Here is a 72,089-nt window from a genome sequence, read left to right as displayed (position 1 = left end):
GACTGATCAGGGATATCACAAGACACAGGCCGATCACGGCATATTCGTGAAGAAGTTCGACGGAGGAGACTTCCTGGTACTGTTGTTGTACATGGAAGACATGTTGATCGTTGGATCGAACCGTATCAAAATCAGGATGCTGAAGAAGGCCTTGAGCCGACCATTCGTAATGAAAGATATGGGTCCGGCGAAACAGATTTTGGGGATGCACATAATCCAGGACTGGACGAAGAAACAGTTGTGGTTGTCACATGACAAGTACGTGACGAAGGTGCTTCAAAGGTTCAACATGTCAAATGCTAAGTCGGTCAGGTCCACACTTCCGGAAAATTACAAGATGTCTGAAAAGCAGAGCCCGAAGACAAAGGAAGAGAAGCCAAAAGTGATGAAGATATTGTATGCCTCTACAATCGGAAGTCTCATGTACACGATGGCTCACGAGCAAACATCGGATATGCAGTCGGAGTGGTCAGCAGGTTCATGAGAAATTCGAGAAAGGACCACTAGGAAGCTGTCAAGTGGATACTCTAGTACCTAAAAGACACCTCAAGCTTGAGCCTCTGATTCGGCTCAAGTAAACCCCAACTTGAAGGATTCACCAACTCAGACATGTCGGCTGATGCAGATACCAGCCGGTCTACATCCGGATACGTCATGACATATCATGGGGAGCCGTATCGTGGCGGTTGAGGTTGTAGAAGTCTGTTGCACTATCGACAACAGAAGTGGAATACATGGCAGTCGTGGAAGCCGCCAAGGAAGTAATATGGATGAGGGACTACATCGGAGAGCAGGGGATCCGACAAGAGGAATACCAGCTCTACTACGACAGTCAAAACGCCATCCATCTTGCTAAAAACACAGCCTAACACTCTAGGATGAAGCACATTCCAATGCAAATACCATTGGCATTGACAAAAAGTAGAAGACAAAGACTTCACTCTAATGAAGATTCACATGGAGGAGAATGGGTCGAACATGCTAACCAAGGTGTTGTCAGCTAACAAGTTGGACGCGTGTCGGAGACGGATCAGACTAATGAAGACCCCATACCAAAGTGAAGGGGGAGATTGTTGAGATAGCGGTCCCTCCGGATGGGAACCGGTGGAGCCAGAGAGGACGAGTCGAAGGAAGAAGAAGGATCGGATGAATCCATAAGGCATCCAGCCGGATCCGATGTGAACCATGAGAAGGGACATATTGGTAAATATGTTCCTATGTGTGCCATTGAGGCCATACTTGTAAATATCTCGAAAAGGTATATGAGTATAAATATAACTAGGGAAACTAGATGTATTGTGTTGTGATTATTCTAGTTGAATGTTGTTGTTGTATATACAGAGAGAGAGAGAGAGAGAGAGAGAGAGAAAGAACAGAAAGTAAGTTTCTGTTGTAACCGCCAGATAGCAAAGACAACGAACTCAGGTTGGTGCTTGTGTGTTTGTGTCGTTGTATATCTTTCCTATAGTGATTTGTTTGGTGTCTGTGGGCACTCATTGTTTTTAACCTATTTGGGGTTTTCCACGATATACCTTGTGCACCTCTATTTTGTTTTGTTTCACTTTCTATTCTGCTTGATTCTCCATTTTGCATTCGACTTGGTTGTGACCGAGTTCTTGTCTTTTTCTTAACGCATATGCATGGGGAGCCGTCTTGTGGCAATTGAGGTTTGCAGAAGGTTGTGGTGTTGTCGACCACAAAAACAAAGTACATGGCTGTTGTAGAAGCCAGCAAGGAGATAGTTTGGATGAAGGACTTCATTGATAAGTTGGGGATTCAACAAGAGGAATTATGACTCCACTGCGACAACCAAAGTGTCATCCACCTTGCACAGAATGTTTCCTACCACTCCAGGACTAAGCATATCCAAAGGAGTTATCATTGGCTTAGGGAGAGGATAGAAGAAAAGGATTTTCCTATAGTGAAGATCCACAGACGAAAACAAATCAGATATGTTGACGAAGGTTTTGTCAGTAGAGAAACTGAATGAATGCGGGCAACAAATTGGATTGACGAAGTACCCCATACTGGAGTGAAGGGGGAGTTTGTTAGGAAACAAGTCCCTCCGGATGGGATGAGCACAAGCCATATTGAAGTCCAAAAAACGAGATCTAGATGGAAAGGGAGAACCAGATCGGTTGGGTCCGAAGGAGAGAACCGGATGAGGATCCAGACAAGAGACCAGATCTGGAGCTAGACTAGCCGGAAGGCATCTGGTCAGTTCCGAAGAGGTATCCGGAAGGGGACATATTTGTAAATATGTCTTGGTGCGCCTAAGATAGGCCATCTTTGTAAATAGCCCACAGTATATATTAGTATAAATACATCTAGGGCAAATCATTATTATGTGTATGAAGCAATTGCGGTAACTAGTGAGAAAGTGTAACTAGTGTGTAGGGAGAGAGAGAGAGAGAGAGAGTTGTAACTCTTGCAGTCGTTTGTGAATGAAGAAGAAGTCAAGGTTGTTGCCTTGGAGTTTCTTGTATATTCTTCCTACTATAGTTTGTGAACTCCCGTGGTTTTTCCCTTTTCAGGGTTTTCCACATTAAAAGATCTGTGTCTCTGTACTTCATTTTCTTGTGTATTGTTGTCTAGATCTCAGCGTCTCTCATTTGCACATGTTGACCGGTTGTGGTCGGCCACATATTCTAACATGAACATCATGGCTTCACCCAGACTTGAACCCAGGACCTTGTAATACATTATCAAAAACCCAACCATTAAGATAACATATTGTCATATAAGATGATAAAAGCTACCTTTCATCATAGATTGATTATTGTAAGAACTCTGGAACACTCTAGAACATTCTACAATATCCTAGAACATCTTAGAACATTACAAAAATATCTTTACAAAAATATCTAGGTTATTCTATAGGAACCTATCAATAGAGTTATACAGGTCTTTTCAAATCAACACGAGTCTTAAGCTCTCATCGTCTATCTTGTGTCTAGTTCATCTTGTGCTCATCCTATCTTAATACACCCATTCTTCTCTTATCATTTTGTTTTTTTCTTCTTTTGTTGTCTATATGTCCTTCTTCCATCACTCTATCTTTTACTTTGTTCTGACAACTATTATGGCTTTAGCTAGGGATATATATATATATATAGAAGGAATGATATTTATGTATATCATATCTAACTGGGAAAAAGCACTAGTTGAGCTACATACACACACACACACACACACACATTTGTATCCAATTTTTAAAAAGCACACCAATACATCTATAAAGGTGGATATCTTATTGAAAACATCACAAGCCATATCTTGAAAAAACGCAAACCTCAAAAAAAATGACTCAATACACACGCACACATATATAGTGAAAAAACACTCCATACATGTATAAATATTGGGAGGAGCCATATATTTATCCTAATGATACAAACACACAATAATACTTGGACAATGAGGCGTGTGTGAAGTGGTCAAGTGATAACACATTTAATTGCTACCTCACAACATAGAATTGAATATTAAAATTCATTCCTTTGTTCCTTTCGGAACTAATATGTATATATTGATCATAAGATTAGGGAAAATTACAAAAAACCTACCTCATGATTAGTTATGGTTATGCACATAATATGCACCAAAAGTGAGCATGACTTTAATCCACAAGTACATATTATCCTTGGTGGACTATATAAACGGCGTACTGAAGTGGTGTTAGACCATGACTAAATGACTATATCCGCCCTGACGGCCCAAGCAAGAAGGTACATGGTATTTTTCTGAAAACTGGTGGTGTTAGAATACATAAAGATTACAATATCTTTTGGTTGTTGATGATTAGTATCAGTTTTAGAGGAGCTCAATGATAAATAGAGAGAAGTGTGCCAGATAGTGTAATGTGGTAGATAGAATTGTTGAGTGTTTATGATTACATTACTGGTGTAAAGACACTTTACCTAACTAATGGGAAGCACCCTTTCTTCGAAAAAAAATAACAATGGAATTCGACAAATTAAGTCCATGTCTTTAGCCCTCATGTTTGAATATCATAAAGCGTAAAAACAAAAGTATGTGAACATGATACAAGAATATGGTTGAATGTATGACATATATCTAAGTCATTTTTCAAAGATATTCCATTTTACCAAGAAATTCTTGGATGAAATTTAAAGGTTACAACTATGGATCTCGAATAGGATTTTCAACTTATGTACATGATTTAGTTGTTTTCAATCGTAAGTGTTACTCAAGTGAATGACCATACATCTAACAATACGATAGTCACACCAAATATGTTGCTTCATATTTAAATAAATAGAGATCTTCATATACTTTATCTAACTTCACTCCATCTACATGCTAACATTTGATCTTCTCGATTTCAATATCTTCCCATTCTCCATTGCCTACATCAATGACCGAACAATTTCAACAAATAAGAAACACCAATACAACATGTTTCTATACATCGCCCCACATAAATACATACATATATACACACAAGATGTTCTTTAGATTCCAATATACATACGTGCTTTCATACATTCACACATGTACGCACACAAGCCACTCTAAAGAATCTAGTTGGGTTGTTGACATAAGGAAATGGTTTAGAAGATGGGGTTTGGATGATTGTTTAGAGCTTTCAAGCAATGTTATGCAATATGTAATGATTGAGGAAAGGTTGGTTGAATCATTAAGGATGAAGTGGGAAGATGCTAAGAGGACAAAGCTAGAATACTACATTGCAAATGCCAACCTTGAATGTTGGTCTCAATAAAGCAAGAATGCCTATTGATTGTATCCAACCTTATCTCATTACCATTATGAGTAGTAATGCTTGTAGAGCCCTTAAACTACTTTGCACTCGATCTCACAAGTTAGGTATTGAAGTTGCATCATGGTATCAAAATGTAACTAATTTGAAGACATGCAAAGTATGCAATGAAGGCATGGTAGAGGATGAATGTCACTTGCTCTTCACATGCTCGACATATAGTGCAATTCATTCAAGATATGCCGACGTACTAAGAGGGAGTGATAACTTAAGTGCCATACTTAAGACACCACCGAGAAGGTTGAGCTCATATGTGTATGCTTATTCACACATAGAGACTTTGTGCTTCAATGTATGAATAACCCTTCTTAGGAAAGAGACGCATATCAAGAACACAGGTATACTCTGGTCCCATAGGTCAAAATTGGCCTCTTTATGGACGATAAAATTCTAATTCTAATTCTAATGCAACACATCACCGGTGTTAGAGAGTATCAAATTGAGGATGGTTGAAGGGTTGAGGGAGAGAGGGAGAGGTTTTAGAAGTGTCATGCAATAGGATGTATATAGTTATTATTAAACTACAAGGTAGAGAAGATGACCCCCTTTAACAACTTACTTGTCCGTAACGTCATTGCTATGACGTCATTGTTTTGCACCTACATTATAGAGATTTTATCGAGTTAATCCAGTAGAGCAATTTCAGTTCAAATCAATAATATATCCAAACACTCATTACTTATGTAAAACTCACATGTTGTTGCAAAAGTGTCTTCGCATCATCAAGGATGTGATAAGAGTCCAATAGAATCAAGCGTTGATCTTTTATTGGGTTATTAGTGAGGTTTTGTAGCATAGCCTTTAATTGTAAGGTAGTATCTGTGGGGTTACAATTCACGAAGTAGGTGATCTTCTTCCTCTTTACTCGTACATACATTGCCTAAGTCACCAACAACTTTAAGCATGAGATATTGTTGGTTGTCAAGATTACTCTTTACATGTTAGAATTTATACATTGCAAGGGATCATACATATTTCACAACAAACCCATACACATCCACACACACATGTCCATGTAAGAATATAAGACATGATTGGCTCTTTTTGGAGCATTGTTTAATGCAAACAGGCCCAACAAACAGAATAAAGAGTTTAGCAAATGGTACATTAATCAACTAAATCCACATTTTTTGTTATTCAGTTGCTTAGGTTACATCGACCACTGATAATAAGCTTGTAACTCATGCTTACATTAGACTTGATATATGTTATAACATTAAACAATAACTTCATTGACCTTCATGTGCCGAAGAGCAAAAGAAATCTTGGGCTTACCATGTTACCTATGGTCATATATGACCATTTCATATAATTAACTTACATGCTACTAAAGTGTTTGGATCTTACCATGCTATCTATAGTCATTGAGTTGGATTCTTCAACTAAATGAGAGAGACAGAGAGAATGTCTACTAAAATAAGTGTTTGTATACAGCCAAAGATAAAGAAAAAAGGAACAATACAGTTAGTTAGCTTGTTAGTTATATGGTAAGCTAGCTTCCAATTGCTTGTACTCCTTGTGTTGCTACCTCCGTTACATGCATCTTTATATGCACGAGTACCCAATTATTTAGCAAACTTTTTCATTGCACTTTCCCAATATGCCTTTCAATCATCCACATATAATCCATTCTATTTCCTCTACCCTATTTCAACCATCCAAGGTTTAGGACATCTACTGCATGAGATCTTGGTCCCACAATTACTATTATTTCTTCAGAATGTTTGATGTGCCATAATTCTTGTCTCACTTTTGTAAAAAGAAAAAGAAAAGTAATTATTTAAATTTAGTTTGCATTACATATGCAATATCAACTTCCGTATAATTTTCTCAAGAAATGTTATTAGTAACTCAATCGGTATATGTAGATATATGTCATGCTTTTTTGCATGTAATGATCATAACGATGAACCTTCACTATGGGCAAGATAAATTTACCTTCATTAAAGTTATTTGAAGAACCTTCCCATTTTCCAAAATAAAAATTTGATGAACCTATTTGATTGGTGAAAATGGTAGTAAGCAATGCATTGACTTTTGTAAAGAGAAAAAACAAAATTTATGCAAGGTTTAAAGAATATTCTCCAACAAAATAATGCATGTTTGTGGGTGTCCAATTTAGTTTAGGGATAGTTTATCATTTGTAATTCGACAAGAAATGGAATTAGATTGTGTTGACTTTGTTGCAAGATAAGTTTGTATTCAAGATTCATCATAATCAAGCCAGTGATATATCACAAATAGATTTCAAATATAAATTATAGGATTCATCGAGTTGCAAATATATACTTAAAGCACAATAGTCTATCTTTCGTTAAGTATTTTGTAATTCTCTTTCTCAAAACATTGAAAATATACAACCATGATAGGATCAACTCAATGCCTTTAAATCCCATGCACCAAAAGTGCTTGCTTGACCCACACCATTGACCTAATGTTCGTCGCCATCTCTTTGGTCTTGACTATGTTCTCCCCCCTTCTCATTGTTTTATCTTCCCTTCAATCGAGAGATGTTGGGAGAGTAGTGTAACTTGGCATGGACCATCTCAATTGGGAAAAAACCCTCAAATTTTACGTAATGACATGCTTGAATAGTAGAAATGGACTTCGAACTTTAAACAAACTCTATATACATATATTGATACTCGTTGATACAATGAATAGAGAGATTATGGAGCTATAAACGATGCCATATTATTTGCCACAACAAAAGCCTAGAATGCAAAAGATATGGATTTGAATATAAATGTTACTCGTATCATAGTTAAAAATTAATGTTGAATGTGAATTCTATGTGTCCAAATACATTGAAATGTTTTGGAAATTTAGGTTATCCTTAGACACATGCATGGTAAGTTAATAATACTAACATCTTGTTACTAATGGTGGCATACAAATATGATTGAATGTTATTATTTGACAACTATAATCCTTAAGCTTGTCTACACACATAAGGGGCATCATATGGGCCGGGGGGGTCATATTACAAGTCTAATTAAAGATCAGAATTGCCCTTAAACACATCAAATCATTATGCACCCCTTTGCTAGGATGTAGTAGTAAACGTTATAGACATTTTAAGGGTCACATTTCTAGATACAAAGTGACTTTTCACGAATATGGAAAATTGATTGAGTGAAAAAATAAGTGGCTCGATGATTTAAAAAAAGGGTAGGATCTCCGAATCTTTTGGATGTAAATATCAAAGGATTGATTGTTGCATGTACATATTGTCCTTTTAAGAGTGTCGTATAGCCAATCAATAAATCATCCTTTAAATATATCAACTAGATTTCTTAGTGTATTGAACCCTTAATAGGGTACACCATAAAAATATGGAGAGCCTTGTGGTTTACATGCTTGAAAGTTGACACATGCATATTCTTACATAATGTGTATACAACCCCCTTGGCATTGTCCAAATGCAACGAAAAATCGATTCATGGCATTCCTAGAATCATTATTTGATCAATTATTGGTTCTCTATTTAAGTGTATCGTACACAATCAAAAGCATCTTTAAAACATATTGACATAGAGGGTACAACCCTTACAGAGAGGGTACACGTAGAAAATCTAAAGTTCACATGACATGATTATTTATCATAACTAGTATTTCCTACAACATATAGTCTACCTTTTGTACTAAGGATAAACAAAACCTCTTTGCTAGTAATTTAGTAATCGCATGGCATCTTTACGTATATTGTAGGCAAAAGGAATAAAATGAGAAGAGGTCCACTCTCTTTTTCACCTTGTCATAGTATTCATGAGGACAATATCAATGCTTCATTTGTGAGCCTCAGAAGGAAAATTTGTGAGAATAGAAGGAGAACGTTGCCTAAAGGTCTTTCAAGATCTGGTACAGCCCCCGGAGGAAGTGATCATGGACATATGGTTTGCGCTTACCACCTGCCTATGAGGACAATTGGACGAGGTTTGCAACCATTCCAACGACGTGGTCACTGCCCGTTTGCGCTTTTGGCAAAAATGGCGGAACACGCCTATGGTGACACAAGGAGGAAGTGGCCTGAGGTGGAACTACCAGCCCCCATGCTGGTTGTTTCCGACTCACCTGCCCCCCTCCCTTCGTGGTAGGCCCCAGGAATTGGCTCGTACTAGCCATCACTGAAGGGCACCATTTTTAGCTATAGGTATCTACTTACATTAAGTAGTCAGTCTGAAACGCTATGTAATCAGTCTCATTTTCTTGAACTTGATCGGAGGGAGATTCCTCAATTTGTGTATAAGCCTCCTTGTACAGTCATTGTGTAATAATCCGTCCTAACTAATGGGAAAGTAGCTTCATTTTGGGGAAAAAAAAAATGTTGTCTTGTAAATGAAATTATGTGTGAATGCAAAGGATCCTTTTTATTGAAACTGATCAATTCAATATTATGATTTCAACCAAAAAATTTAAGATCCTACAACAACAAGAAGGGAGCCTTTTGAAGCCGAAGAGAAGAGACATAGTGCAAGGATACAAATAGTTTCAACGTACAATCACAATACACATGTATACAAGGAGTTTAGGCATCAAAAATAAAAACTAGGAACCCTTGATATTGCTTTAGGTGTCCTCATGCATCTATACATGTGAAGGGCAAGACCATGGGAGCTCTAGAACCATCTATTTTCACCCAAACATCTCTTGGACCTTACTCCCTCTCTCAAACTCCATCCTAGACCAAAACGCACTCCATATCAGATATATACATGCATGCATGCATACATACATATATCATTGTTGTCTTGGAACGTATACTGTAATTTTCCTAAGGATTTTGAGAGGTCTTTGAATCGATAGAGAGTACATTATTGTCCACATGTCACACATCCTTCAGATTATTTGACACACTTACCCTACTTTGGGAGCAATCTTCTAAGCAAAATCTCAACATATATCTATCAACAACTTTGTACAAGCATTTATGTGACAATACCTGAATCACTTGAATCCAGGGCAAGTTTATATGCATCTATAATAACACTACCTCAATGAAATTGATGACTTGCATTAGTTGTTGGCACGAGGTCCTCCCATGTTCCATTCCACAAGATTGAAGCAATACTTTGATATTTTTGGGAAATTTCCTTGCACCTTCCGATAAGATCCATACTCTCAAACATGCGCCTTGACTCCCAAGCCAGAAAAACAATATGAAAACAATATGGGTACCTCAGCCCTATATTATTCCAATTTAATGCTAGTTTTCTATCTTAGACTAACACCATGGTATAAAAACATGTCCTATGGCATGAGTGAGTTAATGGGCCTACATTGGATCCACTCACAACATCATGCAAGTATGGTTTCATGTAAAACAAAGTGTCTTGTAGGTTAATAGAATTCATGGGGTTTTTGACATCACATCCACCTTACACATCTCGGTACATACATCGTGTGGCATTACTATGCCTTCAACATCTCATTCCTCTCATTATCTAACTTAGCACAATGTTTCGCAACATGATGATATTGACATGCTCCAAATACACATTCACAAAGAATGTGTCCTAAAATACTCAAATCTTCTTTTCCCTCGAGGATAATGCTCGACCTTGTCCTTTTTTGAAGTAACTTAATATCGACCTTTCATCTTCTCGATGATCCACTCTATTTCTTGTGTACCCATATGTGTAGTGTTCTCTTGTTGCTTCCTTGGAAATTTCCTTGCACCTTCCGATAAGATCCATACTCTCAAACATGCGCCTTGACTCCCAAGCCAGAAAAACAATATGAAAACAATATGGGTACCTCAGCCCTATATTATTCCAATTTAATGCTAGTTTTCTATCTTAGACTAACACCATGGTATAAAAACATGTCCTATGGCATGAGTGAGTTAATGGGCCTACATTGGATCCACTCACAACATCATGCAAGTATGGTTTCATGTAAAACAAAGTGTCTTGTAGGTTAATAGAATTCATGGGGTTTTTGACATCACATCCACCTTACACATCTCGGTACATACATCGTGTGGCATTACTATGCCTTCAACATCTCATTCCTCTCATTATCTAACTTAGCACAATGTTTCGCAACATGATGATATTGACATGCTCCAAATACACATTCACAAAGAATGTGTCCTAAAATACTCAAATCTTCTTTTCCCTCGAGGATAATGCTCGACCTTGTCCTTTTTTGAAGTAACTTAATATCGACCTTTCATCTTCTCGATGATCCACTCTATTTCTTGTGTACCCATATGTGTAGTGTTCTCTTGTTGCTTCCTTGAACCAATATAAGGATGATTGAAGACGTTGGTAAAGAAGTGAATACAAAAATGATTTTTAGCATCCCAAGTGACAGCAATGTCTTATTGTGAAGATAAAAACTAGCACCTTCAAGCAATGGAGTCAAGATGGTGAAGGAGATTGATATTTATCTTTTTAATTGTCCGCGAGTGACCATTTTCTATCCAAGGATGGGGCCAAACCCTAGAGAGATATGGAGAGAGAGCTCACTTGCAGTAGCAAGAGACGGAAAAACTTACTATAAGGTGATGATATGTTTCTTAAAAAGATCATAAAGTTGTTTCTAACCAATGTTCTGACTCATACACCAAATTGAAATCCAATATAGTACAATATAGGAATTACAAATCCTAAGACGCAATTAGAGCCCAACAATTCATGTTAGGAATACTTGAGAATGACAAAACTCAAATGTAAATCACACCAAGTGTATGAAAATGTCAATCTGAAGAAAAAAAGTTTAGAGATATACCAAAAAGGCAAATGCTTCAATGAAGCTGCACCTTTTTCTTCATTTGAGGATAGCAATACGAGTAGATCAATCCATAATCAGATGATTTCCTCTCTTAATGGAGCTTAGTAGCAATTATTTTGAATAGAAAACTATTACAATCTTTGATTAATATAAAACAGTCAGATAAACTTTTCTTTTCAAATAGAAGATTGTGTGTCACAGAATCTTAAATTTAATATAAAAAGGTTGGATATACAATTTCCTAAATAGAACCCGTTACAGTCTTCAAATTTAACATACAAGGCTATCAAAAGAATCAAAATTATTGATCCCTGGCAAAAATTGTGACACAATTTGATGCCTCAATGTAATGGCTCTTGTACATTGCCCAGCCTATTCAAATGAAGGTAAGCATCGGTACCTGCATATCCAAGAAAGATTTGGTAATAACTCAAGAATCATTCTCATTTCAAAACATAACTTCCTCCTTTTGTGAATTATATAAGCAAAGCCACCTAAGAGGTCCAATGTGTAGGCTAATGAGCCATTGAATGATAGAAACTGTTGGGACTCAAGAGAGTGACAAAGGGGATCTAATCATCTTACATTCAATACTTGACCATATAAAGCACACACCATTATGCAACCTTTCATGCATTATTATTACATGCATAAAAACACTAATAGAAAAAACAAAAATGTCTTTCATCAATTTACCGTAGCCTTCCATTGAGATGATCTGCAAATCTCCTCCAAAATACTTCGCATAAAGCCTACTGATAGGAAGGCCATAGCCATATCCCGCCATTATTTGTGGCGTGTCTTGGAAATGTTTCCTATCATTTGCAATGGGACTCTTGGCAGTACTATACAAATAGGTCCAAATTTTGGAAGTTCCACTCCTTGGAATACCGCCACCTTCATCAGAAATCTGGTAAAAACATGCAAGGAAGCATTTTTATCCTCAACATTGGGAAAATGGAGATATTTTTAAATGAAGGCATTTAATCCATAAACAAAACTTGTTTTGGACGATGCCAACATTGCACCTTTGCACAACAAGAGAAAAAATGATCATTTAAATTGTTTATATTATATATATACACACACACATATATATAAACATACATTGAAAACTTACCTTGATTGTGACATCCTCAATGCCATCCGCAACTACAACTCTAATCGGCGGACTCTCCTGATCTGTATCCATGTATCGCTCTTCAACTGCACGAAGAGAATTTTTAACCAGCTCAAACACCATCTGATGCAAGTGCGCAGGAACATACCTAACCAACCAGAATACATTGATGTTATTGAGGTTTCGGAAACGCATTTTTTCGGTTAAACATATAAATACACAAAAAAGAATGCCCAAAAACACCAATGTATTCTCGCTTTTTGGGTACTCTCCAGGACACTCTGTTAAGTTTTAAATGAGCAGTACAGCCCTCTGTTATCTTCAATTGAAAAGCTTAGAATATTCTAGTGTCTTCATCTAAGATGTACCAACTTACGCAAATGTAAAGTTGGAATCACCATAAACGTGCACCTCAGGTGCAGTTCCATATGTCCGCATGCAAGAGGATCGGGCATCATCGATTGCATTCTGGGCAACCTCTACTGGTGATACTTGAGTGCATATAAGGCCAATAAATCCTGGTGGTGGATCAACGCGATGCAATGCAACATGTTGACCTAACAGATAAAGAAAACAATTTGGCTTTTCTCTAAGTTGATGAAACGATCTGTTTACTCTAAATTTACAAACAAGTTAAACGTAAAAGAATGATTGAGGGCAGGATGATTTGCCGGCCCTCAAATGTACCATAAATAGAAAACAAAGATTCTTCTTATTAACACTCACCTATTAGCATCCGTATACCTATTCGAGACATATAAAATCGATCCAGAAACTGATGGATCTCGGGAAGCTCGTTTAGCCCCACTTTTCGGCCCAACTCTTCTTTTAACTCTTGGATTCCCATGGCCATCGTGGGCATAACATCATTATGTCGCATCTTAATCTGATGGATCAAATCTGTGAATGCTGATTCATCCTTTTGATCAACGATTTCTGGGAAATTCCGGAGGTCACGAAAGGAATCAACGTACCAGTCTTTGACCTACCAATTTTGGCAATATATGTCAAGGGTCAATATTTACATTAACTTGGCCAAACATCATTAGAAGTTCTGATACCAATTATAGCACTAAACACCATCGGAATCTACACGTGTATTCAAATATTAGAGTTATGATCTCTTATTATGGACATTAAACGTTAGGTTGGACATTAGTACAAGAGTCAATCTGGATGTCTAGGGACATTATTACAGTTCTAAACTAAAGCGAACTTACTGGTGGAACAGAGCAGCTGAAATTATGACCGTTTATAGATTTTTCCAACACCAGCCTTTAGAGTTAACATGAAGATTTAATGTGTTTAATTGTTGGGACTAAATCAACATTAAGACTATGACCAATCACTAACTTTGAGAACAGGGCCCTTGGTGGAGAGTCCATGAGGTAGATTCTCAAGCTCAATGACTCGATGGGCAAGCCGAACGGGTAATTCTTTGTGAAGAAACTGAGCTGCTGAAACAAGGAGGTTCTTCTTGGTTGGAAAAGCACCAAAGTCCATCATATACTTTAGGCTCACCCCTATCTGTTTCTTCAGGCTGCACCTCTGAATATCCTCCGCTAGAGTCCTAGATGCACTATTGGTGATCCTTCGAAGAGCCATCACATACAAATACTACGAAATTAACATCTCTGGTATCAAAATTAAAATAGCTTCTCCTGCATAAAATAAAAATGTGGATTGTTAACAGCAAATTTTTAAGGACAAAGAAACATCATTAAATTTCCATCATCAGAAACCATAAATATTATAAGATAAGAATCTATATACAGCCATTAAATAGCAGATCTTGAAGCTAATATGGAAAATATCGAATATAAATTTGAGAGAGGAAAACAGTCATTAGAAACTTGATTTAGTAGCTATTCATTATCAAAGACAGGTTTTCGTGAGGACCCACAATCATGATTTATAAGGAATATAAGAGAAGCATGTGCATTTTTTAGGTCCAGTAAAGAACAAAAACACCATTATTACCTACAAATTGAGGGAAAACAAACACCATTAAAATTCATTACTATCCACGAACTGTAGCAACAAACCCATTGCACAGAAACTTGATTGCATGAGAGCCCACGATCAGTAATCATGCATATTAAAAGAATGCATGTGGCTATTATCATTGAGGAGCAGATATGAAAGTTAGAATTGATTTCCAACTAGAAATTTGAGGAATAAAGTCATTAAAAAACTCGATTTCATGGCTACACATCATAACAAGAAAAAACTAGATTTATTGTGAAACCATCAACTGAATCATAGTTTTACGAAGATAACTGCATGGATATAGTCAATAAAGAGCAGAAGTGCAAGCTACAATGCATTAGGAAGTAAATGCTCGAGGGAAAACCACAATGTTCCATCATTAAATGCCCGGTTTGATGAGGATCCATTCACAGAAATTGACATGTGCACATGGAGATTAAAAGGTAGAAATTTGACATTGAAATTGGATTACGAACAAGAAATTTGAGGAAAAATCACTATAGAAACCCTAGATATTGAAGCAAAAACAAGAAGATTAAAAATTCATCCTCAAAGAGCTCAGTATATCAACAACCCATTGTCAGAAAACACGATTCATCCAACAAATTTAGAAGAACGCCCATCATGCAAGAACTGGATTTAACAACACATTTGGAAGAGAAACTCCATTATTAAATAACGAGATTCATCAACAACCCAGAAATCAAAAACACAATTTAAACGAGGATCCATTGAGCAGAAGAAGAATCAATGGCGAAGATTTGCTTGCCTGAGTGTGGGTGTGCTGCAGTAGAAAGGCAGGGGTCTGAACCTTGACCAGATGAAGTCTTCCAGAACCTAAACGAGCGCAGAGCAGATCGAGTGTTACATAGGAGCTTCTGGTCCATAATTGGATGGGGAATAATGTAATAGAATCCAACAAAAGGTCTACAGAGAGATTTATATCCAAATCTTCCTGCTTTTTTTCTTTTGGGTGTGTGTTTGTTCCAATTCTCTCTGCTTTTTGTGTGTATATTGTATGTATGTGTGTGTGTTTGTTCCAATTCTCTCTGGTTTTTTTTTTTGTTCTGATATCCAATCTGATCTAGATATAGCTAGTTATGTACATATATGTATGGATAGACATATGTACATGTCCTATTTTACATCAACATGTATGTATGTATGTATGTATGTATGTATGTATGTATGTATGTATGTATGTATGTATGTATGTATGTGTGTGTGTGTGTGTGTGTGTGTGTGTATGTATGTGTGTGTGTGTGTGTATGTATGCAAATTAGCTAAATATTCCCACAAAGTTTTATACGGATGGATCTAAGATTGAAGCGCTAAATATTCCGACAACTTTATATACAAAGTCGATTGAAGAACTAAAACTTCCGACAAATTTATATACGGATTCGATGAATCTTCGCTTGAGGTATGTATCCCTCGATTCAAAACCTCTCTCTTTGTCGACCACGCCTGCTAGTGGTAGCTAGTATCTTTGTTTGGAAACTTCGAATACAAACTGACTTTGATGCATTCTTTGGAAACCTATAGGTTAATTAGACCATCAACAGAGCATTTTTTTAGCATCAATTGCTTGTAGTTCCCGTATATCCACTAGCTTTCATGCATATGAATTTTACAAGAAATCGATGGGTTCAAACAATGGGTTTAGTTCCTCATGCATGTTGCGTTTCCAATCTTTTCAACCATTAAGTATACAATATATGTAAGCCTTGTATGGGAGTGCCATGTATAATTGAGTAGTTTGGCCAAGTTCTAGTAGTGTCACTATTTCATACATGATGTTTAACCGTGATCTTTGTTTTGGCCCACATTTTTAGAAAGTTCCAACATGTACCCCAACAAATTCAATGAATTGCTCAAAGAATATTATCCTACAATAAACCTTATGAGAACTCCTATAATCAAGTATTTGTTGTAGCAAGTTCAATGTTGCGTTGCTTCAATATGTTCCCACAGAACATATCATACTCCATTCAAACAAGGAATAGATTTTATGATGAACACGGAGTCATATCCCACCCTTGAAGCTCGATGTTTTACACATCTCTTGTTTTAACTGGTTGGATCCCATACATACCTTGTAATAACCTCACATTAGGAGCCCATGATGAATTACCAAAAAAGAGTTTGGTTCTTGCTCATTTATTAATGCTAAAAGTCTTCAATTCACTTATATTTATTTTTAATATCATTGAAGTTTTTGTGGAATTTTTGGCATTTCAAGAATGCTTAAGTGGGAATTTTTCACTTGGAAAAGCTAGGTCACCACCAATTATCATGGTAATCAGATATAATGAGACACATTGATGAACAAAATTATCACAATAATTAAACAACCTAACTCATCAATCCTCTTTTCTAGTAAATACTTAGGTTGATGACCGAATCTTATTCAAAAGCCTACTCATTCTTTCAATCTCTTCAAAACAATGTTTTGGTTCACACAAATTGCTCTTGCTACCCCTATTGCCCCCCTGAGCCCTCACACCAAACCAAAACATTGACGTCTTGTGCATTTACTTTTGTCAGTGATTCATAATCATGTGGTAATTATGTCCATGGATGTACTTTAGGTATTGTGTTTAACTACATTATGCGCATGATGCACCAATTGAATGGTTAGAGGTTGTCCATAACTTGTCATTTATGGAAGGGAAGTGTACATGACACAAATAATGTAAAGAAATAACTTTTGTAACTTATTTCTTTACTACGATATTATGAATGCTTGACTCTCCTTAGATTACACAGTTTCCCTCTATATTCCTTTCTTGATATATGATGCCTAAGTGTATCATACATCAGAATGATATTGTATCTATATATAGGATACAAAGAAAATACAATTGAAAACCTTCATTAGCAATGTTCCCTTGACTTCAATAAAACTAGAATATTACGATTTCATTATGTATAACATGATATGACGAGCAATCAATATTTTGTTTTATTGGTTTATAGAATCTATATTTCACAACTTTGACTGTTATCCTTATTTAATGGACAACAAAATCAATAACTCTCTTTTGTTTTATGTTTGTTTTATGTTTGTCTTATCGTAAATATCAAAAGTAGATTGATACATCCCACGTCTTTATCATCATGTTTTGGAGGGTGTTTTGAAAATAGAATATACTCTATAACAATTACTTTAATATTTCTTACAAATTGAATTTGAAAGATTGAGAATGACACATTATGTCCAAAGCACACATATTTGAACCATTACAAATAGAATTTGAAAGCTTGAGAATGTGTGCTCAAAGTACCCATACTTGTCTTTGGAAACATGGTGATGAACATTGATTTTAGAAACCAAGTTGAGAGGGAGCATATTTGAGAGGATAATTAGTAGAAATGGACGAAGTAAGCATAAGCCAATAATAACAAGAAGTGCACATATAATGTGAAGCTTCATAAAACTAAAGCCATTGTATCAAATCAAATAACTCCCTACTTGAGGGAGTATATTTGAGAGGATAATTAGTAGAAATGGACGAAGTAAGCATAAGCTAATAATAACAAGAAATGCACATACAATGTGAAGCTTCATAAAACTAAAGCCACTGTGTCCAATCAAATAACTCCCTACTTTTAGAATTTTATATATTACTTTCCACAATTGGTTTTTGAAATAAGATGTCTCTAAGAGGCAATTCTAAAAGCAAGTCAAGAATTCATGATGCTACTAGATTTTGCAAAGATAAAAAGTTTAATATATAAGTTGTGGCTAACATTGCAATGATCATGAAAGGGATGAATTTTTGTAATACTAGAGTACTTTATCATACTAGATACTCCTAGAGGGATGAAGCCATGAGGACCCCAAGTTTCAAAGGAGGACTAATGACAAAGGAAACACAAACGTGAATTCCCATGATAAAGTTCTCATAACAAGGCCATATGTAAAAGGTTCTTTGGATACCATAAAAGGTAATAAGCAACATGTAGAGCTCAAACGATTGGAGTTTCATGGCATCTGGGACAAAGGAATATTTTATAGACAGATTTATGATAAGGTGGAAGGTTCTATACTCTATTCTACACCAAAGTATTTATTTAAGACAATGATTAGAATTTAGAAAGGGGCTTGTTACTGAAATGTACATCTTTTATGTATAGCCTTAGGGCATTTCTTGATACTGCATAACAGGAGGATGCATGAACAAATGCTATGCATAGAAAACGCAATAAAAGAAACCCAATGTTCACCATTGGGGCAAAACTTGTACCAACCACACCATTTGATTTGATTTGCCATGTGGTTCATGTCTTACATGAAGGAGAAAACATAGATATGGGCACTTGGGCATACTGAACATATATGCCCCAAATTCTGCTACTAAAAGAAAGGAATTCTGGTTGCAACTAGTGGACAAGAAACCAAATGCAGATCTGTGGATCATTGGAGGAGATTTTAATATGGTGGAGCAACAAGAAGATAAAAGTAGAAATGCAAATGGCACGGTGCAAGGGGCGGAAAAAGATGCATGGGATAAGTTTTGTTTAGCATATAATGTGATAGATTGTTGGAATGCATCTAACTTTCAAATGCAAAAAGAAAAATCTCTTCTATACTCTAGAGTAGGATGAAGCGTTCATGGGAGGACAATGTCCAGGTTGGACAAATGGTATTTGGACCCTCGGCTCATAGATATGAAAGGCAAATGCATAATTTGTCCTGGAACGATGTTCTCAGACCATGCACATGTCTTGTTACATATAAAAGAAAACAGTCGATGCAATCCACATAATGTGAAGGTGAGCAAGGAGTTGGTCATTGACAATAAATGGACTAATGATATAAGAAGACTATGGTCTAATGTCAAATGGATGTATCATGATCCCGCTCATAGGCTGGCTGGGAAAATTGAGGAATGTGCATGTTTCTTTCGGAAGAAAGCAACTGAAATTAGAAAGGAGATGAAGGAAAAACTACAAAGAATGCAATGGACACTCGCTTCTATGCAGCGACTAAGAGAACAATACCCGAATAATGTATGGATTGAGGCCCAACTAGAGGAGGCAAAATGCAAACTAGATATGTATCAGAAACTAAGGACTACTAATGCCTATCGTAGTAAAGCAGTAAATTGGATGAGGGTAGGAGACCGTGTTACGAAAGGTTTTTTTGAAGCTGTAAAATGCAAAGGCTTTGGGACCCAACCTTCATGTTTGAAAAAGACAGATGGCACAATGACCACGTTCACGGAGGAAATGCTTGAAATGGTCACGAGCTATTATATGCAACTACTGAATGTATGCAACGAGGAACATATTGAGCAGAATGCCTTTAGAAATATAATAAATAGGATACCGAAGAGAGTTTCCGCTCAAATGATGGACCGTCTAAATACCCCTATTTGTATACAAGAATTGTGGGATGCAATTTCAGATATGAACAAACAAAGTTGTGCAGGCATAGATGGACTCCCTATATATTTTTACATCAAATATTGGGATCTAATTAAGGATGACATGTTGGATGGGATGCAATACATTATGGTTGAAGGTTTAATGCCTCCGACAATGTGTCAAGGAATGATTTATTTAATTCCCAAGGATGGGAAAGATCTAACTATGCTTGATAATTGGCGACCTTTGACGATTCTCACTAATGCCTATAAGATCGTGGCTAAAGTTGTAAGTAGTCGATTGAAAACGGTCCTAGGGGACATAATACATACAACGCAAACTGGCTTCCTCGAAAACCGGAGCATTGTTGACAATGTGATAACTTTTTGGGAGACTTATTTAGCATGGGCAGAGGAGCAAGAAGTGGACCTAGCAGTAATGTTACTCGATTTCGAAAAAGCATATGACAGGATCTCATGGGAATTCCTAGAAGCAGTGATGGCTGCCCTAGGCTTCGAGCAACAATGGATCCTTGGATTGGCTGCCTTTTATAGGGATGCTTCCAGCCAGGTTTTAATGGCTGGAAGCTTGGGGAAGAGCTTTAGGATGACACGATCGATACACCAAGGATGCCCATTGGCCCCGTACCTATTCATTATTGCAGCGGAAGCATTGCATTATCAGATTAGTGATAGATATTGGCAAATACAAGGCCTTCCCCTACCCGAGGATGCAGGAATGATGCTTGATGCAGAATATGCTGATGATACAACAATTTATGTTAAGGGGGATGCAAACAACTTGGACAGACTACAAAGTGCAATAAATGAGTTTTGTAGGGGGTCGGGTGTGAATATAAACTGGAATAAATCAGTGGGCATTTGGATTAGCAATAAGCCTGTGGTAAATTGGGCTCCAGACCCTAATTTCAGATGGTTGAGGAGAGGAGAAGCTACTAAATACTTGGGTTTCAAAATCGGGATGGACATTGATCACTCAGAACACTACACTCTACTTGTGGACAAAATAAAAGCGAAGCTAATATGGTGGAATGCAAGAAAATTATCCTTTGCAACCAAGATTGTGATTGCAAATCAGGTGCTAATGGCTACAATATGGCATACTACGACATGTTGGATAATCGCACCCAAGTCGATGAAATTGATAAAAAGGTTGATCAGAAATTTCTTATGGGGGGGCACCGAGGAAAAACATGCTTGTGCAAAGGTTGCATGGACTACACTCATAAAAGATAAAAGTGAAGGTGGGGTGGGACTAATAGATCCTGTGGTGCAAACGAAGGCTTTGCTAGGCAAATTGGTGGTCAGGAGCTTGCAACCACCTGAGGCACCTTGGAAAATTCTCTAGCGACGCAGATGGAAGATGTGGTTGCCAAGATATGGTGGAAGTTGGCCAAGTAGCCCTTTTGGGGGGTTTGTGCCTGAAATGCAACCCAAATACCGGGGATGTACACATAGTATATGTGTTGTTGGAATTATGAAGGCATGGAATGGAATAAGAAAGGGAATCGTTTATAGGTGGAGCAATGATGCATATGCTCGAATGTACATGCCTATTATTTGGAACCCATTAATTAGAGATGTGGATGGGCTGATGATAGGACAAAAAACAGGTTTCAAATGGGCCAATTTAATCAATGCCCAAGGGAATACATTGGCAAATTGGAAGAGATTTCTACGTAATGATGTGGGCACTCAAAAGGCGAGAATATGGAGGATAAACATGGGTAAATGCATGCTAATGAGGATTACATATGCCTTTGCACGCAACGGGCAAATCTTGGAAGATGCAACCCTCTAAAATGGAATGGACAGGACTTATCGATGCTGAAAATTATATAATCAGAATTAAGGGAACGAAAGCTGGCTCTAATGAGGCATGATACTACAAAATAGAGCATAGAAGGGTAATATGTGAGTGACCAGCCTATCAAACTGAAAGGCCGATTAGGTTGCTTACAAAAAATGGAAAGGCTATGATAGTTGACCCTGAACCGAGTGAGCTCAAACCAACGACAATGTGTTGGCCGATAGAAGGGCATTCAAATTAGCTATCATGGGAACCCGCGATGTATTTCTGGAAAACTCAAGGTCCAAGTGATGGTGCCAAGTTGGTGCAATTTTTCAGGTACAACACGAAAATCGGGAGGCAAATTATCCTAAAACAAGAACACCAAGATATTGCAACTCATAAATTTTGGATACAAGCGGGCATTAGTGAAAGGAGATTAGCTAAATTCTGTAAAATGATATGGCATGACAGCGGTGACCGCAAGATAATGATGTGCTTATGGCTTATTGTGCATAGAGCCTTGCTAGTAGGGGCGTGGGATAAAGGCTCCAATGTAGACCCAAGATGTAGTGCATGTGGACAACTAGAAAGCATTTCCCATTGTCTTTGGGAATGTCATGAGGCTACGGTAGTATGGAGAAGGGCATTACGATTGCTTTGCCATGCCTCTAGCTCATTTACCCTCAATTGGGGACATGCTTGTTGGAATTGTCTTGATGATGACGTAGAGAAATTTGATAGCACATGTACAACTATGTACAGAGGGGAGAATGGAACTATTCTAGTGATCGCTGGTAACAGTGCACCTAGAAGTAATGCCCAGAAGCAGAAAATTGTAGATCTATGGATGTTGCTAGCACCCATTATCATATGGAACATTTGGACCGCAAGATGTACCAGGGTATTTTCAGCAAACAAACGGCCTCTAGCAGAATCTATTAAGCTAATATGGCACATGCTAATAACTACATTGAGGGCCCAATATGAGTGGATTGATGGAACAGATGATGCTTCAGATTTAATGAGGCTGAAATTCAAAAAACGATGGTGTACTACACCGATGGCTATAGAAATTGGAGTGGATATACGATGGCAGTATGTAGTACCGAGATGGTTGTTCCCCCCTCCCATTAGATGATAGAGGGGTGTGAATGACACGACAAACACGGAGAACAAACATGTGGGCTATTTAGTGTAAGATAAATAAGTGATGTAGTCCATATGGAAGTAGGTAATGTCTAAAGTTGTGTATTGTATGTCATTTTAACTAATGGAGTATATTCTTCTTTTGGAAAAAAAAGAATCTTGAATTATCCACTTGCAAACTTTCCACATTAATCACCTTCTTTTTCATTTGCCTTATTAGTGTTCCCATGCTTGAATGATTCGAAGTAGCTTCTTAATATGCTAAGTTGGCAAGGACTTTGTGAAGAGATCTACACAATTATCCTCTAAAAGACAATACTCCAACATAATTATCTACTTCAAAATGAGTTCTTGAATGTGGCATTATACTATCTCAAAATGTTTGGTCTAGCCATGAAACATTGACTTTGTTTACAATAACAATATAAAGTTGAGTTTCACATATTATCCACATTGGTATCTTGATTTTTAGTAGAAGTTTTCTTAGCCATAATTCTTCATGTCACACATAACATGTCAACTTGTAGTACTTTTGTGTTTAGAATAATGACACACTCGATTCATTCTTCTTATCCAAAAAAATATGTGACTTATGGTGACTTTACTCTTATTGACTCATCCATGCATTGTAAGAACTTATATGAGCAATTAAATACCTAAAATAATGATGCCTTATGGTTATGGTTCTCTTTCACAATGCGCACATTCTTTACAATTCAAGATGTATGTAAAGAGGGTTTAAGAAATTCACCTCTCAAAAGGTAAGAGACCTTCAATGTATAAAGGTTGAAATTCTCAAATGGATGTGAAAGGGAGCACAAACATGGATAAGTGATATTCTAATTGTGCATTGCAATATGGCATGTCCTATGATTGGAGTACAAATTGGATTAAACCTTTACATAGATGTGGACATGTGATATCCTGTATTCGGCCTCAAGATTGGGTAGTTCGACTGCTAGCCGTCTACTTGTCCAGATCCGGCTGGATGTCTTCCGGAAGATCCGACTCCTTGTTTGGATCCAACTTTTTTGCACATCCCATCCGGAGGGACCAACTATCCCAACAAAATTTGTACTAGGTTCAATTGTTAAGATACATGGCACAACACTACTTCACAATGAAGAGACCATCTTCGAGATCTAAAGCTTAACAAAAGTGCCTGAAGGTGGTGAATTGGTTAAAGCAATGAATGAAGAGATGCAAGACCTTTATGACAACGAGAAGTGGGATCTTGTCCCATCTCATCCACATGAGAAAGACCTTGTATGCCGATGGGAATACAAATCGAAGCATTAATTTAGTGGATTTTGATTACAATCTTCGATCATTAGTATAAATTAAACCTATTTGGAAACCTCAGGGGAATTTCAACTGATATATGGCCAAAAGTGATAAGAGCAAGTACAATTTGAACAAGATTACGAGACAATATAGTATTTGATAAGATGACGATAGACCATTAATGCACGAGAGAAAATTGTGGTAGTATTAGATTTTGATTACATTCTTTGATCATAGGATAATTAGTTAGAAATAAAACTAAATTGCATCCTCCCTTATCAACCATTTGGCATTCATGTCTTTGTTTAAGAGTTATAGACTAGGTTCAAAGTATTTTTGCAACAACTTGTTTCATCCAGTTCCTATCCTAAGTGTGAATACACATGAGTATTTACAATGTTTGTAAAATGCACATGTGTAAAGACGATTGATCTTCCTATCCAATATTCATATAATCATGACTGTAAACCATATTGTTTTGGTGATGGTTCACACCGTGTTCCAACACTAGTGCTAGTCTATGACACCATTTTGACATTGTTGGAGAAGTTTGAGTCACATCATGCATTCAATATAGTCCTTACCAAGTTGCACAAATTGCACTTTTCCCTTGACATATAGGGACATATCTTCATTTGGTATTTCTTTTTAATTGGATTTGAAGGCGTCATACTTCAAATTCGAGGGGCATCGTTGCCTAGCGTCTAATTTATGCTAGATAGAATGGCATTGCCCATACACTTGTATTGTAGCTTGTTAGAGTGCACTCGATGCACAAATCAATTTTTAGTTATCATCTATTCTATTTTAATTGGTGGCTTACTTCAAAATATTTTGAAACTTCTTATTTATCAATTTAGCCACATTGTTTGCTTGTGCATAGTACATCATACTAACAATCATTGACAATGACATATCAATTTTTGGCCTCCCAAACGAGATGGTCGATGTAACAACTTTGTTAGTTGCTAACAGGCAATGCAACAAGACAATGAACTAACAACAAATACTCTTCAAAGATGAAGCATGTAATTGAGGAAGTTGTGTTGTCCTCGAGCAATTTGTTTACCAACCAATTTATACAATAATTAGTGGTAACCAAGATGTATCGGTTGCTAGTGCTTTGCCATGCTTTGCATACAATAAAAATCCTACGGTGTGTGATGTGGGAAATGCATAGAGGAAATAAGTTAAACTAGGAATATAAAAAAGACTGAATGATAGATTGAGGGTGTGGTATGAAGGACAATTAATGAGTTGCATTTAAAGACATTAAAAAGTCTTAGCTCATTGGTAAAAACATGAGCTATGAGTGGAAAGGTAAACATCATGATTATCTTTTTGCTAGCATCAAGTGCCAAAAGGAAAAGTAGAGCATGCAAGTGGGAGAAAAAAACATGGTGCATGCTAAAATAAAAAAACACCCACTAATTTTTTTCAAGAGAGAGCATCTTGAATCCTATAAAAAATGGATGAGAGCTCATTGTGTGGAGGGACATAGCCAAATTCTAGAGAAAGAGCTAGGGTTGTGAATCAAGAGGGCGTGCAAGATCAACAACGACAAAAGGTGACATGGTTGTTATTTGTTGAGATGTCGACGGTCGTTACCAAAACTTGAGGATATCCCCCAAAGCTCTTCTGGATCTTATCCTTTCCATTTTTTCCTATCTTATTCATATCCTTCTTCTATCACTTGTTCACTCCATGTAACAGAGCCGAGCATTTTCTCGTTATACCTGCACTCTCTAAAACTTACTATTGCTTACAAAATCTTAATATAATTTTGTTTCAATATTTTGTGTAAATCCTTGTTTGAGGTCTTCATCACGAGGTTCGTGAGTGACTTTTCGGTTCCCAATTCCATGTTCATGAAAAGCCTTCAAGTTTGAAGAGCCATTGACTCTAAGGAGCATTTGAATCTGACAAGCCTTCGAGTCTAGAGAGGCTTCGACTTTGAGGAACCCTCAACTCTTAAGAGCCTTCGACTCTACGGAGCCTGCAACTTCAACAAGCCTTCAAGTCTAGGGAGGCTTTGACTCTGAGGAACCCTCGACTCCGATGAGCCTTCAACTCTGAAGAGCTTTTGCATTCGGCGAGCCTTCGAATCACCTAACATCCGCAACTTTCTAGTCCTTGTGTCCTCCTTGGTTTAAGTGCCCAGTGGTCCCACTAAGATTTCACATGCACGCCCATAACTTCCCAAACATGGTGCCAAATGAAATCATGGAAAAGAAAGTATTGAAAAAAATAAATGAGCGGGGATTTTATTTTTGGGGGTTCTCTTCCTCTTTCTAGGGAGATTAGGTGGTTTGCCTTAGGAGGCTATAAGGTTTTTACTCTCTCTGTAACTCACTTATTGGCTTACCTACTATAACATACTATTACATACATAAGGTTTTTACTCTCTCTGTAACTCAGTTATTGTCTTACTTACTATTACTATCACTTATTGGCTTACTTAGTTGGTTGTTGGGCAACATAAGTTCACTTGATTAGTTGGTAAGGGATCTAGTTATAGTTTTGTTGAGGTATCAGTTCTCTTGGCTTCTAATCATTGATGAGGTTAGTCACAATGATTAGTAAGTGTTAATAATTGTTGAGCAGACAAGCTCAATCGGATCTGGATCGGCTGAATAAGCCAGAGCCGGATCGGTATCCGCAACAGGGAACCAGATAGGTATCCGGAAACAAGAGCCGGATCGGAGAGATTGATTGGATTGTAACCGGTAGGCCGTTGGAGATCTACAATCTTAGCCTAGTACGTAGGCAAAGTCCTTGGAGTTAGTATTAGTCGCTCGTATGAGCATTGAAGTACTTGTCAATACTTCTGTCAGTCCTTTTAAGGACTTGTATTATAAGTGTTTTGTAGGACATTTGTATGTACAGAGTGTTATTATTTTGCATTGAGTTTACTATTCTGCTCTCTCTATCTCTCCTCGTGTAAGGTTTCCATTAAACATGTGTTTATATTCTTTAGTTATCTAGACAAGCCAGTTTTATCTTAGCTTCCACAATCGTATTCTTTTACATGGTATCAGAGCGCGAGGGTTGAGAACATCTACAGTCGACAAGCGTTTTCTGAAGACAAACCCTAACACCTAGTAAAGAACAGACAGAAGAAAAATATGGACCAAGGAATGGCTAGCTCGCTCTCGACGGAGAAGCTCGACAAATCCAACTATGCATATTGGTCGTACAAGATGCACTAGTACCAGCTCGGGCATGGCTACTGGAGTTATGTCGATGGGATGTGGCACACAGGGACTTCCTGACTTGGGAACAAGCGGCAAGCAGAGTTATGTACTGCTTTGTGTCCAGTGTCAACTGCTGAGCCATATCTAGGACGCCAAGACGCCGAAGGAAGCCTGAAGATGATCTTCGCCGCAAGCACCACGACCCGAAAGCTACAAATCCGACAAGAGTTGAGCAATGTCCGACAGAAGGACATGTCGATGGCTGACTACACGGCCCGGATCAAAGACATTTGCGACTCACTTGCCTCTATCAACGTAATTGTTGAGGAAGATGAGATGGTGCATGTTTGTCTCGGGAGCCTGGTGTCGAAGTTCGAAACATTCCGGACAACGGTTTGTACAAGGGAGAATACGCGCTCGTATTTCGACTTACAATCGATGCTCCTTGTAGAGGAGAACCACGCGGTTGCGTCAACGAGCATGCACACCAACAATAAGACGATGTACATGGAGGCGGATCGACCCTGTGGTCGTGGCGGACGAGGTGGATTTGCACGCGGTGGAAGCGGCCGACAAGAGCTGAACCGAAGGCACAAGGATGGTACCGACAACAGTTCCGAACCCTCCAAAAGCAAGGGGAGTCAACGCGGCACCGAAAACCGGCAGGACAAGACCGTGACAGACTATTGGTACTGTGGCCGGAAGGACCACACAGAGAGCGAGTGTTGGAAAAAGTGCGCTGATTCGGACAAGTCCGGACGGGGAAGCCGACAAAGCTCACACTACATTGAAGGATCAGAAGGATCCGGAACCGGTAAGACCGAAAATGGGCCAGCCTTCGTGATGAAGCCTAAGGCAAACTCGATGAAGAAGACCACTTTATGATCGGAGGAAGTGGGGTTCGTTGACTCTGGAGCATAAACCACATGACGAGCCATGAAGAGTGGTTCTCGTTTCTGGAAAAGCCGTAGCAATAGGGAGTTGTCGAAACCAGAAATGACACTCCTCACCCGATTGTGCATGTCAGAGAAGTTCCCTTTGTCACGGACAAGTATAATAGAGCAGTGCGAAGACAAGACTAGAAAACAAGAGAGAGGAAAAGAACAAGAACTCAACTTATAGAATTCGTGACTGGCGTTGTTCACCTTGATTAGAATCAAGGTGCACTTGAGTATTTATACAAGAAGGTAGGGCTATGTAAGCCAACTATAAATAGAGTATGCATGCAATAGAGAATGCATGAGAATGTGTGCAAGCTAGAAATAAGGATGCATGCAAGCTAGGAACTTCCAATGTTCAATCTACACTACATGAAGTTGGATTTTGTACAACAATGCATATGTAGCTCAATTAGTTTGGTTGCCCAATAGAGACCATGAAGTCTTGGGTTCAATCCTGACCTTCATCCGTATGGCATATGTCTATGACATTATCCTCCCTCTAAGGCCGCCGTGGTCGGTTTATGAGGGCATCGTTGATGAAAAGCGTGAATTACCTCTGATGCATCTGTAAATGTGTAATTGGTTCCCATGCGGCATCTGAAAGAGTGTAACCTTTCCATAAGACCAAGTATTGAAGTCTTCATCGACGCAAGCGGGAGTCGAAGATCCGGTCAACCGCTTCCCTCTAAGGCCGCCTCCTAACACCCGTAGCCAGTTTATGAGGGTATCGTTGATGAAAAGTGTGAATTGCCTCCAGTGCATTTTATAAATGTGCAATTGGTTCCCATGTGGCGTTCGAAAGAGGGTAACCTTTCCATAAGACCAAGTATTGAAGTCTTCGTCGACGCAAGTGGAAGTCGAGGATCTGGTCAACCTCGTACTCCTTACCTGTCAATAATTCTACGGGGGGCGACGACGGAGGTTGTCATCCCGGAATGCGAGAAGGATGGTAGAGTTCGAGGTGAGAGACGTGGAAAACATTGTGAAGCCGAAATGTGGGGGGAAGTGCTTGAGGATACGAAAGGGGCCTAGCTTTTTGTAGTCGAGCTTCGCACATGGACATGTGGTTGCGATGTGGCAACGTAGCAGCCAAACCATCTCACCGACTGCGAAGGTCGGCACGGCCAAGAGATGTCGGTCATCATGAGCTTTATATTGTTTGACAATGGCACGAAGCTCGAGGGAGAGGTCACAATGGACATCTTGTAAGGTGTGGGCATACCTCTTAGCCGATGGATTGACGGAAATCTCCAGGATGGAAATGCTAAAACGAGGGTGGAAACTGTAGTTTGCAAAGAATCGGGAAACCTTAGTTGAGGCATGGATACTATTATTGTAGGAAAATTCCGCCATGGCAAGGAAGTCCACCCAATCGTCTTGTTGGTCGCTGACTGTACACCGGAGGTATTGTTCGAGGATTTGGTTGACTCTTTCGGTTTGCTCATCAGTTTGAGGGTGGTGCACGGTTGATAAGTTCACAAAAGTCCCGAATGTCTGTTGAAGTCGGCGCTAGAAGTGGGAGATAAATTGAGGACCTCGATCAGAAGTGACATCCTAAGGTAAGTCGTGTAATCGGACAACATTTTTCAGAAAAAGGTCAGTTGTCTCCTCCCCCAAAATGGTTTTTGAACAGGGGACAAAGTGAGCCATCTTTGAAAACTGATTGACGACCACTAGCACCATGTCATGGTAACCGACTCGAGGAAGGTCGGTGATAAAGTCCATGGAGAGAGATGCCTAAGGTTGACTGGGAATTGGAAGTGGGTGTAGAAGGCCGTATAGACGATGGTGAGCCACTTTGGAGCGAGCATAGAAGTCACAATTTTTGATAAATTCTTTGACCAATTTCCAAGGTTGGGGCCACCAAAATCCCCGAGATAGCAATGCTAGCGTTTTCGTGACCCCAAAGTGTCCGACAAGAGGATCATTGTGGCAAGTTTGTAGTACTCGGATGCAACATGTGCCAGTTGGTACGTAAAGGAGGTAATTACGATAGAGTAGCCCATCCTGAGTTGTAAAGTGATTGAGATCCGAGCTTTGCATTTCTTGGGATGGGTTGTTGAGGCGCGCCATGATGTCAGTAGTGAAAGGGTTCGACGTGGTTGTTTAGGCGATCTCGTTGAGCAAGGAATCATCATGTAACATATAGGCTGCAAACATATGGAGTTAATTAGGCCGCAATAAACAATGCGATTGCTGAGAATTTGTGTCGTCACTTGGGTGTAGTGCAACGTAGGGTCGTTGAGATAGAGCATCCACTTCCCCATGTTGAACGTTGGGTCGAAACAAGATTTCGAAGTCATAGTCGGCGAGAAAAGATGACTAGCGAGCCTGCCTCCGATTCAACGTACGAGTGGTGGTGAAGTAGATGAGATTCTTGTGGTCGGTCAGCACCTGAATACAATGTTGGGCCCCAACCAGATAGGGTTGCCATTCGGTGAAGGCCGAGATGATAGCTTCAAGTTCCTTGTCGTAGACCGGATAATTGATTTTCGGGGTTGCAAACATATGTCAAGAGTAGAAGGCAACTGGATGCAGGGTGTCGTCGTCGTCGGGTCGAGACAAGACCGCACCTATGGCAAAGTTGGAGGTGTCGGTTTCAACCTGGAAAAGGGAGGCTGCATGAGCGATTCAGTCGGAATGACCAGTTCGATGAAGAGCTGGTGAGTAGTGGAGACTTGACCGTGCTCTCCCTGCGCAAGGAACTATATGCAAAGAGAAGGGGAAGAAGAAGATGCCAGAATATGGCATTGGCAAAGACGAGTCGGATCGGAGTGAATCCGACTCCAGAAAGAATGAAGAAGGACCTTCGGGAAGGAAGTCTGAGCTGGCCAAGAGGGCATTGCAATCGGCGAATGCAAAGTTGCGTCAATCGACCTGCCAGAAGAACCCCGTAAAAAGGTACAAATATAATGAGTACATGGTGCATTACTATGTGTACATAACAGAAGTGGCGGAAGTGTGTGAACCAGAGAGCTACGCAGAAACGGCAGAGGACACACATTGGCGTGTCGTTATGGAGGAAGAGATGTGGGCACTTGATGCCAACGACACATGGGACTTGGTTGACCGTCCCCGACATTGCAAACCGATCGGTTGCAAGTGGGTGTACAAAGTAAAGTACAATGCTGACGGTTTGGTCAACCGGTACAAGGCCCGGTTAGTGGCCAAAGGATACACGCAGACCCATGGAATCGACTATGATGAGACCTTCACTCCGATAGCGAAGATGATGACGGTTCGTGTGGTGCTAGCGTTTGTTGCGGCAAGGGGATGACATCTTCACCAAATAGATGAGAAGAATGTGTTTCTTCAAGGAAACCTTGAAGAACAGGTCTACATGATCCAACCCCCTAGTTTTCAATCGGTAGTGTGCCGGTTCAAGAAGTCCCTTTATGGACTAAAGCAAACCCCCGTGGTTGGAATTCGAAGATCGCGCATTGGTTGCGTAAGATGGGCTTTAGGGCCTCTGTCGAGCACTGAGGCTAAATATCGGGGCACTACCGTTGCCACCTATGAAGCCATTTGGCTTCGACGACTGTTACAAGACCTACGGATAGAAGTACTGACTCCAATCCCAATCTACTGCGACAACATGAGCAACATGCAACTAGCCAAGAACCTTGTGTTCCATGCGCGGATGAAGCACATAGAAGTGCATTATCACTTTGTGCGTGAGTGGGTCCTCAACGGTGAAGTAGAACTCCGGTATGACCGGACGGATCGACAGGTTGCTGACATCTTCATGAAGGCGCTTGGAACCGACAAGTTGCAACATTTTTCGAAGATGCTTGGTCTTCAACATCTCGACATGCCGCACTTGAGGGGGAGAGCCGGTACGGAAATTGGGAAAATAGGAGATGGCACCAAACAAAGAGTCAGAGCGATAGGGGGAGACAAGAAGAAGAAAAAGGAATTCGAGTCGACCAAAGAAGTCGGCACATCTTATAAAGTCGGAACACGCGGCGACGGCAATAGAGTTAAGAAGGACAGAGCCGACAAGACCCGAATGTGGTCTGATGTGGTAAAGGGCCTGAAAATTGATGACGAATTGGAGACAACTAATTCGGACAAGAGCTGGAACGAATCGGAGACAACCGATTCTGAAGAGGAGTTCAATTCGGAGGAACCAAATGAATAGAAGGCCAAAAGGACGAGGAGGCAGCGGAAGTTGACATCGACACAGAGGAACCGACGGGTTGAGACGCGTCGTAGTCGCAACAACAAAGGAGCTAAGATGGGCCTTCTGAGTAGACAAGCCAACCGAGAAGGTCGAGGTGCGCGAGACCGGACGGGTCATGGAAAGCGGAACCGGACTGGTCGAGGAGTGCGAGCAAGGCGGGAGGATGCCAGGGGGAGCCGGAGAAGAGGACCGACTACCACTGACACTGACACCACGATCCGACCTCAAGTTGAGCTTGAGGGGGAGTGTTGAGCGGACAAGCTCAACCGGATCTGGATCGGTATCCGAAACCAAGAGCCAGATCGGAGAGACAGATCAGATTATAATTGGTAGGTCGTTGGAGGTCTACAATCTTAGCCTAGTACGTAGGTAGATTCCTTGGAGTTGGTGTCAATCGCTCATATGAGCATTGAAGTACTTGTCAGTACTTTTATCAGTCCTTTTAAGGACTTGTATAAAAAGTGTTCTATAGGACATTTGTATGTACAGAGTGTTATTATTTTGAATTGAGTTTACTGTTCTACTCTCTCTATCTCTCCCGTGTAAGGTTTCCATTAAACCTGTGTCTATATTCTTTAGCTATTCGGACGAACCGGTTTTATCTTAGCTTTTGCAATCGTATTCTTTTACAATAATTAGGTAATTAACTAGGGTTAATTAGGGTCTAATTATGTGAGTGTTGTCTAATTATGTGAGTATTGATAAAGCAACGGAAGGTTATGTGATTTGTGTGTGTATGTGTGTGAGAGGAAGAGAGAGAGGAAGATTCACTTATGAACAATAATATAAATGGGGTTGATTAACAAGAGTGTAGCTAAAGACTTTTCTCTATATTAATAAGAATCAAAATACAACGATATCCACAATGTGGTATATATACATCTCATGTGCAAGGGTGCACATGTGTGAGGAGAATATAGGTACAAGGATGTAAGTCCTATATTCAATGAACTCGGTAGTGGAGGATCTAGAATGTATCCTACTCAAGTACAAATTCCTATTTAAGGCTTTAAGGTCAACATTTTTAACTAGATTCTAATTATGTAACTACTAAGTTACATGGTTGACAAAATAGCTAAACCTAGTTGAGCTTGATATCTCAACACGCCCCCTCAAGCTCAAGTGTGAGGCGTCCGACGTCTGGTTTGGTTTTTGGCTTCATCAGCTTTTGTCCGGCCTAGCAGTTTCGAATCCTCCCCCTCAATCTGATGACAAAGGGTTTAGGATGTAAGTCCTATATTCAATGAACTTGGTAGTGGAGGATCTAGAATGTATCCCACTCAAGTACAAAATCCTATTTAAGGCTTCAAGGTCAACAATTCTAACTAGATTCTAATTATGTAACTACTAAGTTACATGGTTGACTAAATATCTAAACCTAGTTGAGTTTGATATCTCAACACGCCCCTCAAGCTCAAGTGTGAGGCGTTTGACATCCGATTTGGTTTTCGGCTTCGTTGGCTTCCATCTGGTTGGCAGTTTTAGTTCCCATGTAACTTAGTAGTTACATAATTAGAATCTAGTTAGAAGTGTTGAGTAAATAGCTAAACCTAGTTGAGCTTGATATCTCAACACGCCCCCCTCAAGCTCAAGTGTGAGGAGTCTAACGTCCAGTTTGGTTTCGGCTTCGTTGGCTTCCATCCGGCCTGGCAGTTTCGGTTCCTCCCCCTCGACCTGGTTATGAAGGCTTGCAGCGTATGGGCGAAGGCCGATTTCTTCCACCCATCGTGGGCCATGAGCCACTTCATGGTGTTCTTTTCTCTAGATGAGTGTCAAAGTTTTTCGCTTGCCGATGTGAGTGCCTTCTTTACCCGGGGTGTTTGCATGATGGGCACACCAAACTCACTATCTAGTGAGGGAGCCGACACATCCGAATCATTGTTGTTGGCTTCCATTCGTCTGGCATGGTAGTTTCGGTTCCTCCCCCTCGACCTGGTGACGATGACTTGTAGTGTGAAGTGGGCGAAGGCCAACTGCTTCCACCCATCGTGGGTCACGAGCCACTTCTGTAGAGCTCTTTGGCTCTTGTTCGGCCATTACCTTCATCGCAAAGGTATAATGATGGGCCATATACTCATTGTAACCGAGTCGAGTGACGAGGTTCTTCTCTCTAGATGAGCGTCGAAGTTTTTTGCTTGTCAATGTGAGCACCTTCTTTACACCGGGTGTCCACATGATGGGTACACCAAACTCAATGTCTAGTGAGCAAGTCGACACATCCGAGTCACTGTCGTCGGGGTGGCCGAATTGATATTCGGGCATCTTTCCTTTGCCTTTGTTCGATTTGGCCCCTAGTTGAGACGTGCTTGGAAGTCTTGAAGGCTCATGTGGTCCACTTAGCTCGGTAGAGCTTGGACAGTCCTTTGGTGAAGGACTTGGCTAAGTATCGTCCTTTGATTTGACGTTCAACTCTTCCTCGGTCGGTTCGGATGGAGCCGAATTGGGCTTATACCAAGATGTTGATTCGTTGAAAACTACATCTCGACTTACTCGAACCGCTCGGGTCGAAGGGTTGAAGCACTTGTATGCCTTTTTCTTGGCTGAGTATCCTACGAGGATACATTTCTCCGACTTCGCGTCGAGCTTTCTGTCGTTGTTTGTTCAGGATGCGTACATTCACAATGCTTCATGTAAAGAATCGGATATGATTCTTGTGCAGCGGAAGAGTTGTGTGTTATGTGTATGTGTGAGAGGAAAGAGAGAAGAGAAGAGAAAACACAAGATAGATTAGAAAAATAGAATACTCAAGTTGAAGGTGTATATTCACAAGGAGAATAGCAAATACAAAATGTAGCATTACAAGGAGTCACAACCAACACTCTATGAAGTAGGAGAAGGGTATTTTATATAAGGTCACCCACTCTCTTGATTAACTCGCTACAACAACTACTCTCTCTTGGGGAATGTGAAGACTCACAGTCATGGGGAATATGGAACTTATTAGTTATGTGTCATAGAATATGATTCTATGACACATAGTTAATGTGTAGAGAGTAGTGGTGTGACTATTGACCTTCGAGTGATCATAGATTCTCAAAGGGCGTGTTCACACATTGCACTAGGTTGAGCTTGATTCTCAACACGCCCCCTCAAGCTCAACGCGAGTCGGTTCCTTTCGGTTGATGTCCGCTTCGGCTGGTATTCGGTTCAGACGATCTCCGGTGTCCGCTTCGGCTCGTACCCGGTTCGGAAGGTATCCGGTTCTCTCTTGTACTCCCCCTCAAGCTTGGCAAGTCAGTGATCATCAATCCAAGGTCTGCCATGAATTGCCGAAGCTTGTCGGCTCCTAGGGCCTTGGTGAAGATGTCGGTTGTCTGAAGATTCGTGTTGATGTGTTGAAGGTTGACATCTCCGGCCTGTACGCGCTCTCAAATGAAGTGATAGTGCTCTTAGATATGCTTTGTGCGTGCATGGAACACCGGGTTCCGAGGCAAAAAAATACTACTCATGTTGTCGCAGTAGAGGGGAGTCAGATCCTTGATGGGAATGCCCAAATCCTTCAAAATCCTCTTGAGGCATACAACTTCACATGCAACCACAACTGTGCCCTTGTATTCGGCCTCCGTGCTTGAAAGTGCAACGGTAAGCTGCTTCTGACTGCTCCAAGATATTGCTTCGCTGCCGAGCGAGCAAACAAATCCGGATATCTAGGGACCATCATTAGAATAAAGTATGTATAGAATCCATATATGTACGCATATAATGTTACCTCTATTACTAATCTTTCTCACATGATTCTAATATGTTTCATGTATAAGAAAACTAATGTGTGTCAGAAATATATTGAGTTCAAATCTTTAGCTCATAAGAAATGTATTGGTTACTTCGTAGTTTGTAATGGAGATGTTCGATCATTGAAGTTAAATATGACCAACTACAAGGGCATGCCACATGCAAGATTATTTTGTACCACGGGGAGATAATGGCTGACAAATTTACTTCATAATTGGTGCCAAACAATCCTACTTGAATCATGATTGATTGATTATTCATATAAGGGCGGTTGATCACTATGACATGGGCCTAGTGATTAACATGTATTTAACTTTGTTAACGCTCAATGAATATTTCATTTACGCTCACTCATGTAAACGTGATCCATTACACAATAAAAAAACCTAGACAATTATATTTTTGTGTCAAAACATGTCAAAGATTTGTATAAAGCCTCTGTAGGCACTCTCCAAACCCTTGACACATGCAAGCAAGGTTGTCTAGCATGAATTGCTTACGTGGGTTATCAAGACATGTCTTTTGGCTAGCACACACACACGAGTAAAAAAGCAGGAGTCTAGATTTCATGGATGATGCATTATACGAGTGTGGGACATGAATGAACTCAAGTAAGAAGAGTTATTTATCGAGGGGGTGTTTAGATCATGTGGCGTGATAGTGATATGTATGTATATCTATACTTCTGAGAGCAGTGACTCGTAAGTCGTGTCTCTTGGCTGATTTTACAAGCATAACCTTGTTAGGGAAACAAGTGATCCTAGTAAATGCAAGGGACAAACCCATAAGGACCTACGACACGTGGGAGCCCCACTGTAGTGGTATGGGAGACTTACGTGTTGGGCGATTTAAAGGCGGACTAGCTACCCCCCTTTCATCACAAGATCTATCGGGGAGGCGAAGCTCTCTTCTTTCGGGTCCGGTATGCAACAACCAACGAATAACATAAGGGTGGATGAGCGGTCCCATTCGCTAGTGTGTTTTATGTCTGTCTCATGTCCTAGTTTAAGCACACACACTCTCTTAATCCATAGTCTTTCTCCTTTTAATATGTAATCTCTTCTTCTGTCTTTAGAAACCAATTATGTATGTACATATTGACATCAAATACCATAATTTGTATGTATGTATGTATGTTTACATGTCTTGCTTACAATCCATAGTCTTTCTCCTTTTAATAATTTATTCTTCTGTCTCTAGAAACTAACTATGTATGTACATATTGACATCAAACACCACAATTTGTATGTATGTATGTATGTATGTTTACATGTCTTGCTTACAACATGCTTTTGATATAAGCTCTAGCAATTACTTGCAGCAATGGAAGGAGGAAATCTGCCTCCCCTGTTCCCTGTCGGATCATCCAAGCTTTTCCCTGTCATTGACAGAGTAAGTAGTTCGTCAAATCTTTCTTTCTCTTAATTTGTTTTTCCATTTTGCTCTTTCTCTGCTTTTGCTTTGATGTTACCTCATGCTTTCAGGAGGTAGCTGTATCTCAAAATCAAACAACAGTAGAAGAAAACAAGCTCGCATGGCTTTCTAATGAAAGCTTCTCAGAGAGGCTTATTCCACAACCTACACCTATTCCTCAATGGTATGCTGAAGAGATTCAGATTCAACATACTGATGCAAGTCAGTCATCAAATTTGTTGCTTCTTAGTCCTTCACATCCAGAGGAAAATGAAGAACAACAACAACAAGAAGAAGAACAGAAAGAAAATGAAGATCTTGAGTTTATGGGGAAACAGGATTATGATGAGTACATGGAGAGCAAGGATCATAAAAGAAAGAGGAGCAAGGAGAAAAGTCACAATAGACATCAAGGAAAAAAGGAAAAGAAAAAGAAGAAATTGGAAAGTCTAGATATGGACAGAAACAAGAGAATGTTTGGAAAAGATCGATGGGTGGATATAGAAATGAAGGAGTATCAGTTTGATGCTCGAGGAGATCGTGACAATCTGGTGTATGAATCATTGTACAGGTTAGACTACAATCTTTTGTATACAACATAGAATATAATAATTGTATATGAATTCTTGTAGATGTCAGGCAATAATCTTGTCTATACAGTTAGTCACAATAGTGCATAGAAATGGTTAGACTACAAATTACGGTATTATTATGACTTATTGTGGATGTATAAGCTATGTTACAATCTACACATTTGTACATGTTAGCCTACAATCTTATGTACTATCCATTATAATACAATATTATATAGTCTCATTGTAGAAGTTAACCTGCAGTCTATATTGTATATGTAGAAACAAGCTTGTCGATCATGCATTCTAAGTTCCAAGCCTCTAATCCTGTGTAAAGTATGTTATAATAGAATGTTGTATATGAATTTTACAACTTAGCCTCCGATCTTGTATTGTATAGGCTAAAATACATTCTTGTATATGAATCATCATACAAGCTAGCCTAAAATTTTGTATTGTATAGGTTAGATTACAACACTATATATGACTCATTGTGCAGATTAGCTGGTAATCTTGTATATGACAGTTTAGGCTACATTCCCTTGTCTCATCCAAAAGGGAAAGGTATTTATCATTCTATGTTTTAACATCTATGCAGGATGAATGTTCCAAAATTCCATCGCTCTCGAATAAGAATCACACAAAACATTGGGCGAAGGCCATTCTCTAACAATGTTGGATCACGTTGGGAGGAAGATGGAGCCAATATGGATGAGAAAGTTCGCACAGAGGGTAGATACTGGTCTGCAAAGCATGCATCTCTTGATCGGCGAAAAGATTTTAAGAGGGTCCAAATCAGAACACATCTTTCCAAATCTAAATTGACGAAATCGGGTTCATATTCTTTTGGTGATTTTATTTCTCTCGAGGACTTCAATGAGGAGGCAGAGCCCAATTCTATACTCAGAGAAGAAAGTTGGGAGGATTATGTTACTCGGAAGACAAAAGAGTTCAATCAGCTGACAAGAGAACGTCCACAAGATGAGAGTTTGTGGATTAATTTTGTGAATTTCCAGGTATTCTCTTATTATTGTTTTAAACATTATTGCTGATATTTCACTGCCAGGTCAAAGCTACGATATTGTTTGAAAATTTATTTTCAATATTTTGCCACTGGGTGAAAACCATAGTATTGTTTAGAAAGTTGACCATATTCTTAATATGCCTTGAAACTGCATGAGCATTCATTTGGAAATTAAATATATTGATTCTAGCTAACCTCAGATGTCTTCTAATCTTCCAATGAATGTGCAATTTCCCGAAGTTCTTATTATTTCCTGAATTGCCCTTGCTCAACCCCCAAAAGTGTGATTATATGTGTTATTTTAGCATTTATATGGTTAATTGATCGCCTTCTTATAACTTATCTGTGCTATTATATGGTTAATCCATCCTCTATTTCTCTCTTTGGGGGATTGACCAAGGACGTATAGAGAAATAGCACGAAATCAGGGACATTTAGTGAACTTCAAGAAAATTCAGGGGTAGTTTGGAGGATTCACCTAGTAATAATCATGTAGAAGTATTGCTAACAGGATGAGCTAATAAAGGCTGCCTCAAAGAAAGCTGCTATACAACAGGCTGTGGAGAAGAAGATTGCAGTGTTGGAGAAAGCCATGGAAATTCATCCTCTCAGTGAAGATTTGTGGATATTGTTTCTGGAAACAAGCAGAAAGAGAGACCCAGTATCAACCTTGATATCTAAATGGGAAAATTGCCTGAAGCATAATCCAAGGAATTATAAATTATGGAGAGAATACCTTATTTTCAGGAAGGGAGAGTTCTCTCTCTTCACAGAGTCATCATTGCGGAAAGAGTATATACGTGCTATTCAAACATATTCAGCTGCTAACAATTTAAAGGCAAGTATGTTTTGAATCCACTAGTTTCCTCTTTCACTTGGAAACTATAGAAAAAAGAGACCACTTTTATATCTGATTTCTCTTCCACAACCTATGGTTTGCTGATCTGCAGGAATTCACTGCGGATATCAAGGGCACAAACGAAGAGGAAACAGAAAAAAATCTAGTTGCACTGTTTATGGATTTGTGTCTGTTTGAATGGCAGACAGGTCACCATGAGTTTGCAATTGGTTTGCTTCAGGCTCAAATTGACTACAGTCTATTTGCACCTCTCATAGAAGTGAACGAAAGGAGTAAGAAGAGACTCTTCAAGGACTTTTGGGATAGTGGAGCTCCCAGAATTGGAGAGGATGGTTCAACTGGCTGGGCAGAATGGTTGCAAAAAGAAGAACAATTTATTCACGGTCCTGATGAAGACATGGAAGATGAAAAAGAGGTAGGAGGTTGGACTGGATGGTTTGAACCTCCGAGTAAAAATGTGAAATTTGAAGAGGAACCAGTCTCTCTTCTGGATGGTCAAGTTGAGGAAGATGAAAATGCAGAGGAACAAGAAATACATGAAGACGAGAAATACGAAACAATGCTACTTGAGAGACTAGGTTTGTCACTTCAAGCAGAGCAAGAATTAGAGATAAAGGATCCAGAAACTTGGAAGTGCTGGTCGGAAGAGGAACAGAGACGGGATTTTTTACAATGGTTGCCTGTCCATAGCAGTAATTGTAAGCATCTGAAATGTGCACTCATATTCTTTTCTGTGCTAAATCTTGCTTAATTCTTGGTTATTCTTACTTTATGCATGAAGAACAGTAAAGGTAACCCATGATGAAGAGATATTGCCAGAAGCAGAGGATGATGATGAGCAGCTTGAGAGAGCAGTCTTGTTTGAAGATGTACAAGAATGTCTGTTTTCACTTAAGACAACAGATGGACAACTTGAATTGATCCACCATTTTACTGATTTTTGTGATGGGCCTTCTGTTCAATGGTAGGAAACAACTATGGAATAATGTTTTGCATGCTTAGGATTTGAATTTGTCCGCTAATGGTAGGTTGGCATAGTAATTTCTTCTGAAGATGCCGAATGCTCCTTGTTTCAACATCTTAGGTACTGCTCAAACAGTATGAAATGGAAACAAAGAATGGCCTCACTTGAGGACCTCTATGGCTCTCTCCTCAAGCAGATGGAAAGCTCAAATATTCTTGAAAAACTTGTAGGGGGAGCAGAATGGATATTTCAAAGTGAGGAAAGGTGCAAGTTCTTGAGTAATGCACTGGTATTGTTGAGGCCACATTTTCTAAACAGTTTATTGCTTCAAGAGAAGCTTCTACATGTACAAGCTCACAGAACTGCTGCAAATGATGGAGCACGTATTCTTGCCAAAAAACTGTTAAAAAGCGATCGTCAGGTGTGTTCTCTGCTTCTCTAGATTTGCATACAATCATAATATAAGGTCATATGGACCTATATATGCCATGCAATTTGCACTCAATCATAATGTTAGCTCATATGAATCTATATTTGCGGTCCTTTATCCATTTTCCGGAAACATTCGTTGAGTGTTCAAAGATGATTTTCCTGTGGCCAACCCTCCAATGATGTTGAAGGACTGCACCAAGGATAACCCACCAACATCACCTGAAGGGAATGATACAACTAATTTTGTCTTTTAGTTGCCTCAAATATTTTTATACCATATTTAGCATAGAATACTCCATTTGTATACCTTGAATCAAGTTGGCGTTTAGGAGTGGATGCTACCATTGGAGGTTTATGATTGGATAATTTCACATTGCCATATAGAACCTATATATGTGAGAAGGTGTGAAACTTCTACTGAAAGAAGTGGAATGGTGAGCCCATACCCACCTGTAAATAGGGGGCGAGGACGGTTCACTTAGAAGTTATCTTGGTTGTGCTCTTGTTTCTATCTTCTTTGGCCCTTGGCACACTTATCAACTGGTAGATTTATTATCGGGTTGTGTTATATAGATACACATATATCTTGTGTACTCAGCAGTGTCATAAGGTAGCTCAGGACCTCTTTTCATCTGTTATAGATCGAGGCATAAAACTATTAGGAACGGATCTGCCAATTGTGCCATTTGGAGGTGGAGTTCGAAGAAGCATAGGTTTTTGATCATGCACTATTCTATGGAGGCAGAGTACAACTGTCTCTTTGCAGAAGGCTTTGCCTCCTTCCATAATATATGCACAGAAAGCTACAGAGAAAGCTACAGAGGAACATATCTGGAGGTGAAGTTCAAAGAATATTATGTTTCTGATCATGCTATTTTTAATGAAATAGGAAAATTACAACTGTCTCTTTGCTGAAGGCTTTGGCCCTCCACAAGATAATGGAATATGAAGAACGACAATACTTTTACTATTTTTGTTTGAAATCAAGAGACATGGAAGGTACCATTAGCTTTTGCATTGCCCAATAGAAAGTAGTAGCACTGTCGGGTACTAGGTGGATATCTGCAATGATCTGGTGGAGCTTTTCATAAGCTCCTGGGGATATGAGATGTCCTAGTAAGGAGTTACTCTCCCAGTGATGAATCAACCTTAGTATATCTATCAGTGAACTGTTAGTAGTATTCCCTTGTGATATATCATCCATGGTTCTTCCTTTCAACAAATTGCTCCTGATTCTTTTATTGTCAGATCATCAGTAGATCTCGTGTTAGAATTCGTTTTTTATCATTTGTTGGTTCTAAATCAATTCATATTCTTTGCTAAACTCCATCTTAATCCTAACTAAACCCTTAATCCTAATCTGTTGAGTTGTTAACCTGGCCTATCATTTTTGAGCTGTTACAGAATTTGAAATGTAAGTCATTACTTATCTAGCGACAAACTTGCTGTAGTTCTCCCATTGACAAATCATCCTTGGTTCCCCTATTGACGAATCAACCTTAGTGCATCTATCGGCAAACTGTCAGTAGCATAGATTGACATATTCGCATTCGTCGGGGTTACCAAACAAATGAATACGAATACGCATAAGAATGCATGAAAAGATATTTGTAAAAAAAAACAAAAAAAGTTCATACTTTTTAGTTTCTTAGATATATGAATATCATAAATCAAAGAGACTTTCACAATAAAAAGGGGATATTTAACTTCACATTAAAAAGGAGACTTACACTAAATAATATTTTTATATAATCGATGGAAAACTTAAAAGTATTTGTTTTATTTTTAATAAATAATAAAAATATAAAAAAGGTTCATTAATTCCCCACTTTTTACTCTCCCAAAAAATTTGATATTTTAAAGGGGACCTCACATGAATAATATTTTTATAATAGATATAAAACTTAAATGTATTTGTTTTATTTTTTAATAAAACAAAAAATAAATAAAAATATGTAAATAAATAAAATAAGTAAAAGGCTCCCATAAAATTTCCTATTTTTATCTCACACTAATAATAGTTTTATAATAGATGAAAAACTTAAAAAGTATTTGTTTTATTTTTAATAAAAAAAGGTTCAGTAATTCCCCACTTTTTACTCTCTTGACATTAAAAAGGGGACCTCACACTAATAATATTTTTATATAGTAGATACAAAAATATTTGTTTTTTAAAATAATAATTTAATAAACGAATGGTTTTGTATTATTCTTGGGGTCATTTTGTATTCTCGAATATTACGAATATTATTGATGTCGAATACCACGAATATCATGCATGAGTGAATCTATGGTCAATAGTATTTCCTTGAGATAAATCATCCATGGTCCTTCCTTCGGCAACTTGTTCCTGATTCTTTTATTATCAGATCATCAGTAGCTCTCTTCTCAGAATTCACCTGAAACTGCTTACCGATCAATCATTGGTAGTATTTCCTTGCGATGAATTATCCCTGTGCCTTCTGATAAATTGTCCCTAATTCTGCTATCGATGAATCATGGGTAGTATTTACACACATCAGAGGATGGATTCACCTGAAACTGAAACTGCTTACCGATGAATTTTCAGTAGTATTTCCTTGCGATGAATTGTCCCTGCCCCTTCTAATGAGTTGTCCCTAATTCTACTATCGATGAATCATGGGTAGTATTTACACACATCAGAGGATGGATTCATCATCAGGCCACCTTGTATGGACATACATCTATCCTATGCGCTGCGTAGTGTGATAGGCCAGCTGCGAACTTCATCACATCAGTTAGAGATTGAGGTAGGAAGATATACATGAATACCTATAGAAGCAAGAATTTGCCAATTGTGTCACCAAGGAGTGGAATCCGAAGAATAATATGTTTGTCACTAAAGGGTCTTTTATGAAGTAAGAGGACATACTGTTGCCTCTTTAAACAAGGCTTTGGCCCACTATGCAAGATGAGAACCAACGGTGCATAGGAATTTTCTTCCTAGAACTCACGAAACATAGGGAAACTTCGGAAACCTCTCCATGCTGGATTGACCTATGCTAGAGATCTTTTGAAGACAAAAGTTATAATATATCTAACTTGAGAATCTTACATGTGCCGAAAACCAGATTCTTTAGTCTTTTTTATCTTATTTACTTAGTAATGTTTATTTTCTATTCTTTCTTCCAGTTAACTACTTACAACATAAAAAGAAGCCTGGAGGCTACATTGCAAGATGTGTGTTATGCCAGTGAGGAAAGATCAATTAAATGAGCAACACTGCACAGATTTAGGATCCATTGGCCGTTTAATAGCAAGGATCCATGAGTGAGAGTTAACTAGAGGCAAAGCCGAGAAACACCCCAGTTCATATCTAGTATTGGAGATTAACACCCGGATAGCCTTAACAGTGCTCTAAGTATAGGCAAAGATGAGTCCTTATGAGATTTCCATTGATCAAGCAGAAATGAGCAATCCATGAACTCGCCAAATATGCATACTGACACATATAGAACAGACCCAGAGCACTCTCATAGGGCTCAAGGAGTAAGTCCAGATATTGCAGCCATTTGCCAAGGTGTGTACTCATGTGTGGAGACTGTGGCACAGGGACAATGATCATGACACACTATATACCATTGCGCCACAAACAGGGTGTCCTTGCAGAAGATTGCCATTCCACTTATGGCAGGTGGTAAAATTTGTCTAAATCATTGAAGAAAAATCGAGTTGATTTTTTAATGCTGCATGGGTGACAACCACCTTGAAATGTGTTGCCTATTTGCCTGCAACAAAACAATCACACTTTAGTCATTCTTTCAGTTCAGTGTTGCTCGAACTATGCTATCCATGATGGGTAGAACATCCTGCTCTTTTGTATCCCATACAGGGCTTATGATCAAGGCCATTTAGCTCAAATAAGCAAAATCATGCTTTTCATATTTGGGAAAAGGTGATACACACCACCACATCCAATAATTTACGTAAGTGCCTAGGGTACATGAATCAATGCCAACAGTAACTTGGTTTGCAGCTTTTGGGTTGACTCATGACAAACAAGGAGGCATTGGTTCTGTAACCTTCCCAAAGAAATCTTAAGTGAAGGAAGTTTTCTTAAAGAATTTTACTCACCAAGGAGCTAAATGGACCCAATAGATCAAGTATTTTCACTTAAGCAACAGCCAACTAAAACCATAGGCGTGAGTCCAAGGACATGATGACCAGCACAAAAATAATGAATAGGTTCACAGGAGGATTATTTGAACAAATCTTACACAATTTCCATGTACTTTGAAATCGTAGGTAATTCATAAAGAATGTGATGAGGCTATGGATATGGAAGATCATGAAGTTTATCTGACCTCCACACATCTATTCTAGCACCTATAAATCTGAAAGATAAGCTAGTGTAGGGTAAAAGACTCTGGAGGCCTGTGGGTTATGTGATCTCTCACATTTAAAGGATAACATGACATGGATTACCTCAACCAGATTAATGCAAATTATTGGAAAGCTCCAATGAACGTTTGGAACAAGTTCCTTTGCAGAGCACCTGAAAACCACCTTCATATGTTCAAATTAGCTCCATTAGCAATATTGTCCCCTTAACTATCCCAACTAGGTGTTGGTGGGAGACTCCTAGAGATAAACAACCTTTAAGAAGAGTCTCATGCCAGGGAGAAGAACCCCTTTGCTATACAACAGACCTCTCCGAACACAATGAGTTCAGCAAGGAAGAAGAGGGATTCTCTCAGTATACGACCACTGAAACCTTTTATGTTTGTGTATTTGTCCTCTGAAGTGAACCACGAGACACTCAACAAGAGCATGGAGTTCCCACAACGCACACAGAGATGAAATGTTTCCATCATCAAGGGCCTCATCAATAAATAAGCCTAGCAGTTCTATAGAATAAAAGACACAATAATTAATTGCTTAGTTCTCTCGTGATTGTCTGCCTAGCAAGGACGAAAAAAGTGGATACAACCTTACTTTATGTTGTGCCATTGGAAGTAGGAGTACATGTGGTTAGTATATCTTGCAAGATCTTGAAAGACGAGAAGTCTGACAAGAAAGTCTTTATCGTGGATAGGGTGACCGAAGAGAATGAGGTTGAGAACCTGAGCAGTAAAAACTGGAAACATTATTATCTCTTCTAGATGCATACCCTAACCCTAGGGGACGATAGATGAAGTTCAACAATATGCCCATCAAGTGTCTGGAGAACAAAATGAGGAACAAATTAATGACACTTTTAGCCTGGGCCTGGCCAAATTCGAGGAGTGGAAATATTCAAAGGGCCTATTCCGCTACACAAGAATCATACCCGATTCTTTACATGGTATCAGAGTGATTTGGTAGCTCGATCTAGCCCATTCGCCTCATCGTGATCGTGTGTTGTGCTCCACGCTGACGACCAAGAACCGGCTCATCGTTATTGTAACTTCGCTACATAGCTCGCATTCGAAGAGAGAAGAAGAAGAAGAAGAATCGAAATAATGAATACTCAAATGGGGAGTGCTCTCCCTACCGAGAAGTTGGATCGAAACAACTTTGCATCTTGGGAGTACAAGATGCACCAATACCTTGTTGGACAAGGCTATTGGAGCTACATCAAAGGAGCGCATGAAGACCGACCCGCTGAAGCGGCTCCCGGATATGCGACATGGGAGCAAGCCGCAAGCCGCGTGATGTATTGCTTGGCGACATGTGTTCACGATCACATGCTCGGCTACATTCGCGAAGCCAAGACGCTGAAGGAGGCATGGGAAAATCTACGAAAGATTTTCGCGGCGAACACAACCGCAAGAAGGCTTCAACTTTGCCAAGAGTTGAACAACATTCAACAAAGGGACATGTCCATCACGACATACACCTCGAAGATCAAGGAGCTTTGCGATTCGCTCGGCTCAATAAGCGTAAATATCGATGATGATGAGACGGTTCAGATATGCCTTGGCGGCCTCGCACCACGGTTCGGCACGATGCGAACCGCCATTCTAGCACGGGAGAAATCTCCCTCCTCCTTCGAGCTCCAATCAATGCTATTTGTCGAAGAAAACCTCGTGCGTACAAGGAGCAATGAGTCGGAAGGCCACATGCTCTACACGCACTTGAACGGAGGAAGAGGACGTGGACGGTCGAGAGGCCGATTCGGCCAAGGACAAGGCGGACGAGGTCCGACCTACGATAACAACTCTCAATTTCGGTCGCAAAACGGAAGCCAACGAGGAACCTTCACAAGAAGGGGGAGCTTCCACTCCAGCCTGAGCCGTCAAAACGCAACCAAATGCGGATATTGCGGAAAGCTCGGCCACCACGAAGAAGAGTGCCGAAAGAAGATGCGTGAATCGGCTTCCACAAGCCGACAACTCACGAATTATGCGCACAATTCCGACTACGAAGAGTATAGCGGAATGTACGGGCACAACTCCGACTACGAAGATCGCGGCGGAATGTACGCACACAACTCCGACCGTGGCGGAATGTTCATGATGAAACATAGAGCAAACTCTATGTCGGCCTCTACCTCAACTAGTGCCCTCAATCCGGAGGACGTATGGTTTGTTGACTCCGGAGCCTCAAACCATATGACATCTCATAAAGAATGGTTTCTCGAACTTTGAGAACCGGAGCGGCCCGGTTATGTCGAAACCGGAGATGATACTACGCACCCGATTCGGCACATCGGCAATGTTCCGTTTGGCGAAAGAGGTAAGCAAACATACATTAAAAATGTCTTGCATGTTCCCACCATCACGAAGAATTTGGTCTAGGTCGGCCAAATGGTTGAGCAAGGGATGCAAGTACGATTCGACCAAGAAGGGTGCTTCATTGAAAAAGAGGGCCGAATTATCGTGCGCGGAAGAAGAGAGGGTCGGATGTTCATTCTCGATTCACGCGAGATGAAATCCGCCATGTTCGTGAAAAGCATGAATGCCGACTCCGACATAGAGCTATGGCACAAGCGAATCGGCCACATCAATCTCAACAAACTTAAAGCAATGAAATCGAAAGGAGTCGTCATCGAACTCCCGACATTCAAAGAGAAGGAGATTGAAGGTGTATGCGAAGCGTGCCAATTCGGCAATCAACACTGACACCCATTCCCGAAAGAGTGGAATGTGAGCAAAGGTCTACTTGACGTAGTCCATTCCGACGTATGGGGACCTGCGCAAACGGCTACATTCGGCGGATGCCGATATTACATGCTCTTCATCGACAACTTCTCCAGGCACACTTGGATCTACTTGATGCGGCAAAAGAGCAAAGTGTTCGGACACTTCCAAACATTCAAGAATGAAGTCGAGAAAGCCACGGGCCGACATGTACGCTGTCTTCGATCGGATGGCGGCAAGGAGTACTTCTCGGACGATTTCACGGCGTATCTCCAAAAGGAAGGAATTCGGCGAGAATTCACTTGCTGACACACTCCACAACAAAACGGAGTAGCCAAGCGCAAAAATCGGCACATCCTCGAAGTAGCGCGGGCCATGATGACCGAGAAGCATATGCCCAAGTCATATTGGGCTGAAGCTGCAAATACGGCCGTCTACCTAATGAACCGATGCACAACATCCGGCGTGCACGAGGTCACTTCGCACGAAAAATACTTCAGAAAGAAGCCGGACTTATCGCACACCCGGATATTCGGCGCGATAGTGTACATTCACATCCCCGACGAGAAGCGTCAAAAGCTTGACCCAAAGTCAGAGAAATGTATCCTCGTAGGATACTCACTAGAGCAAAAGGGGTACAAGTGCTACAACCCCTCAACTCGAAAATCTTGAGTAAGTCGGGATGTCGTTTTTGACGAGTCCGCATCTTGGTACTCACCAGAGACAACTCCGACTCCTCTCGACCCGGAATTTGCCGAACAAGAGATCGAGGATGAAGATCGCCTTACGCACATATTCGAAGAAAGTTCGATCACGACCCGACTGAGCGGACCACAAGAGCCTTTGAGCGATCAAAGCACATCACGGCCTAGCCCGCAGATGGACAAAGGCAAGGCGAAAATGGCGGAATATGCAGACGGTCACTTCGACGACGATGAGTCGACTCACTCACTCGACAGTGAGTTCGGCGGTTTCGAGGTACCAATCGGAGCTAAGAAAGCCCTCATCTCTGCAAATGAAAAGCTTCGCCGATCCACCCGCGAAAAGAACCCCGTAAGCCGATTCGGCTACAATGACTACATGGCATATCACTATGCCTTTATGATGAAGGTGGTGATAGTACGCGAGCCGAAAACATTCTCTGAAGCAGCCAAGGATCCGCGATGGATCGAAGCCATGAACAAGGAGATGTAGGCACTACGCAAGAACGAGACGTGGGATCTCGTTCCCACCTCACTGCACAAAAAGGCGATCGGATGCAGATGGATTTACAAAGTGAAGTACAACGCCGACGGATCCGTCAACCGCTACAAAGCGCGACTCGTAGCAAAAGGATACGCTCAGACGCATGGCGTCGACTATGAAGAAACCTTTGCCCTGGTGGCAAAGATGACGACGGTACGGACTGTAATTGCGCTTGTTGCAGCGAAAGGGTGGCACCTCCATCAAATGGATGTCAAGAACGCCTTTCTACAAGGCGAATTAGAAGAGGAGGTGTACATGATACAACCACCCTGCTTCAACTCGAGCACCCATCCGAAAGCTGTATGCCAACTCAAGAAGCCACTCTGCGGCCTCAAGCAAGCACCGCGTGCTTGGCATTCAAAGATAACGCAATATCTTCATCAAATCGGCTTCCGTATGTCAAAATAGGACAACTCCCTCTACATACGAAGTGATTCCGCAAGTCCGATCGTCATAATCTTATATGTGGATGACCTAGTCATTGGAGGTGAGCACCTCGTGGAAATCAATAAGGTCAAATCCCTCCTTTCCGACAAGTTCGAGATGACGGACATGAAGGAGCTCCACTACTTCCTCGGCATCGAGGTAATTTGGACTCCAGCCGGAATCATGATCTCTCAACGGCACTACATCCTCAACTTGTTATACAAGTTCGGTATGGCTGCGTGCAAATCCGCGGCAACCCCGCTCGATCGCAATCTCAAACTCGATGCGAACTCCGGCACCATAGTGTGTGAGCCGACTCAATATCGGCAACTCATCGAGAGTCTCATCTACCTCACGATCACTCGACCCGATCTCAGTTATCCAGTCGGTCTCCTTAGCCAATTCATGCAAACACCGCGTGATACGCACTTGGATTGCGCTAAGCGAGTTCTTCGATACGTGAGCGGCACAATGGATTGCGGCATCCTCTACAAGACCGCGATGCCAATACAACTTGAGGGGTACACAGACGCCAATTGGGCCAGCTACAAAGCCGATAGAAGATCAACCTCCGGATTTGTTTTTTCCCTCGGCAGTGGAGCAATATCCTGGAGCAGCAAAAAGCAACCAACTGTTGCTCTTTCGAGCACAGAGGCGGAATATAGGAGCGCGGCAGTGGCCGCATGTGAAGCCGTATGGCTCAAAAGGATACTCAAGGATCTAGGCGTACCCATCAAGGATCCGACTTCCCTTTACTGCGACAACATGAGCAATATCTATTTGGCTCGGAACCCAGTGTTCCACGCGCGGACAAAGCACATCGAAGTGCACTATCACTTCATCCGAGAGCGCGTTCTAGCTGGTGATGTCGAGTGCGCGTTCTACCTTGACTCTTCATCCAAGAGCGCATTCTAGTGTGTGAACTCACCTTGAGAGTGAATAGACACACACTCCAATGGTCAAGAGTCACCATTATGTCACCTCTTTGTATTCTAGCATTTAGTATGAGTCATAGAATCATATTCTATGACACATAACTTACGAGCTTTCACATTCCCCATGCTCCATGAGTCTTGTAGTTAATGAAGAGAGAGGGTGACTATATAAAGCACCCTCCTCCCACCTTGTATGATGTTGAGTCTTTCTCCTTTGTTAATACAATCTACCTTGCGTATACTCTGTGTCTTACTTCTCTCTTTCTCTCTCATACACACAATTCACACCTATTCCGCTACATAAGAATCATACCCGATTCTTTACAATGCGCATAGCCCATAATCTAGGCTGTGACATCATTATCCATGTCATCAACAAATTAATGGCATTATCATTTGTCACTAAAGATGCATTCCTTAAAACTCTCCATCTTGACCAGGCCAGTGTTGAAGGTCTATCAAAACCAGGAATTTTGAGTCAGCCTAAGCTCATGATATTATAGTCTTATTTAACTAGAATGTCTACATTTTCTACAGAGTAGTGTATATCTATGTATATATGTAGCCAAATTCTTGAAGGATAACGGGGGTCTCTTCAGCAGTTTTACTAATTTATTTATATATATTTTGGTTTAATCCTTCAATTCAACATTTTCAGATGTAATCTCTTGTTTGGTCTAATGGGCCAATTTTGACCTCTTAAGAGACATTATATGTGTCTGTATGTCCCTCATATTGTGCGTTTGTCATTACCCCGGTAATTCTCATGGATGGCCTTCACTATGTTTAGCCTATATCGCTCCATACATGTAACACATTGATCATGACATCATCTTGATTTTAAACTTCCAAATACAACTTTACATGTTCGTACTTCTGGGTATTTGGGATAATGTAAAGATGAGAAATCGGTTATTAATATAGTTTGCTCATCACTGATGGATCGTACTCTTCAGATAGTTGACTCAAAAATGTTACAACCTCCTCCTTGGGATCTAGTAGTCACATTCTTCGTTAATCTATTAATGGGAATGGTTGGGGAAACTGCAGTCCCATTAATAGATTAACAAAGAATGTGACTATTAGATCCAAAGGAGGAGGTTGTAACAATATTTTCTTCTAGGATATGAATTTGTATGTGCTAGATTGCTGTTTACCCCTATTTATGTGGATGGAAATGTTTCAGAGTATCAGTCTTAAAGAATATCTAATTATCATCTAAATATGGAGTTTTATGCAATTACACTTAAAAAACCACTATTTCCTTATAAGCAAGCAGGCTATTTTACTGATGGGAGCATATGCTCGTGCGGAAGCATCAGTTGGAAACATTGAAATAGCACGTAAAGTTTTTGACACCACATTAGCATCCTTAAGCTCCCAATCAAAGGTTCGTGGATATTTTTATTGCTGAATTCTCATTTTGCATATGATTTCTTATCTTCAGCATTGAACCTTGTTGCAGGATGCACAACTACATGCACCTATACTTTATGAGTGTTATGCAGACTTCGAACTGTCTCATGTAACTTCTGCAGATAAGTTTGAATCTTCAGTAACGCACCAAAAAGTATTATACATTGTTTCATGCCTTGGTTCTGGGATATCATATTCACCTTTTAAAACTAATAATCCTGCTTCAAGCACCCAAATACTGAAAGCAAGACACGGGTTCAAAGAGCACTTGCAAATTTCTCGAAGAAGGCGGGATCAAGGAAAACTGACTGATCAACTTAGAGCTATGATAAGTTGTGCAGCTATATTTGAACTACTTGTTGATGGATTCGATGCAGCACGTTCAGTATTTGAAGAAAGCTTTGCTATGGGTCTTCCAGGTTTTCTGTCATCTGGTTATCAATGGTCACTCATAGTTGTACATCATTGTTGAAAGAAGTGTAGGAAACTTGATTTGTCACTCCTATTCTTGTGCATTTGACATGAACTTTTCTCCAGCTATGCATGATGAAGTTAATGTTTTTGCATTTTGTGCATACCTTATAGCATATGTAAGGTTAAACCTTAGATGCTTGCTTATCAACAATAAATACATTATAGGGTTCTTTCAATGATGGTGAGTATTTTGCAGGTAAACGTCGAGAGAGTCTTCAGTTTGAACTGTTGTATTGTCAGTATATCCGTCTCATGGAACACCACAAACAATATGTAAAGCCAGCTTTATTGAGGGATATGATTTGTCGTGGGCTTGCACAGTATCCTAACAATGGACAACTTCTCAGCGCTTACATTCGCAGTAGTTCATCCACCTCCTGCACAAACAATCTACGCCGTTTCTTTGATGACATGTTGCATAAGTGAGTGCCATCTTTGAAACTAGACTTTTTGGATATTTACCAGAAAATCACCTTAGTTTTCAAGCATTACCAGACCGCCCCTCAGTTCTCCACAATTTGTTACTACAGGGGGTATTTTTCTGGTAATGTTTTGAGAATCAAGCAGTATTCTCATATATATCTCAAAAGTAGGGGTATTTTGGTGGATTTTTTTTAGAACCGAGTTGAATTCTCCTAAATATCCAAAAGAAATCATGTTTGGATTGGATGCATGTTTTGCAGTACAATTTACGTCTTATGTACAAAATTTTTAATTCAATGTGTAATGCAGGAATCCCTCGATTATCATATGGTTATTTGCAATCTCTATTGAGCTCAAAAGGCCTGGGAGTGAAGCACGTATTCATAGCTTGTTTGAAAGGGCTCTGGAAACATCAAATTCGCAACAGTCAGTGGTGTTATGGAGATGCTATATTTCTTTCGAGCTTAGTGTACGAGGTGATACAGATGCTGCTCGTCGAATATATTTCAGAGCTATTCATGCTTGTCCATGGTTCGAAATCTTCTTTCTTATCCAATTGTTTGGTCATCGTAGATCTTGTTATTCCAAGCTAATGATTTTTGTTATTTACATCGTAGGTCAAAGGCTTTGTGGTTGGATGGTTTCAAGAAAATGAGCACAATATTGAGTGCAAAAGAGCTAGCAGATTTCCAAGACATAATAAGAGAAAAGGAGCTTCGACTCCGGACAGATGTATACGAGATATTATTGGCAAAAGAAGAAGAAAGCTCATGAGAAATTAATTAGTGAACGAATGATGTTGAAGATCACTGTATGGAGATTCTTATTGGTGAATGAAGGAAAGCTGAAGATTCTTATTGGTGAATGAATGAGAGCTGAAGGTCCAACTTGTAACAGAGTGATTAACTAGTTCATATTAAAAGACATCTCAGTTGCAGTTTGTATTTCAGAATCTAAAGTTTCAACTCCATAATATGCACTCATGATGATTACGCATACAACTAGTTCTTGTACAGAATTGTGACAAAATGATCGTTCTGTTGATGTTGGTGCATTAACGCAGGCTATCTATATTAATACATTAACCTCTAGCACAACTTGGTCAAGTCTGCTCAATTTTTAAACGCATGCTTGTAGTCCTGCTCAATTTTCACGCATAACTGCACGTTTGAACGAACATTTTTAGCGTCAACTTACACCTCAATTGGTTGATCAAGCTAAAAGATGTTTGCCTACTTCAATGATACCATGACACATCACAACAACATTGCACCATCACCATCACCATCACCTGCCAACAATGCTTTGTAAGATTGGAGCAACAATTCTAATGAGATGATGGCTAACCATCACAATCACCATCACCGACACCACTCCCACCTCCCACATCTTCACAACCACCACTAATACCAACACCACTACAACAAACATACACCTCATTTGCTTACCCCAAAGCTCCCCCCTCACTTAACCTAATTTCCTCGTGCCCTAATCCCTCCCCACCTCTTAGTTTTCCTAGTTCCCCTCACACTAAAATCCTCGTGCCAAACGTGCACGCGTGCACACTCACACACACACACACACACACATTCAAGGTCGCTTCTCTTCGATTCATTGGGATTTTGATTTCTATGATCTCCCCCTCCTTACCCTATTGTAATCCTATTGTGCCAAAGTTGCAATGTAATCCTTCTCCCCTTTTTTGAAGACCAATTCCAATAGTGGTCCGCAATGCACCCTTTACAAAATTGCACCAACCTTTCTTTCTTCCCTTTTCCACAACGTTGGCCATGGCCAAAATACCTTGTTATGTGGTCAAAGTGCTCTACACATTGTTTCAATCGGTCATAATTTCTTGTTGTGCACAACTACAAACCCTCAAAAACAGGGATACTTCGGGTGATGACATGCTTCATCGCCACATCTTGACATACCACACCTCAACATCCAAGCGGCAATCCACATTTTGCAACTTCCAAGGATCCTATTAGATTCACCCCTCTTCAATGCACCCTAGTTCCACCAATACAACGAGCCAACATGGGGATTGACGTTCGATCCAAATAAAGGAACAACCCGCCGTCAATTAGCAAGCCTATGGATGCTTGTCAACATCTCTTTGACTTCCCCTCTCAACATCCAATGCCTCCACCTCCACTGCCTGCCCTCAAAACCCTCGAATCAGACACTACACCCCCAACCCCCTTCTTTCACAACAACCACCTCACCTCACCCCATCACACGACACTCCTAGTGTTGCGCACTCTGGAGTGTGCATTCATTAGATTGGGGGGGATGTTAACTATCTTCCAACGAGGACACAAACTATGAAGACATTGACACCAAAAATGAACATAACACTCAAGAAGACACTAGGAAATGGGAGATAAGAGTAAATCTCACTAGAAAGCTTGTAACCAAATCACCACTCTAATGTGAAAGGAGCTTAATCTTATTTTAAAAAGCTATTAAAGTCACCTTTTAGTGACTTTTGTAGCTCTTCTTCCTTCTTGGGTTTTTTCCTTTCACTTAGTTATATTAAGAGCTCTTACTCTCTCTTGTCACTCTTTCATTAGAGCTTAAGGTTGATTAAGTTTAGGTACTAATTAGTGTTAGAATTAGAATTTTTATCGTCCATAGAATTAGTGTTATAGATCAGATGTTCCATGAAAGAACTAAGCACATCGATATCAAGTATCACTTTGTTCGTGATGTTATTTCACGGGGTGATATCTCAGTGAAAAAGATTTCAACTCATGAGAATCCCGCAGATATGTTGACGAAGCCTCTTCCAAGAATCAAGTTCAAGCATTGCTTGAATTTGATTGTAGCCGATAATTGAGTTATCTGGCGAAGGTGGAGCGAGACTAATATGAAATTCAAGTCAAGGTGGAGATTTGTTAAAATGACTTGAATTAATTGGTGTGGTTTATGGAAAGCCACGTCTCTCATCTACATGATCTACACAAAGCATGATGACTAATTGCAAAGTCATCACTCTTGGTGAATATGTGAAGGCCACATGCATCATTGCTAAAAAAAAAGAAGAAATCGGCGAAGTGAAGGCTATAAATAGGCAGCCTTAGTCGTTTGAAGGGGCATCAAAATAGAAGACCACCAAGAGTTGAAGGCTTGTGAGATGTGAGAGAATTAGTAAGTTTGGGAAACACTAGTAGGAGAAAATTCTTGTGAGAGAATTGTGAGGTTATTCTCTTGGGTGTTTTAATTAGAGAATATTTTCTCTAATTGTTGTAAACTCTCTGTTATATTTTCTTATAGTGGAATCTCTCTCTTGTTCGTGGATGTAGGCTAATTTGGACGAACCACGTAAATACTTGTGTCATTTATTTCTCCGCTCCTATATTATCATAATATTGTCATCTATTTAATCTAATGTACTATTTGATGAGTGCCATCCTAACAGGGTTGGGGCCATGGGGGTGGAGCCAAGAGAGAGAGAAAGAAAGATATATTAATGTTTTCTAAGGCCAAAATTGGCCCATGAGATAATTGGTGTACAACAAAATGGGGTATTTATCTAATCATCAAAACTAAAAAAATAAAATAAAAATAGAACTTAAGCTAAAAGAGTTATAGTATTGTATAAAACGTGGTATGGTGTAACACATTCGATAAAGGAAATGACTTTGCACTAAGCCTAATTTCATTTCCATCCAAGCATCTCGAAAAGAAGTGGGAGGTCAAAGGGTTTTTGTGTGGGTGTGACCCGTGGTAGAGAGTGCCCCAACCATGGCTTCTAGGCGGTGTAACTCACGTTCCCTTATTTTCTTAATTGCTTCTACACGATGTCGAGTTTCCTTGAAACCCAACATTCGAGGCTGTTTGGTTCTTCTTTGGTTTTTTGCTTCATCAAGGAAGAGGCCGAGTGGTATAGGTGTGTCTTGATTTGTCGTCTCCCCTTGTCCCTGAAAAACTTCATTTGTTACATGTTGGTGAATGTTAGAAACATTATTGTCGACATTTTGTAGCTTATTCACTTTGTGTTGTTTTAGCGAGCTAGGATATATCTACCTAATTTCTTTATATCTAGAGTATGTAATAGTTTGGGGAGGGTGGGAGAGGAACCGAGTATGTCTCGGTATTTTGGCACGACCATTTTCAATCTCACGTTGGTGAGATGATATTCTAAGTTGTCCAATGGCAACCCTTAGTGCATTTGGTAAGGATGCATCTAGATATTTTGGTCATGTAATAAAACCTAACTTAGAGAAGTGCATGAAGTGTTCCTTATAGTACAACATTTTAGATGTGAGTGAGTGGCTCTAGTGGGGTGATCCATTTATATTGAGTGTAAATTTGCCATATTTCTTGGCGTATTACTTTATTACAATCCTCATGAGAGATTAAAGTGTTATCAATTGCGTGGTTGAACCTAAGGGGAGGTAGGTTATTAATGTCTAGACCGTTCGCAAGAAGTCAACTCACCATCATGTTATACCATGAGCTAGTATAGCCGGACTCATACAGTGATCGAGAGGCCTCAAAGGCTTGATGAGATATCCTATCATGTGGTTGGCTATGTATCCTATGAATAAAGACCACAAGTTGAAAAAGTGCCTCTACTAACGTCGGGGTAAAGTGAACTCAGCTCTAATAATGTCATGTGGTGTTATCAATTTGCTTCGGAGTTGGCGTGATAACATTGTCACCAATGGTCTCTCTAATTATGTCCACATGAAAGATGGTTGCCGTGGAGCCCAAACCACTGATGCATACATGAGGGAGGGGGTCACTAATGAGTCGAAGAGCCACCCCTTAGTCCGTGGCTCTTGAAAGTATGCTTGGTGGCATTGTCTCTCTAGGAGGGAGAGGGATGCATGTTCTCTCATAAGGCTATCCTTCGTTGCCTGTGTCATTGAAAATTTACCCGAGCTGTCATTGAAAGTGACTCTGAGATATACATATGATCCAACCACCTAAACTAGGCTATGGGAGATGGTTAGGTGACACTTAGTTCTAACTTGGGCCGATGTGTGGAAGATAAGGACTTTAGTTTTCCCTAGATTCACTCATGTTGAGAGATCAAACTCAACTTAGTTTAGTTAGTTAGTCAACCATGGAACTTTGTAGTTACCTAGATAGAATCTAGTTAGAAGTGTTGAGTATAACGCCTTAAATAGGACCTTGTACTTAAGTGGGATATTCTAGATCCTCCACTCCTAAGTACATTTAATATAGGACTTACACGGTTGTACCTATATACTCCTCACACATGTGCACCCTTGCACATGAGATCTATATATACCTCATTGATGGTATTTTTGTATTCGATGATGATAATGCTAATTTAATATAGTTACTCATCCCCCATCTTGTGTTATTCATAAGTGTATCTTCCTCTCTCTCTTCCTCTCACACACATACACACACATATCACTTAATCTTCCGCTTATTAACTTAATCACATAATTAGGCACTAATTAACCCTTGCTTAATTACTTACCTAATTCTTAACATGGTATCAGAGCGTGTGGTTTAGAAAATCCACTAAGCCCACCTGACTCCGTGATTGTGTGTTCGAGACACCGACGACAAAATCCGGCTATCGGCTACCGTAATGCCACTACATAGCACATGTACGTGATCGAAGGAAGAAAAGAAAAAGAAGAGAAGACACTACAATCAACAAGAACACACAAATGGGTAGACATTAACTGACGGGAACTCAACGTTCCTTATGCGCTACGCTCGGCCACAACCGAGCTTAGAATGATACACAGAAAACGGGAAATAGAACACGACACAAAGAAGAGGAAGATACATTGGAGGTTTACGTGGAAAACCCCAAACTAGGGGAAAAACCACGGCAGCCCACAGGCTGCAAACTGTCACTATGTAAGAATGTACAACAGTGAGTTCACTGAGGCAACGACCTCGTGCTCACAGATCTTCGCCACAAGCGGCGGTTACAACAGAGGCAACGACCTCTTTCTCTCTCTCTCTCTCTGTACACAGTTCCGCGCTCTCTCTATATTCTTGCACCAACAAGAATGACAACAACAACTAAAAGTTTGCCCTAAGTCATATTTATACTAATATGACTTTTCGGCTATTTACAAATATAGCCTCGATGAACTCTCAGAAAGAATATTTACGAATATGTCTCTTCATCCGGTTAATACCGGGTCTGCACCATCCGGCTCTCCGTAGCCGGGTACTCCTCATCCGGTCTTTACCGGGTCTACATCATCCGACTCTCCGTAGCCAGGTACTCCTCATCCGGTCTTCACCGGGTCTGTATCATACGGCTCTCCGTCGCCGGGTACTCCTCATCTGGTCTTCACCGGGTCTGTATCATCCGGCTCTCCGTAGCCGGGTACTCCTCATCCGGTTCGGGCACTGTTCTTCTCCTTTCCCATCCGGAGGGACCTGTCTCCCAACAAACTCCCCCTTCACTCCGGCATGGGGTGTCTTACCAGTTCGATCCTCTTCCGGCATGCGTCCAGCTTGTCGAGTGTCAGCACTTTGGTCAGCATATCTGACCCGTTCTTGGCCGTGTGGATCTTCATCAGTACGAACTCCTGGTCATCTACTCTTTCCCGGATCCAGTGATACCTTCGCTGGATATGCTTCGTCCGGGAATGGTAGGCCGCATTCTTAGCAAGGTGGATGGCACTTTGACTGTCGCAGTAGAGTCGGTATTCCTCTTGCCGGATACCGAGCTCTCCGATGAAGTCCTTCATCCATAATATTTTCTTGCCGGCTTCCACAGCCGCCATGTACTCCGCCTCTGTGGTTGACAATGCAACCGTCTTCTGCAGCCTCGACTGCCACGAAACAGCTCCCCCTGTATATGTCATCACATACCCGGATGTAGACCGGCTGGTATCCACATCAGCCGACATGTCCGAATCGGTGAAACCATCCAGTTGAGGTTTTCCGGAGCCGAATCGGAGACACATATTTGAAGTGCCCTTCAAATACCGGAGTATCCATTTGACCGCGTTCCAATGCTCCTTGCCGGGATTACTCATGAACCGGCTCACCACTCCGACTGCGTATCCTATATTCGGTCGGGTACACACCATAGCGTACATCAAGCTCCCGACAGCAGAGGCATATGGAATCTTCATCATATCTGCCTTCTCTGGTTTCTTCTTCGGGCTTTGCTTACCGGATAGCCTGCAGTTTGCCGGAAGTGTCGATCCGACCGGTTTCGCTTCTGACATGTTGAACCGGTGAAGCACCTTTGTGACGTACTTCTCCTGTGACAACCATAATTGCTTCTTTGACCGGTTCCGGATGATGAGCATCCCCAGCATCTGTCTTGCCGAACCCAAGTCTTTCATTGAGAAGGTTCGGTTGAGAGCCTTCTTCAGCATCCGTATTTTGACTTGGTCACGTCCGACGATCAACATGTCATCCACGTACAGAAGGAGTATCAGGAAATCGCCTCCTTCAAACTTCTTCACAAACACGTAGTGATCGGCCTGCGTCTTGTGGTACCCTTGATCGGTCATGAAGGAATCGAACTTCCGGTACCATTGCTGGGGGGCCTGCTTCAACCCGTAGAGGCTCTTCTTCAACCGGCATACCAGGTGCTCCTTCCCTTTCTCCACAAATCCCTCCGGTTGCTGCATGTAGATCTCCTCTTCGAGGTCACCGTGAAGGAATGTCGTCTTCACGTCCAACTGCTCTACCTCAAGGTCCATGCTAGCCGCTATACTCAACACCGTCCGGATGGAGGTCATCTTTACAACCGGGGCAAATATCTCGTCGAAGTCCACGCCCTTTTTCTGCTGGAACCCCTTCACCACGATCCTGGCTTTGTATCTCGGGGGGTTACCGGCATCTCCCGGTTTCAACTTGTACACCCACTTATTTCGGAGTGCCCGCTTTCCTTTTGGCAACTCCATCAATTCGTATGTATGGTTCTCATGCAGGGAATCTATCTCATCCTGCATGGCACTTAACCATTTTCGGTTGTGGGTATCTTCCTTTACTTCTTCGAAGCTTTCCGGCTCCCCCTCATCAGTCAGCAGAACATGCTCTGAATCTGGAAATCTCCGGGGGCCCTTCTCTCTCTGAGAGAATATATCCGTCTTCAGGCTTCGGTAACCGGCTCCTCCATTTGCTCTTCATCCGAATCCGATTCGGGGTCTTGGCCGGTTCTAGTCTCAGCTTCCTCTACTTCTTCTTCAGCCTGTTCGGTATCCTCACCGTAACCGGCTGGTTCCTCGAGTGCTAATCGGTCTCTTGCCGGTTGGGTCTGCTCATCGTAGAGTCTATCCTTACCGGTCGACTCGGAGTTCATTATCTTCTTCTCCGACTCCCAGTCTGCGAGCGTCTTGTCCTCCATGAAGATAATATCTCGACTCCGGAATACCTTCTTGTCGACCGGGTCCCACACTCGGTAGCTGAACTCATCGTCACTGTAACCGAGGAATATGCATGGCCGGGTCTTTGGATCTAGCTTTCCTCTCCGGTCCTTAGCTACATGCACGTACGCGAGACACCCGAACACCTTTAGATGCCGATAGGATACTTCCTTACCGGTCCATACTCTCTGTGGCGTGTTTCCGTCCAAGGGTACTGAGGGTGATCTGTTTATCACATATGTCGCCGTCGACAGTGCCTCAACCCAAAACTTCTTGGGTAGTTTTGCATGTGCTAGCATACTCCGGACCCTCTCCATGATGGTCCGGTTCATCCTCTTGGCCAGTCCGTTTAGTTCCGGCGTCTTCGGCACGGTAAATTCGAGCCGGATTCCCTTCGAGCGGCAGTACTCCTCGAACTGCCCCCGGTATTCTCCTCCATTATCTGCTCGAACCGCCTTCAGCTTCCGGCCGGTTTCTCTTTCCACTCTCGCGTGGAGCTCTTTGAAGACGGATAACACCTGATCCTTCGCCTTCAACGGTGTGGTCCACAGCTTCTGGCTGTGATCATCTATGAACATCACGAAGTACTGCGCTCCGGCATGTGACTTCGTGTCTACCTGACACACATCCGTATGCACCAACTCCAGTGGTGCATTACGTCTCATCGGTGGTCTTGGTCGAAAGGAGGTCCGGTTCTGCTTACCGGTCAGACAATCAATGCACTTTTGTAAGTGCACGTTCTTCACTGGAATGAGGTTGTCGTCTGCAAGCCTCTTCATCCCCTTCTCGCTCATATGACACAGACTCTTGTGCCACAGCTCACCGGCAGTGTCGGATGCCACGTTCACTTCTTCCGGACATAATCGGGCATTCATCAGGTACAGCGTGTTGACCTTCCGGGCCCGAGCCACAATCAGGCTCCCTTTGCTGAACTTCATGACCCCGTTCTGGATGCTACCCGTGTAGCCTTCATCATCTAGCCGACCGGCTGATATCAGGTTCAGACGAACCTCCGGAACGTGCCATGACATCCTTCAACAACAACTTGCATCTGGTTGGTGTTGACAGCCACACGTCTCCTATGCCGACAATTTGGCATATACCTTCATTCCCCATCCGGACACACAGCCGTGGTCACCGGCTGAGTAGGATGAGAAGCATTTCCGGTCCGGGGTAAGGTGGAACGACGCTCCGGAGTCTACCACCCAGGTCATCTCGTCGCCGGCAAGGTTTATCTCACTCTCCTCGGTGATGAGCATCAACTCTTCTTCACTTGCCGCGATTGCTGTCGTTCCCTTCCGGTCCGGCCCCCTCCGGTCTTTTCTGTTCCGGTCTGGGGTCCGCTTCGAGTCGGCACCGTCGATTTCCTTGTCTTTACGGAAGTGCCGACAGTTCTTCTGGAAGTGTCCCAGCTTGCCGCAATAGAAGTAAGTAGGCCTCCCCCTTGACTTTGACCGTGTCCCCGACTTCTCCTGGTTCTAGGGACTACGGTTTCTATGTCTTCCGCGTTCCAATTCGGTAATGAGCGCTTTGGAGTCGGAGCTCGTATCCTTATCTTTCCGACGCGGCTCCTCATCTAGCAAGCTCGACTTTACTCTTGCTAGGGATAACCGCTTTCCTTCCGGCCCGGCGTTGCCCAAAGTGACAACCAACGTCTCCCAGCTATCCGGGAGGGAACCGAGCAGGAGTAGCGCTAGTACCTCATCGGCGAGAGGTACTTCCAGTGAAGTTGCCTGGTGGATCAGCCCCTGGAAGGCATTCATGTGCTCCGCCATGCTGGAGCCATCTTGGTATCGGAGTCTTACTAGCTTCCGGAATACCGACACCTGATTGACAACATTTTTGTTCTGAAACATTATGCCGATCTTCTCCCAGAGCTCATGAGCCTTGCTCTCTTCATTGAAGTTGTTGTATAGGCTCATGTCGATGAAGCACCGTATGTACGCCGTTGTCTTCATGTGCATCACCTCCCATATTGTGGCGTCGATCTTGTCCGGTCTCTTGTCCCCGAACTGAACCGGTAGCCAAAGATCTTTAACCACGAGCATGTCTCTCATCTTCGACTTCCACACTGAATAGTTGGAGCCGGTGAGCTTGAACATGCCGCCAAACGATTCATCCATTTTCTGTGTCGTTTCGCTCTGATACCACTTGACAGGAACTCAACGTTCCTTATGCGCTACGCTCGGCCACAACCGAGCTTAGAATAATACACAGAAAACGGGAAATAGAACACGACACAAAGAAGAGGAAGATACATTGGAGGTTTACGTGGAAAACCCCAAACTAGGGGAAAAACCACGGCAGCCCACAGGCTGCAAACTGTCACTATGTAAGAATATACAACAGTGAGTTCACTGAGGCAACGACCTCGTGCTCACAGATCTTCGCCACAGGCGGCGGTTACAACAGAGGCAACGACCTCTTTCTCTCTCTCTCTCTCTCTGTACACGGTTCCGCGCTCTCTCTATATTCTTGCACCAACAAGAATGACAACAACAACTAAAAGTTTGCCCTAAGTCATATTTATACTAATATGACTTTTCGGCTATTTACAAATATAGCCTCGATGAACTCTCAGAAAGCATATTTACGAATATGTCTCTTCATCCGGTTCATACCGGGTCTGCACCATCCGGCTCCTCATCCGTAGCTGGGTACTCCTCATCCGGTCATCACCGGGTCTGTATCATCCGGCTCTCCGTAGCCGGGTACTCCTCATCTGGTCTTCACCGGGTCTGTATCATCCGGCTCTCCGTAGCCGGGTACTCCTCATCCGGTTTCGGGCACTGTTCTTCTCCTTTCCCATCCGGAGGGACCTGTCTCCCAACATTAACAACGCTCAAGAAAATCGACCCGACTCAAAGAACGCCGACTACGCAACATGGGAGCAACCGGCGAGTCAAATCATGTATTGCTTGGCAACATGTGTCCACGACCACATGCTTAGCCGCATTCGAGACGCCAAGATGCCTAAAGAAGCGTGGGCGAACTTAAAGAAAATGTTCGCCGCCAACACGACCGACTGAAAGCTTCAACTCCGACAAGAGTTGAACAACATTCGGCAAAAAGACATGTCCGTGTTGGACTACACCGCCAAGATCAAGAGCATTTGCGACTCACTTGGCTCCATCAAAATAAACGTCGACGAAGACGAGATGGTTCAAGTATGCTTGGGCGGCCTCGCACAATGATTCGATCCATTACGGACGGCAATCTTGGCGAAGAAAACCCTCCTTCATTCTTCGACCTCCAATCAATGCTATTGGTCGAAGAGAACCATGTCCGAACTAAAAGCAAGATGTCAGAAGGACAAATGTTCTTCTCGAATTCGGACGATGGCCGAGGAGGAGGTCAATTCGACCCATCATACGAAGGGAACTCAAACCTTCATGGAAGCCATCGAGGAACCTTCGGAAGAAGGGGGACCTTCCATGCCGAACATGGTTAGCAAACGAGGCCCGCAACTTGCAATTATTGCGGCAAAGTCGGCCATGATGAGGCGGAGTGTCGGAAAAAGAGAAGTGAGTCGGCTTCAACAAGTCGACAACTCACAAACTACGCATCGAACTAATTTACCATGCCGAAGACGCTGGAACTAAATGGGCTGGCCAAGAGGATGAACCGGACTATAATGGAGAGGGTCCGGAGTATGCTAGCACATGCTAAGCTACCCAAGACTTTTTGGGTTGAGGCGTTGTTGACTGGGACGTACTTGATAAAAAGATCACCCTTAGTGCCCTTGGACGGAGACACACCGCAGAGAGTGTGGACCGGTAAGGAAGTGTCTTACCGGCATCTAAAGGTTTTCGGGTGTCTCGTTTACTTGCATGTTGCAAAGGACCGGAGAGCAAAGTTGGATCCAATGTCTCGGCCTTGCATATTCCTCGGATACGGCGATGATGAGTTCGATTACCGAGTGTGGGACATCGTCGACAAGAAGGTGTTCCGGAGTCAAGATATTATCTTCATGGAGGACAAGACTCTTGCCAACTGGGACTCAGAGAAGAAGATAATGAACTCTGAGTCGACCGGAAAGGACCGATTCGATGAGATGCAAACCCAACCGACAAAGAGCCGGTTAACACTCGAAGAACCGGACGATTATGGAGAGGACACCGAACCAGCAGAAGAAGAAGAGGAAGTAGGAACCAGAACCGGAACCGGCCAAGATCCCAAATCGGATTCGGATGAAGAACATACAGAGGAGCCGGTTGCCGGAAACCAAAGACATAGATATCCTCTCGGAGACAGAAGGGCCCCCTAGAGATTTCCCGATACAGAGCACGTGTTGCTAACCAATGAGAGGGAGCCGGAAAGCTTCGAAGAAGCAAAGGAGGACACCCACAACCGCAAGTGGTTGAGTGCCATGCAGGACGAGATGGATTCCCTGCATGAGAACCACACGTATGAATTGGTGGAGTTGTCGAAAGGAAAGAGGGCACTCCGAAACAAGTGGGTGTACAAGTTGAAACCAAGAGATGCCGGAAACCCCCGAAGGTACAAAGCCAGGATCGTGGTGAAGGAGTTCCAGTAGAAGAAGGGAGTGGACTTCGGCGAGATATTTGCCCCGGTAGTAAAGATAACTTCCATCCGGACGGTGCTGAGCATAGCGGCAAACATGGACCTCGAGGTAGAGCAGTTAGACGTGAAGACGATGTTCCTCCACGGCGACCTCGAAGATGTTGAGAAATCGTTGCGGAATTAATCACAATAAACGAACTACGCGCTGAAATACGAATCACAAGAATACACCAGAAAGACAAGATATGACACGAGTGCACAGAGATTTATGTGGAAACCCGAAAAACGGGGAAAACCACGGGTGAACAGATTTCTTCACTATACAAAGTGGATATACAACAGGTCCGAGAGGAATACAACACTCTATCGAGTGTATCAACCACACAGGGCTCTTCGCGTTTGTTGTTACTCACACAGCTATGGCGCGGCTCACACACACTCTCTCTATCTCTCTCTCTCTCTCTCTGTGTCTCTCTGTCTCTCTCTCTCCCACGCACTACAACTTTTGTACACAATGTTCCACGCTAAAAGTTTGCCCTAGTTGCATATATACTTATGCAACTTTCTGGTTATTTACATACGTAGCCCTCATGGGGCGCACTCTTAGACTATTTACAAGTATAGTCTCCCGAGTTGGCTATTTACACGATTCCGGTTTCGGCCTCAACTGAGTCCCTCATCAACTCGGCTCCTCGACTGTCGGCTTTCCGGACGGTCGGATCTTCCTCCCACTGGAGGGACATATTTCCCAACAGAAGAGGAGATCTACATGACGCAACCAGAGGGATTTGTGAAGAAAGGGAAGGAGCACCTGGTTTGCCGGTTGAAGAAGAGCCTATGCGGTTTGAAGCAGGCTCCCCAACAATGGTACCGGAAGTTCGACTCCTTCATGACTGATCAAGGATACCACAAGACGTAGGCCGATCACTACGTTGTCGTGAAGAAAACCATCCACGAGCGGAATCCGTGCACCGGAGCGTAGAAATCGACTCTTCATGCACGTGCGCCTTAAGTTGTACATAGGAGATCCTAGGTAGATTCGGTAGGTAGGGAGTAAAGGGGAAACGGCTCCTTCCTTGCCTATAAAAGGAGGGAGACGAGGAGGGTAGAGGCATCGCGGAGAGTCGAGGACGAAGTGCTGTCGGTTTGCGTGGGAAGGCTTCTCTCTCTCTCTCTCTGGTTCGCAGACTCCATAGCTTCGATCTGTGCAGGTTTCGGGAGGCTCGCGCTGCTCTGAGGAATGCCCGAGTGCTTCCGGCAGCACCTCCAACCTACTCCTTCCTTTCTGTGAGTTTACAAATAGGTATCGGCATCTGTTCGCCGGCCTGTTCGGTTGTAACCGACTTCGTGCTTGTTGTCTGTCTTGTTTATATATATTTCTACATACATTCGTGTCTCTCTGTGTCGCTGTCGCACTCGCGTTTCTGTGTCAAAGGGCCGTGTCCCTGTGAATCTACGCTCGCACCTTGTGGGTCTCTTCCCCTCTCCTTTTCTCTCTTGCTCTTCGGTACAGGACCCCCGAGGTCCTGCCTCATTCCACGCATCCGCGAGGGATACCTCGACATCTTTGGTGAACCCGACGTGAAGGAGGCGGCAAAAGAGCAGAAGATGAGGGGGTCGGATCTTGCAGAGCCCATGGCTTCGGCCGTGGATCGGATATTGAGCACACGCGAGGGCACCGGCGCCCTCGACAGAGCCATTGAGGCGGTTGTCGGTACGATCGGCCGTTTCAGCGGAAAGGATGCTACGAAGTATTTGGCGTCCTAGGGGGCGGAAATGCTGATGCGGGACATTCCGGAAGAGAGGCGTCTTGCCGGGTTCCCTTGAGTGGCGATGCCGAGCATCCATGCGGAGGTGCTCGAGGTACGGGCGGAGAGCCGTACCTGGGAGGAGTTCGAAGGCCGACTCCTAGAGAAATATGGGCTGGACGACGCGCTCCGGCTTTCGAAACGGGACTTCATGGAATGGGTGGAGTCCCCCGGCAAAGGAAGAAACGTGTCGGCACTCCTCCGGGAGTTCGAAGAACGCTTTACGCGCCTTTCGGCGCTTGACCGAACCATTCTGGATACGAGTCGGGTCCTACTGTTCGTCAAGTCGGTGGATGAGTAGGACCGGGATCAAGTCGGCTCCTTGCTGGAAACCGAAGACGGGCTGACAACCGACTGGGCTGCGGTTAAGAGAGTCTGTGGCCGTTTCGACAAACGGCGAGAATGGGCTGACAACGAGGCAGCCGGTGTGGGCTCTGTTACAGCAAGGAGGCCTGAACCGGCATCGCAAGTGCAAAGGGAAGAAACCCGGGAATGGCTCGAAACCGGTCTGGCTTCGACCGGCATGGTCAATGGCTCGTCCGGAGGAGCGGCACTGGAGGAGTTGACGCGGGCGATAAAGGATCTCCAGATCGCCCAGACTCGAAGGGAAGGCGGCGAACCGGCTCGTGACCGACGGCCGGGAACGGGGAACAGGTGCATGTGGTGCGACGAGGTCGGCCACATTCGGAAGGACTGCGGCGATTTCGCAGAGGCCTTGAGGAACCGGGTGGTGTACCTGTGGGAAGGCCGGGTGCATGCCGGCAACACCAGAAGGGCCCTAAACCGAAACGACGGGCGAGGAGGTATGAAGAGACTGATGGAAGAGGCAGCGGCCCGACACGTGGAGGCCATCCACTACTCGGCGTCGGCCGGCATTCGGGTCGGGGGCAGCGAGGCCCGAAAGGAGAGCAAAGACGGATTCTGGTCGGCAATGCTGGAAGGCCTCGCCGGTGCACGACTGAGGAAAGATGAAACGGACCGCGCTGAGAGACGGGTCCGGGAAATAACCTAGTGGAGCGACCCGGTCGAGGAGAAGACGGGCTTCGTAGAAGCCGCCTGCCGGAACTACAAGGCTCTGGTAGAAGACAAACGAGTGGGGAAAGCCGGAGCGACCGGGCCTTCACAATGGTACGAGACCCGATTCGGGCAATGACGGAACGATGCCGGCGGGCCCAGCTCGCAAGATAACCCCAGGAAGGGCGGATACCGACTGGGTACGGAAATAGAAAGGACTACGGACCTACGGAAGGTCCTAGAGGAACGGATCCTCGACAGCAAGGTGGAGCTGTCGTTGCGGGAGGTGCTAGGGATCGCCAAGAAGGAGTTCCACAACTCCATTGTAGACTTGGTGAAACGGAAGAGGCTGTCGACGAAGACGGATCCGGAAAGACCGGTAGAGGTGCGGACGACGCACATCGACGACTCGGCGCTGGCAGATGAGTGGGCGGAGAGCCACTATTCGAGGCCACACTGGGCCCGAGCGACCACGGAGACCCCGGTAAAGATCGGAGAGGTTCAGGAACCGGTGGTGGCACTGGTGGACCACGGTTCGGAAATTAACCTGATGTCCATGGACTTCTATAAGAAGGGGAAGTGGCCGATCAACACCAAGCACGGGTGGAAGATACGGGCGGCGACGCGCGCCACCGAGGAACTGCATGGGGCCTGCCCGAACGTACGAGTCAAGATTGGCGACGTCGAGATTGACCAACACTTCTTCGTACAGGAGACGTCTTCGCACCCGGTCATATTAGGTGAACGATACATCACGGCGGCGCGAATGGAGACCAAGGTGCTAGACAACGGTTCGGCCTACGCAAGGGTCAAAAGCCAGGACGGGCGCCATTCGGTCCAATTCCTGACCGTGAGACCGAACCACGAGCGGAACCGCGAATCCCTCGATGGCGAGAACCGGGAGGATTTTTAGAGAGGGCTGCCAAGGCGTGGGGCCGAGACAGTCCGGACACTCGGGAAAGACCCCACAGTTGTATGATAGAACCGAAACCGAGGAAACCTTGTACGATAGGTAGAAAATTCTGCTTCTCCGGCAACGGAGGATGTATGATAGTCGGCATCGTTGGCCGAGAAAGGGCAAGGGCGGAGGAGCGACTTCGAGCGTGCGGAATTCTCAGCCCGGACGAGGAAATCAGCGGGGCCGTGGAGGCGGTCTCCTTCGACGACACCTTGGGGATGCTGAGGAAGGTTGTTGGAGAAGACCTTAACGACGACCGGACGATACCGGTATGTTCCGAAGAGATGTACGAAGTCATCGCGAACTTCAGTCGGGGGCTCGAGTCGGATCGGACGGCCCGAGTTAGCACGAAGTACAAGACTGTGGACCGGAAGGTAAGGCCGGTCGCGGCACCCTTACCGGAGGGCAGCGAGTCCCAAATCAGAGGGGTTGCGTCGGACCCCAGTTTACGAGATCCGGCCTGCATAGGACACACCTTCACCGACGGGACGCTCCGGGAGCTCAAGATCGGTGGGGGTGGGTTCCTGCTGCCGGCAGAGGAAGACCGGTTTCGGAGAATGCTCGGAAGGCACGGAAAATCCTTCGCATTCTCGCCGGAAGAGATCGTGTGCGTAGACCCGACAATCGTGGAGCCGATGGTGATATTCACGGTACCGCATGTGCCATGGAATCTCAAGCCGATTCCGGTACCGAGAGCTCACATCCCGAAGTTGATGGAGCTATTGAGGCAGAAAGTAGATATGGGCATTCTTGAACCGTCGAGTGCCCCATACTCGAACCGATGGTTTACCGTACCAAAGAAAAACGGAACATTGCGCTTCATTCAGGACCTGCAGTCGGTCAACAGAGTGACCATTCGGAACGCAGGAATCGGACCGACCATAGACGAGTTCGCAGAGGCCTTCGCCGGAAGGTCGATTTACTCGGTCGGTGATCTGTACTCGGGGTACGACCAGTTCCAGCTAGCCGTGGAGAGTAGAGACATTATGACGATGCGAACTCCCCTCGGCCTAGTGCGAATGTGTACCCTGCCACAAGGAGGGACCAACTCGGTGGCCCACATGGTGAATGCAATGAACAAGGTACTGAGGGACTGTATCCCGGACATCACCATGCCGTTTCTAGACGACATCCCAATAAAGGGGTGCCCGGTGGAAGAGAAGGACGAGACACTCGGGCCGGACGGATGCCGACGATTCGTGGCAGCACACATCGACGACTGCGAGAAGGTGCTGCAAAAGCTAGAGGATGCGAGGCTCACCTTCTCCGGGGAAAAATCGGCCTTCGGGCAATCGGAAATCCTGGTGGTCGGACACCTATGTGGACCATATGGCCGGAAGCCGTCTCTGGCAAAGGTAGAAGCCATCTCCGCGATGAAGACCGACTGTAGCTCGGTTACGGAAGTTCAGAGGTTCCTAGGGGCATGCGCGTTCTACCACATTGTTGGGATTTTCGGTCCCTCCGGATGGGATGTCCGGAGATGAATGACGGCAAGCCTGGTTGCGGTTACGGAACCGGAAGATGAAGAGAAGACCCCGGCTACGGAGCCGGATGATGAAGACCCTGGCTACGGAGCCGGATGACGAAGACCCGGCTACGGAGCCGGATGATGAATGTACCCGGAGAGAGATCCGGATGCGGGGACATATTTGTGAATATGTTTGCCAAGGGCCCTTGAGGCTATATCTGTAAATAGCCCGAAAGTCATATGTGTATAAATATGACTTAGGGCAAACAGTTTATGTTGTTGCTCATTTTTCCTGTTTTCACTTAGAGAGAGTGAAGAGAGCACCCGAGAGAGAGAGAGAGAGAGAGAGAGAGAGAGAGAGAGACGAGGAGGTTGTTGCCTCTGTGCATTACCGCCGCCT

At 42.2% G+C, this 72,089-nt stretch overlaps 3 protein-coding genes across 3 annotated transcripts; 1 reads left to right on the top strand and 2 right to left on the bottom strand.

The window, feature by feature from the left end:
- Nucleotides 1-3,978: 3,978 nt before the first annotated feature.
- LOC147867251 (uncharacterized) lies at nucleotides 3,979-6,301 on the bottom strand. The gene is made up of 4 exons (XM_087339588.1): nucleotides 6,149-6,301; nucleotides 5,496-5,681; nucleotides 5,361-5,400; nucleotides 3,979-4,370 (listed from the first exon to the last, which is right to left on the bottom strand). The coding sequence occupies exons 1-4, from the start codon at nucleotides 6,164-6,166 to the stop codon at nucleotides 4,324-4,326; spliced, it is 291 nt and encodes a 96-aa protein (XP_087195714.1). The 5' UTR covers nucleotides 6,167-6,301; the 3' UTR covers nucleotides 3,979-4,323.
- Nucleotides 6,302-11,700: 5,399 nt separating this feature from the next.
- LOC147867250 (pyruvate dehydrogenase (acetyl-transferring) kinase, mitochondrial-like) lies at nucleotides 11,701-15,647 on the bottom strand. The gene is made up of 7 exons (XM_087315040.1): nucleotides 15,418-15,647; nucleotides 14,013-14,320; nucleotides 13,386-13,644; nucleotides 13,036-13,216; nucleotides 12,660-12,807; nucleotides 12,236-12,449; nucleotides 11,701-11,939 (listed from the first exon to the last, which is right to left on the bottom strand). Exons 2-7 carry the CDS (start codon nucleotides 14,262-14,264, stop codon nucleotides 11,881-11,883), a joined length of 1,113 nt encoding a protein of 370 aa, XP_087171166.1. The 5' UTR covers nucleotides 14,265-14,320; nucleotides 15,418-15,647; the 3' UTR covers nucleotides 11,701-11,880.
- Nucleotides 15,648-37,586: 21,939 nt separating this feature from the next.
- On the top strand, nucleotides 37,587-54,622 carry LOC147867249 (uncharacterized). The gene is made up of 12 exons (XM_087315039.1): nucleotides 37,587-37,705; nucleotides 37,798-38,297; nucleotides 38,897-39,314; nucleotides 39,834-40,160; nucleotides 40,273-40,879; nucleotides 40,968-41,145; nucleotides 41,266-41,566; nucleotides 52,545-52,655; nucleotides 52,731-53,100; nucleotides 53,352-53,577; nucleotides 53,888-54,109; nucleotides 54,196-54,622. The coding sequence occupies exons 1-12, from the start codon at nucleotides 37,637-37,639 to the stop codon at nucleotides 54,350-54,352; spliced, it is 3,486 nt and encodes a 1,161-aa protein (XP_087171165.1). The 5' UTR covers nucleotides 37,587-37,636; the 3' UTR covers nucleotides 54,353-54,622.
- Nucleotides 54,623-72,089: the final 17,467 nt, after the last annotated feature.

Source organism: Azolla caroliniana, unplaced genomic scaffold, assembly GCF_043228905.1.
Source record: "Azolla caroliniana isolate FFs.n. ecotype wild unplaced genomic scaffold, voAzoCaro1.0.p SCAF_2, whole genome shotgun sequence".
In the NCBI taxonomy this organism is placed as follows: domain Eukaryota; kingdom Viridiplantae; phylum Streptophyta; class Polypodiopsida; order Salviniales; family Salviniaceae; genus Azolla; species Azolla caroliniana.
This window is presented reverse-complemented; position numbering and strand designations above follow the sequence as displayed.

Coding starts and splice junctions, on each gene's coding strand:
- LOC147867249 (XM_087315039.1), top strand. CDS start 37,637: ATGGAAGGAGGAAATCTGCCTCCCCTGTTCCCTGTCGGATCATCCAAG. Junction 40,161..40,272: donor CAGCTGCTAACAATTTAAAG/GCAAGTATGTTT, acceptor GCTGATCTGCAG/GAATTCACTGCGGATATCAA. Junction 54,110..54,195: donor GCTATTCATGCTTGTCCATG/GTTCGAAATCTT, acceptor TTTACATCGTAG/GTCAAAGGCTTTGTGGTTGG.
- LOC147867251 (XM_087339588.1), bottom strand. Junction 5,401..5,495: donor AGACACTTTTGCAACAACAT/GTGAGTTTTACA, acceptor TCTATAATGTAG/GTGCAAAACAATGACGTCAT. Junction 4,371..5,360: donor AGCAATGACGTTACGGACAA/GTAAGTTGTTAA, acceptor TCATTGATGTAG/GCAATGGAGAATGGGAAGAT.
- LOC147867250 (XM_087315040.1), bottom strand. CDS start 14,264: ATGGCTCTTCGAAGGATCACCAATAGTGCATCTAGGACTCTAGCGGAG. Junction 12,450..12,659: donor TTGAGGATGTCACAATCAAG/GTAAGTTTTCAA, acceptor TGTTTTTACCAG/ATTTCTGATGAAGGTGGCGG. Junction 11,940..12,235: donor CATCTCAATGGAAGGCTACG/GTAAATTGATGA, acceptor TTGGATATGCAG/GTACCGATGCTTACCTTCAT.